The sequence below is a fragment of the Urtica dioica genome, chromosome 11 (assembly GCF_054948205.1).
Source record: "Urtica dioica subsp. dioica isolate 48M chromosome 11, U.dioica_male_clone48M_v1_H2, whole genome shotgun sequence".
In the NCBI taxonomy this organism is placed as follows: Eukaryota; Viridiplantae; Streptophyta; class Magnoliopsida; order Rosales; family Urticaceae; genus Urtica; species Urtica dioica.
Window position 1 is genome coordinate 12,585,491 of NC_142766.1, and position 71,043 is coordinate 12,656,533.

Consider the following 71,043-nt stretch of genomic DNA (forward strand, 5'->3'; position numbering starts at 1 on the left):
TTTTTTTTTTCAAATATATCCTTTCTGTAACAAATTGCATGCTTCCATGGTACATCAAGTCAATTAACTAATATTTCAAAATCTTGTGTAGCAAGCAACCTAATTGTCCAGCATTTTATTTTAGAAATGTGATAGATTCCGAGAAATACAGTTATAATATTAATAATAATTCTGGATAGTTACCACGGCAACGGCAGAGAGTTGGAGTATAGTGAAAACGTTGGTCATGAGGATGAACCATTTTGGGAGCAAAGCCTTGCCATTATCATCCAAGAAATTGCTGAGAATAAGGCCCTCAGAGAGGTTACCGAACGCCCAATAGCCCGAGATCGCAACACTCAGGAATGTCACCGACAACACGGCATAGCAAATGCATAGACCCTTGAACATCTTCCCTTTCACCGGCGGTGCGATTGTTGCCTAAATCATTCATAAACAATTGAATGTTTTATCTTTCAGTTTGACTTTACAAAATGTTACACTGCCTTTGAACCGACATCATATATAATATGTACCTGAATTTCGGGGATGATGCCATTTCCAAAGGTCGTGGCGATGATGGCGATCGCGTTGAACACACCAAAGAGCCGGCTTTCGCTATCGCCTCTTAGCGAATAATCTTTCTCCGGACCCTTTGACGATCTCCCTGAAAATTAATTACCCATAAAATAAAAATAAAAATCTTGTGAATTTTTCGTTAGTAATTATTACTTATGTAAAGTATTCAGAGCAACTTTCGATTACCTATGTAAATTGAACCAGCAGTGGCACAGGCACTGTAGGCTAAACTCAACAGAAGGGACACCAAATTGATGTGTCTCAATGAGTGAAAAGATGGGATTTGAGCCAAAATCAGCATAAAGCATCCAAATATTACCACAAACTCATAAAGCTTCATGCCCCCATTTGGGTTTGACAGCTTGTAAATCGCCTGCACAAATTCCACTTTGGTGGTCATTCGTTGTTACATTCTTCAAATTTCAATTAGTATTAAATTAATCATTTATATTGCATAACGTACCTTCATGCATTGTCCTCCAAGAAGTATAGAAGCAACAACAGCACCGTAGCAGACCATGAACTGAATAGGACCAACAAAATAACTACCCCATTTCGGTCCTACAATTGCCAACACCAAAAATAATTTAGAAGACATTATAATGCAAGTAATATAATGCGAAACAGCCTTTTGAAATTAATTGATTAACAAAATATCAAAGTTTGAAAAGAAGTAAAATATAAGACCTAAAATGTCATGTGCCATGTCTCGAAAGCGGAGATGGCGGCGGCCGAGGTGAGCGTGGTGTTCGAGCACCCGGGAGATCATGTTGTAGGAATAGAAAGTCACCAGCCCTCCGATGAGCAGGCACGCGATCCCAGCCGTCCATCCCAGAAACGTGAAGGAGTACGGTAGGCTCAACAGTGCTGGCGCTACTATTGACGTTGTCAAGTGGTAACCACTGTGTATCCATGAACCTGCAAGTCATTTTTTCATTTTTTTTTTCCTATATTATTAGACGTAGTGATAATATATTGAGAAATTTAATTTTGTTTTTTCTTTTGTATTTATAAAATAATTCCCCAAACAGGCATTCATTTTTTTATGGAAATAGTGAAGACTATGAAATGAATACACGTTATGATTAGTGATTGGTGCAAAGTCCCAAAAAATAGGTGAAAAATTTACCTTTGGATTTGAGAACGAAAAGAGCACCAGCATCGTCTTCTCTTTGATTATTATCGAACTCTTTTCTGTTTTCTCCTTCATATGTGACCGTTCCCATCTCTCCTGCTGGATTTCTATCTTTTTTTCCCCTTGTAGAAAGGATGAGATGTGATCCCAATAATATGTGGATATGATGATCAAATATGATCTAATATGATGATCAGATATGATCTATCATCAGGGCCGGCCCGATCTCATCCGGGGCCCTAGGCGAATAAAATTTTTGGGGCCTTTTAATAATAATAAAAAATTAAATATAAAACAAAAAATTATAATCAAGTTTTTCATTCATCAAAACATAACACGCCTAGCACTTAAGTACTAATCAAATTCGTATAATCAAGTTTCTCGACCATATCTTTTTCAATAGACAAAGTAGCTAAACCGCTCAATCTTTCTTGCGACATAGTTGAACGAAGATAAGACTTGATCAATTTTAACTTTGAGAAGCTTCTTTCTGCATGGGCAACCGTGACTGGTAAAGTTAACATAATTCTGTAAGCGATCCACGCATTTGGATAAATGCAATCCAAGTCCTTTATGTAATTCAAAACATCGATTGCTTTGTTTATATCTTCCGGGACACTACGGCTCAACATTTCCAGTTCCTTGAAGAGATCATTCTTGTCTAAATCTGAAATCTCATTATGCTCCATCGATGATGCAAGATTGTCGCAGAAACTCTTTAAAGTGTGTTTATCGACGACCTTTAATTTCTTCAAATCAAATAAAAGCCCGAACTGTTTTTCAAAATCCTGAAACTGTACAAACCTATTGACAAAGATAATTATGACAATAAATTATGAACAAAAATATTTCTTGATACAGTAAGTGTTGAATAATAAGATTAAATAATCTAACCTGCTATGGAATGACGATATAGCTTGATCAACAATGTAGAAAAAATAGTTAATTTTGAAGGACTCTTCCTCGGATTGTGAGAGCGCGTCACTAGCGTTGTCATCAAATTGTCTTTTCCTCTGTACTCTTCGTTTTTCAATGAACACAGGCTCTATATCCATCTCAATTGCTATCGTTGTAGCTTGCAATTTAGCTTGATCATATCCAATTTCCCTGTATTGCTTCAAAAAGCCAAGTAGACTTTCTAATTCTTTGATGGCAACATCCATTTGCATATCTTTAGTTTGGAGAAATTTGCTCACGTTGTTAACAACAAATAACAGATCATGCCAAATAATTAATGCCAACAAGAACTCATAATTCTGGATATTGTATACGGCTAAAGTCTCAGCATCACTTTTTGTCTTAGCATCTTCATTACTATTTGCCAAAAACATTAAAGCTTCTTTTATCTGCGGGGCTTGGTATCTTATTGCTTTAACGCTATCAATGCGACTTTCCCAACGTGTTTCCGACAATGGCTTGACAGTGAGACCTTTCACATGATCATTAAAGACTTTCCATCTCTTCGTAGAAGCTGAGAATAATGTGTATATTCGTTGTATGACACCGAAAAATGACACAGCTTTGGGACAACAATTAGCCATATCACAAAGCATAAGATTTAGAGAATGACAAGCACAAGGTGAATAAAATGCTCTAGGATTCTTTTCAAGCATTCTACTTTGTACACCTTTATTTTTACATTTCATGTTAGCACCGTTATCATATCCCTGCCCTCTTATGTCATCAAAATTAAGATGAAGAGCCTCCAAAACATGAAGAAGTTCATTAAAGAGTCCAAGTCCTGAAGTGTCATCTACCTTTATGAACTCTATAAAAAACTCTTCAACCACAATTGGATTTTTGGAAATATTCACACACCTTACTACTAGAGACATCTGTTCTTCATTGCTAACATCCGGCGTACAATCAAGTATAACCGAAAAATATTTTGCTTCTTTGATTGTAGAAACAATTGAGAGTTTCACCTCGTTTGCCATCAATTGAATCAATTCATTTTGAATTTTGTGACTCAAATAATGATAATTAATTTCCTTTTTCGAGATACGGCGAACATGTTCTTGCATCGTGGGATCAAACTCTGCAAGCAATTCTATCATCTGTAGAAAAAGCCCATTCCTCTCGTCATATATTTTTTCATTATCCCCGCGAAATGCCAAATTATTTCTCCCAAGCCTTTTTACAACAGCTAGTATCCTTTGTAGAACCTGTTTCCAATGCTCCTTTTCTTTGTTGATATGTTCTTGTAAACTCGAATCAATGGTTGACACTTGTTTAAGTCTTTTTTCCAAATCCACCCAATTAGCAATAGCGTCAACGTGTAGCTTACTTCTCTCGTGGCTATAAAGTCGTGCAGAAATATTATGCCAATCATTTAAACCTCCATCACCTAAGAGGCCTACATTATGACGATTCGTTGCAAATAACTTACAGCAAAAGCAAAAAACTTTATCGACTGAAGCTGAATACACCAACCACCTCCTGTCTTGTCTCTCTCCATTCGGTAACACTCGCCAATAATGACTTGAAGAGAAACTTCTATCAGACTCATCTTTAGGAAATCTCACATCAATGTTTCTTTTAGGACCTTTTTCAACAAGAAAATCGATAAGACTTTGATTTATTTGCTTCCAATTTGCCGGATCATCCTCGTCCAAACAAATGGAACCTATTTCATTATCGTGTTCTTCATTCGGGGTCACGTTCTCGTTCTCGTTCTCGTTCTCATTCTCGTTCTCGTTCTCGTTCTCGTTCTCGTTCTCGTTCTCGTTCTCGTTTTGACTAGTTTGTTCGTTCTCAATGCCGACTTCAGCTCTTGTTTTATCCGTAACCACATCTTTTTTAAAATACCGATCGAGAGAACCAATTTGACTCTTATGTAAAACTTCTTTTTTCTCCTTTTCTTTTCTTTTTTCGGCACCCGACTTGTATCTTCTAATTGAACTCATTAAATTAACTGCTGAAAACACGCAAAGAATGATCAAAATTATTCTCAATTGTAAACTGTAAACTGTTTTTTAAAACTTGTAAACTGTTTTTTAAATGGTCAAAATTATTTTCAATTAATTTTTAAATAAATTTTTTTCGAATCAACTAAATTAAAAAAAGAGAAACACAATATCATTCAGCTATATACCTATTGGCTATACCAAATATTACAAATAACCTTGATGTTCCAAGCTCCGCAATCCGGTAAGCAAATCCTGTAAACTACAAGAAAACCTTTTATTTTTAACAGGATCACCTCCAAGAGACTAATAACAACAGTCAGATTTCCACAACACAAAGAACATAACTCCAAAAAAAAAAAAAAATTACTCGCTACTGAAGCAAATATATCACACAAAACAGGATTAGTAAAATTAATAAGAAATTTAGGGGAAAAACACCTCAAAACGCATGAGTAAAACTGTATGAAAATTTGGGGATAATTTTCTAATTCCTCACATTGATTTAGCAGGGCTCGGTGGGTCGGACTTGACGCGAGATGGCGCGAAGGCTGGACTGCGCAGAGGAGATGGCGCGGAGGCAGGTCTGGGTCGCGACTCGCGCGGGGCGGAGATGGCGTTCGTCTGGGTCGCGCGGGGCGGAGATGCGTTCGTCTGGGTCGCGTGGGGCGGAGATGGCGTTCGTCTGGGACTGGGCGGGGCGGAGATGGCGTTCGTCTGGGTCGCGCGGGGCGGAGATGGCGTTCGTCTGGTCGCGCGGGGCGGAGATGGCGCGTTCGGCGTTCGGCGTTCGACTGGGTCGCGCGGCGGGGAGGCAGGTCTGGGTCGCAGTCGCAGTCGTTCGTTCGTCTGGGGTCGATTGAGCCCTGCCCTGCATTATATACAGATTTTTTTTTTTTTGGGCCCATACAATTACGGGGCTCTAGGCCCATGCCTATCTCGCCTTAGCCCAAGGCCGGCACTGTCTATCATAGACACACACACACACATGATATATTAATACATGTAAGTGCTACAAGTCATAATGCAACTACGAGTCAATGGGATAGCGACTAAACTGCAAATCTTCTTTTTTATTGTTTTATTTTTGCTTGGAAATATTGCCCACCTTGTTTGACTCGCCTTTCTCAACAATGAAAACAGCTTTTGCTTTAGGGAAAATATCGAGATTTATCATCTTTATTTTTAGAAATATCGTACGTATCCTGTTTAATATAAAGAGATATACCTTCCCTAAAAATGTTATATTACAAATATCATCATTTTTCGTTTATGTTTTAAAAAAAAAAAATTGAACTCCCCAAAATACCCTTAATAGAATAAATATTTATTTACTATTTTATTAAAAAAACAAAAAATTGGCTACGTAAGCCACCTAAACTATAGGAATTGTAAATTAGCCAACCTTTGGTAAATAAGTTGTAAATAGCCAACTTGCATACGTGGCAGCCTATTAACTACCTAAAATATATGTTTGGTTGTGTTAAATAAGGCTTTTATTAATCTGTTAATAAGTTTACTTGGCTATTTACAAGAAATTAATCAAAGGTGGGCTATATCTCAATCCACTATATCCGTGTGGCTATATAACTTAATAACCCTTAAAAAAAATCAAAATCTCTCTTTATAAAAAAAATCCCTAACCTTTTTTAAAGAAATTTTTTTATTCAATTGTTTTGTGTATAGAATAGAAAATAAAAAATTATTTTATTAAGGGTATTTTGAGGAGTTCAAATTTTTTTTGTAAAAAATAAACGAAAATGGGTGATATTTGTAATATAATATTTTTTAGGAGATGTATATGTCATTTATATTAAATTGAATGAATATGTTTGATATTTCTATAAATAGATGAGATAAATCTCGCATTTCGATTAAACACGAGGGATACTCTTGATATTTTCCCTTTGTTTTATTGTTTTTTCTTTTTCTTTTTCTTTTTTTGAAAAATCAGCTTGCTTTCTTGTTTGGTGGTTGTTATTACACGTTTACGAAAATGTATGGAAATAAAATATGATGACCGAAATTCAATCATCCTCTTAAATAACATACATCAGTTCATGACCTACTTACGTAATCATTTTATCTTAGCATGTGCTGCGAAAGACCATATTACCCCCCAATTGCCACACCCACACGTAACTTACTAGACTCGCTCGAAAACTACAAAAACGTTGTAGAATTGAACACAAACACCCTTTTGGAGTTCTTAGTTATATTCTTTTATCTAATCGCAAAAATTAATTTGCAATAGCAATAAGGTCGCCCTTTTCTTTCATACATATTTCAAAAGCACATGTTAAGAATTGTGGTGATCAAAACCTTTTCCATATTGCAAAAGATGAGATAAAATCATTCACATCTACTGAATTGTTACATCCGCTAACAAGAGGAAGAGAAAATGCATAACAAGACACATCATCAAATTAAATTAATGATATTTACATAAGAGATTTGTAAGTAACTAGGCCACTTTAAACATGTGATTTTGGATTTAGCCTATGTTTTATAATTTTTAGGATATAGTCAAATGACTTATGTGGCAATAATTAAGGTCTGATTTGTCCTTATTTATTAACAAATTCGTCACTTTCTCTCTCTTATTTTTTTCAAATAATTTTTTTTGTATCAAAACTTCAAAAATTCATATATTTCTCATACGAACTCGAAATTGAGTGATTTCAGATCCTACAAATTCGTGGCGTCGAGATCTTCAAAAATAGACCCAATGTGTTTGATGAAAAATTATGTTTAATGCATCATAGTTACGTTTCCATTTATTTTTTTGATAATTTCAAAAATTTCCAGTTATTTCCATATTTAAGTTAATAACGTGATTTTTCTATATCTATGGTATTAAAAATGATTTTTCATCAAACACAATGGATCTATTTTTGAAGATCTCGGCATCACGAATCCGTAGGATTTGGAATCACTCAATTTCGAGTTCATATGAGATAGATATGGTTTTTTGAAGTTTTTATGTAAAAAAAATGTAGGAAAAAATGTAAAAGAGAGAAAATGACGAATTTGTTAATAAATAAGGGTAAATCATACCTAAATTATTATCACGTAAGTCTGTTGGCTATTTCCCTAAAAATTGTGAAACATAAGTTAAAAACAAATTTCATAGTTTCATTTTGTCTATTTCACTACACTGCCCTTTACATTAAATCCACAAATGATTGGTATAGTACTGTACTGGTGTGAAACAGAGTGGGAAGACTTACAGCTAATGTTCACACATGATGAGGTGGTAAAGCAAAAATTGTGAAGCGATCGAAGCAGCAAAATGAATAGTTCTTAACTCCTCTTCCTTAGCTTGCACATCATCAATACAAACATAGCCTTTTAAGCTCCAGCTGAAGATTCACTATCTCTACTTCTCGTTCCATAAATGCTCGTCAACAACCGGTGTAAATACTCTATCTACTCGTTGTATAAATAAAAGGGAAATTATCAACAGTATCATTTCTGGTTAATCGAAATACGATATTTATATTTTTAATTTTTAAAAATATTATATATATATATATATCTTTAATTTATTATAAATGACATATATCTCTCCTAAAAATACATTATATTACAAATAATATCATTTTCATTTATTTTTTACAAAAAATAATTTGAATTCCCCAAAATACCCTTAATAGAATAAATATTTATTTACTTTTCTATTTTAAAAAAACTCAAAACTTCTCTTCTTAAAAAAATCATTAACTTTTTATAAAGAAAGTATTTATTTTAATTTTTTGTATATATAATTGAAAAAATATTTCATTAAAGATATTTTAGAGAGTTCAAATTTTTTAAAAAAATAAAAATAAACAAAAAAGTGTATTTTGAAATATATCATATTTTTAAGGGGGATACACGTCATTTATATTAAACTGAAAGAATATATCTGATATTTTTGAAAACTGAGGATAGAAATCGCGTATTTCGATAAAACAGATGGGATATTGTTGATATATTCCTAAAAAAAATTGAGAAACAAATTATATATGATATATATAGTTGTAATTTTTAGGAGTGTTACAAAAATATATCATTTGAACATGGTAATTAGAAGAATATCTAATATTTTCAACCCCTCATAAATATCTCAGTTTAAAAAAATAGACAATTTCGTCTATATTATGAATAATTTAAATTGTGAAAACAAGAAGGGGAAAAAAATGAAACAGTAAACATCATTTAAAAAAAATGAAACTGAAAGAATTATTTTAAAAAAAAAAAAATCAAATAAAACTTGAAACAAGAAGGAAAATACTATACAGTAGGTATTTATGAAATAAATAAGGTACTTGAGAGGTCAAGTATGAAAAGAAGTCAGGTGGTATTATTTTTTTAATTATTACATCTGCCTTTTCTCTTCTTGGCCCCACACTATATCTCCCTTGGGCTATGCTCTTCTTGGCCCATTTAAAAGTAATTTTATAATTTTAAACGTCAAACTAATATTCACTGTTTTTTTTAAATCTTAGGATATAGTATATAATTGGTTGAGATAAATCAAACTATCCGTAAGTAGAAAAATTAAATAATTAAAAAAAAAACGTGAGAGTAATTCACCAAATCTCACTCATAGTTCTGAACCTAAAATGTTGCATATATGTCGTTGACAGAGTTAAGATGTTTCGGTATGATAAAACAATTTCCAAAAACAAGAATATGTGGAATCCTACATGTGCTTGACGTCCCTTGTAAGTCTTCAAGAGGATTATCTATGGTACTTGCAAAATCCTTTAATCATGATAATGAGGACCTAAAACAGTCATGTATGATACATAATCTTGATTTTTAGTGATATGAGACTATTTGTTTTAAGTCGTCTTTTATTGCTTTATGATATAAAAAAAATTGATGATAAAGATTATCATCTAAAATTATTGATTGATTTTTTTATTGAATTTCTTTGAAAATAGAGATGGCAAAATGACATGCTACGTAATGGAGTTATCTATGTTCTCTTGTGTTAGTAAGTTGAACATTTTAGTGATATGAGACTAAATTTGTAGGGGTGCTCTTTCTTTCTTCGCCCATCTCTCCCTCTTTGATTTGATAGAGAGATTTTATGAGCCCCATTTATTAAAAAAAAATTGATATTTTATTATTTAATATTTTATTTAGTAGACATTTACAATTTGACGATTTTATTTGAAAAAGTTTCATAACTAACTTAGAACATGTGTCATATTTTATATTTCACTCTTATTTTCACAACATTTCACTAATAATCGTTTCTCTTTTCTGGACAAAAATATCATCACGTTTCAGAAATTTAGTCAACAATTATTGAAATATGATCAACAACAATTGAAACTTGATTAATTGTTATTGAAATTTGATTAACAACTATTGAAATCTGGTTAACTGTTATTTAAAACGATTATTTATGAAATTTAAAAAGTTCAGCCGTTAATATTAAAAAAAAAGATTACAAAATATTTCGGAGGTCTTCATTAAATTCAAATAATTTTACTTATTTATTTATTTACTTGCTAATTTAATTTTTAAGGTGAGAGGAAAAGAAACGCTTGGGAGAAAAGAAAAAGAAAAATAAGGGGAAAAAAAGTCGGAAGAAACGGAAGTACTTTTTAGCAGTCCTGGAAACCTAAACGCGAACCGAACTCTTCAGAGTTTTTCCTAAAAAAAAATAATAGTCAAATCTCTGAAGAAACCCTAAGCCAAGAAACGCCAAGGTTTCGATCTAGTCGAATTGCCCTATTGAAAGAATTCTGCGTTTCAGGTCAAGTTTCCGAACCCTCTTCTTTATGCGCTTCGCAGATTAAATATTTGTAAGATCATCGATGGAAGGCAAAAAAAAAGGCCAACTCGGTAAAGGATTAAGCTTTAGAATTGGCTAGGAAATTCGATGTTGAGATGGCTAATTCAGCTGTCAAATTTAATTTCTTCCCGTATCGCACTCACTTATCTCTGTTGGAATAAAGTTAATAAATATTATTTATTAACATAAGGATGGCTGATTTTGTTTGTCAAAATCGGACCTAAGTTGAATGAGAAATTGACGAGCTGGGTCGAGCTGGTGACGAAGTCATTCAGCTCGACTAGGCGAGGTCGAGCTGAACGAAGTGACGAAGTCATTCAGTTCGACTAGGCGAGGTCGAGCTGAACGAACTGACGAATTCATTCAGCTCGACTGGGCGAGGTCGAGCTGAACGAACTGACGAAGTCATTCAGCTCGACTGGGCGAGGTCGAGCTGGACGAACTGACGAAGTCATTCAGCTCGACTAGGCGAGGTCGAGCTTAACGAACTGACGAAGTCATTCAGCTCGACTAGGCGAGGCCAACGTACTAGAAGTGACGAAGTCATTCCAGCTCGACTGGACGAGCTCGACTGGACGAGCTCGACCAGACGAAGTGGTGACGAAGTCATTCCAGCTCGACTGGACGAGCTCGACCAGACGAGGTGAAAAAACTGTACGTTTGAGAAGTAAAGCCAATGGTGTGTGGGCTTTAACTCAAGGGTTTCTGAGCTTTAAATGCGCATTATGGCTATGTAATAATGCCATTAAGGCTGGGAAAAACGTTGGACTGTTCGCATGATTGAATTCATAACATTGTGTTAAATGGTTGTTATAACCTGTATTAAATGCCTTTATGGCTGAACGTTGTGAACTTCAAGCCGATATTGCCTAGCCTTGGCCTATATAAAGAGGCTTCAGCTCTCATTCAGAAGATACAGAAATATACGAGAATTCCTTTGTTTCCCCACTGTTCCCGAGCTCTTTCTTCCCCAGAAATTCTTTTCTTTGGTTGTCGCGGTGGTAGTGTTCGCACAGGGTCAAGTTCGCCGAGAGAGTCAAGTGGATTGGTGTTAAACTTGTCTCTGCAAGTCGTTGAATCCTGGGAGGCTTTCGCTCACGTGTCCAAGCATCCGTGGGAGGGCGATAAAAAGCTTCAAGGAAACCGTCCAACGGGCCTCGACTTTTTATTCTGTTTTCTTTTCCGGTTCAAAGGTTTAGCCGGTTTTCCAGTCTTTATCTCACGTGTATTTTCTTTGCATGCAATTTGTCTTTTATTTACATCAATATTATTTGTAATATTGCTAACAATCTTGAAGCTTTTTTATTATTTTAAAGATAGGTTGCTAGGAAGGGGAAATAAGTGATTATTTTCATTATTTTCCGGATTGGTTTTGAAGATTACTGACGTGTGGATTTCTTTTGTAGAAAAAATTATGTCTAACCCTAACGACACGACAAATGTGATTGGTGATGGGAGCCTCACCGAGAACCCCTCCTTGGTGAACACCTCGGCCCACATGATTAACATCGGCCAAATCCCTGTGGCTTTGGGACAAGGCTCGATGGCGGCTACGGCCGGGAACGGACCCGCGGGTCTCGTTCAACCAATGGCTGGTTTGGGCCTAGATGGTCCAACCATGGGTGTGGCTCGAGGGCCTCCCACGGTGATGCCGGCCGAGAGGCCTGGGAAGTTTGACGGGCTCAACTTCAAACGTTGGCAACAAAAGATGGTTTTCTTTTTTACCACCATCGGACTTGCACGGTTTTTGACCGAAGATCCTCCGGCCACTCCTCAAGAGGGTGAAGCCGACCCACAAGTGCTTCGGGCCTATGTGGGGTGGAACGAATCCAACTACTTATGTCGAAACCACGTGTTAAATTGTCTCGCCGACTCTTTATACAACGTGTATAGCTCGAAAGTCTCTTCTAAAGAGCTTTGGGATTCGTTGGATCGCAAGTATAAAACCGAGGATGCGGGCTCTAAGAAGTATATTGTGGGTCGCTTCCTCGAGTACAAAATGGTGGACACGAATTCCGTGGTGAGTCAAGTCCAAGAGCTTCAACTCATTTTCCATGAGGTTCAAGCCGAGGGAATGACCATTAGCGAGTCTTTCCAAGTTGCCTCCGTGATAGAGAAGTTGCCACCGGGGTGGAAGGAGTTCAAGAACTACCTCAAGCACAAGCGAAAGGAGATGAGTCTTGAGGACTTGGTTGTTCGCCTTCGAATCGAGGAAGACAACCGAGGATCCGATAGGAGACTAAGAACCGTCTCCGAGCGAGCTAACGTCGTCGAACATGGCGAGAACTCGAAGGGGAAGAAGCACGCCCACAAGCTTGGAGTCCAGAGTGGGACGTTCAAGAAGAAGGGCCAACAAAAGATTGTTGGTAAATGCTACAATTGCAACAAAGTCGGTCACCGAGCTGTCGATTGTAGAAAGCCGAAGAAAAACAATGAGGCCAATGTTGTGGAGGATGATAATGACCTCCTCGTCGCTGTGGTCTCTGAGGTCAACATGGTTGACTTTAACCCGAAGGAGTGGTGGCTGGATACTGGAGCAACCCGCCACATCTGCGCTGACAAGAACTCTTTCTCCACCCTTGGGCTGCTAGGAGATGGAGAGAAGTTGTTCATGGGCAACTCTGCCACCTCTTAAGTCAAGGGGGAAGGTGAAGTCTTCTTGAAGATGACCTCTGGGAAGGAATTGAAGCTCACCAAAGTGCTCTACGTGCCTGATATGCGGAAGAATCTGATTTTTGGGACTGTGCTGGATAACCATGGCTTTAGGATGGTTTTAGAGTCTCAAAAGCTTGTATTGTCTAAGAATGGCATGTATGTGGGCAAGGGCTATGTCAAGAATGGCATGGTCAAAATGAATGTAATGACCATCAAGGCAAAAGATATTAATAAAGCTTCTTCTTCCGCGTATATGATTGAGTCGTCTAATTTATGGCATGGTAGACTAGGTCATGTAAATTATGACACACTGAGAAAGTTGATTAATTTGGAATGTATTCCAAAATTTAATATTGACTCAAATCATAAATGTGAAATTTGTGTTGAAGCAAAACTCACGAGAACATCTTTTCATAGTGTTGAAAGAAGTAATGAATCTCTCGACTTAATCCATACCGATATATGTGATTTAAAGTTCATGCCCACGAGAGGTGGTAATAAATATTTTGTGACTTTTATTGATGATTGTACAAAATATTGTTACGTATATTTGCTTAAAAGCAAGATGAAGCAATTGAGAAATTTGTTATATACAAATTGGAAGTTGAGAATCAACTTAATAAGAAGATTAAGAAAGTGCGAAGTGATCGAGGAGGTGAATATGTTGAACCTTTTGGTGCCTTTTGTGCACAACATGGTATTATTCACGAAGTCACTCCACCTTATTCTCCTCAATCAAACGGCGTGGCCGAACGTAAGAATCGCACTCTCAAGGAGATGATGAATGCAATGTTGTTAAGTTCTGGGTTACCCCAAGAAATGTGGGGGGAAGCGATCTTGTCTGCAAATTATCTTCTGAACAAGATATCCCGAAAGAAGGAGGATAAGTCTCCGTCTGAGCTATTTATAGGAAAGAAACATTCCTATAAATACTTGCGAATGTGGGGGTGCTTGGCCAAAGTAATGGCTCTCGCTCCTAAGAAAATGAAGATATGACCAAAAACTGTAGATTGTATCTTCATTGGGTATGCACACCATAGTAATGCATATAGATTCCTTGTGTATGACTCGAAAAACCTCGATATACACAATGATTCGATTATGGAATCTAAAATGCTTCGTTCTTTGAACATGTATTTTCTTATAAGTCTAAGGAAGATGAACCGAGTTCATCAAACCATTCTCTTGAGGATATTGGGGAAATAACTCAAGATAATGATGAAGAGTCCGACGAAGAGATAGAGTCTGAGGGACTTAGGCGAAGCAAGCGAGCGAGGGTGGAAAAATCATTTGGTTCTGATTTTTTCACCTATATGCTGGAGGCTCCACCTCTAAATTATAAAGAGGCGGTGAACTCTGTTGAGGGTCACTTATGGAAAGAAGCCATCAGAAGTGAAATAGACTCTATCATGCAAAACCACACTTGGGAGTTGGTTGATCTTCCTCCTGGAAGTAAAACGCTTGGATCTAGGTGGATCTTTACGAGGAAGATGAAAGTCGATGGCTCGATTGATAAATATAAAGCTCGACTGGTAATCAAAGGGTATAAACAACAAGAGGGTGTTGATTACTTTGATACTTATTCTCCCGTGACGAGAATAACGTCTATTAGATTGATAATTGCCATTGCTGCATTACGCAATCTTGAAATTCATCAAATGGATGTAAAAACAGCATTTCTTAATGGAGATCTCGAAGAAGAGATCTATATGAATCAACCTGAGGGTTGTATTGCACCTGGACAAGAAAAGAAAGTCTGTAAACTAGTCAAGTCGCTTTATGGCCTTAAACAAGCCCCAAAGCAATGGCATGAGAAATTTGACAACGTCATGATGTCAAATGGATTTAAGATCAACGAGTGTGACAAATGTGTGTATATTAAAACCACTGAACATGGATATGTAATTCTGTGTTTATATGTAGATGACATGCTCATAGTGGGGAGTAATGATCGCATGGTCCAATCCACAAAAGATATATTGAACTCAAGGTTCGATATGAAAGATCTGGGAATTGCTGATGTAATTCTGGGGATCAAGATTACCCGAACACCCAATGGGATTGTACTGGATCAAACACACTACGTTGATAAAATTCTAGACAAGTTTGGAAAGGACGATTCTGGAGTCTCGAGAACTCCTATAGACATTAGTCAACACTTGTCTAAGAATAAAGGTGAAAGCATCTCTCAAATTGAATATGCTAGAGTGATAGGCAGTCTCATGTACTTGATGAGTTGCACGAGACCGGATTTAGCCTACACCGTGAGTAGACTAGCTCGATATACGAGTAATCCAAGTGCTGAACACTGGAAAGCAATCGTAAGAGTATTAAGGTATCTACGATTCACTCGTGATTATGGTCTACACTACACGAGATATCCTGAAGTAATTGAAGGTTACACTGATGCAAGTTGGATATCTGATATTCAAGATTCGAAAGCCACGAGTGGTTATGTATTCACTCTGGGAGGTGCGGCCATATCTTGGAAATCCTCCAAACAAACTGTGATAACGAGATCCACGATGGAATATGAGTTTGTTGCATTGAATAAATGTGGGGAAGAAGCCGAATGGCTAAGGAACTTTGTGGAGGATATTCCTAATTGGACAAAACATATGCCTGCAATATGTGTATATTGTGATAACCAATCTGCTATTGGTAGGGCACATAATGTGATGTATAATGGTAAGTCTAGACATATCCGTCGAAGACATAATACCATTAGACAAATTCTCTCATCTGGAGTCATTAGTATTGACTATGTTAGGTCCAAAGAGAACATTGCGGATCCGCTAACCAAAGGGTTAAATAGGGACCAAGTAGAGAAGACAACCAAATGAATGGGGCTAAAGCCCATGGCAAATAAAGCCAAGGCGAAGGAAACCCAACCATGATGACTGGAGATCCCAAGATCTTGGTTCAAAGGGACAACCTAATTGTCAATGGCTTTGTGAGGTCACTGTGGGGGAAAACCCCTAGTCCTATTCCTATAGATTAAAACAGTGACTCCCGTACGAGGTTAAGCTTAGAGCTTTTAATGATTCTGTGAAATCGGATTGCTAAGATTCCGAATGAGTAATGTGGGATTACTCTTGATAAAAGAATCACCTATGTGAGAGAGAAGTGGGGCCGCTTCGAAGGAGAATTAATTGGGCTTAATTCTTTAGAAACTCTTGCAGAACCAGGCTGATGTTCAGGGCCAAAATGAACATAACCATGAGAACTGAACCTGTGTCTGGGAAATATCAGTGGGGGATATGTCTATCGTTTATACAAAACGGCTAACAGTTCAAGGACAACGTGTCTACTGAGTAGTCAGTAAAGTTGACATATCTTTCCGAGGGAAGGTTCAAAGGCTTTGCCTACCTATCCTATACTGGTATTGACCGTAGAATCTATCACCACATCGTGTCGTGTCTTTATAATTGTCGTCTCAATTTCATTCATGTAGGGGATTGTTGGAATAAAGTTAATAAATATTATTTATTAACATAAGGATGACTGATTTTTTTTGTCAAAATCGGACCTAAGTTGAATGAGAAATTGACGAGCTGGGTCGAGCTGGTGACGAAGTCATTCCAGCTCGACTGGACGAGCTCGACCAGACGAAGTGGTGACGAAGTCATTCCAGCTCGACTAGACGAGCTCGACTGGACGAGCTCGACCAGACGAGGTGAAAAAACTGAACGTTTGAGAAGTAAAGCCAATGGTGTGTGGGCTTTAACTCAAGGGTTTCTGAGCTTTAAATGCGCATTATGGCTGTGTAATAATTCCATTAAGGCTGGGAAAAACGTTGGACTGTTCGCATGATTGAATTCATAACATTGTGTTAAATGGTTGTTATAACCTGTATTAAATGCCTTTATGGCTGAACGTTGTGAACTTCAAGCCGATATTGCCTAGCCTTGGCCTATATAAAGAGGCTTCAGCTCTCATTCAGAAGATACAGAAATATACGAGAATTCCTTTGTTTCCCCACTGTTCCCGAGCTCTCTCTTCCCCAGAAATTCTTTTCTTTGATTGTCGTGGTGGTAGTGTTCGCACAGGGTCAAGTTCGCCGAGAGAGTCAAGTGAATTGGTGCTAAACTTGTCTCTGCAAGTCATTGTATCCTGGGAGGCTTTCGCTCACGTGTCCAAGCATCCGTGGGAGGGCGATAAAAAGCTTCAAGGAAACCGTCCAACGGGCCTCGACTTTTTATTCTGTTTTCTTTTCTGGTTCAAAGGTTTAGCTGGTTTTCCTGTCTTTATCTCACGTGTATTTTCTTTGCATGCAATTTGTCTTTTATTTACATCAATATTATTTGTAATATTGCTAACAATCTCTGCGAACCCATGTTGTCCATAGTCTTTATAATGCTCATAAATAACTTAGTTGAAGTATATTAGAATTTAGTGAAAGCTGTTGATACCTCGTTGCAACTTTGCTCGACAAAGTATCAAGTTTTGCTGGTGACATATTCATATATATATATATATATATATATATATATATATATATATATATATTTGTTTACTTGTAATCATCTGCTCAATTCGTGTAGTTATTAGAACTAGATATTGACAGGTTAGGGGTTAGAATACTTAGAAATCATATTAGCCTATAAATAAAGGAGATTAAGATAGTAAAAGACATGGAACTGGTATTAAGAATTAGAGCATTGAAGAAACTGGAGAGAGCAGGGACATCTCGAAAGTCCGGTACTATCATTGCATTTCCTTTCCTCATATATTTATATATATTTGTTTACTTGTAATCATTTGCTCAATTCGTGTAGTTGTTAGAACTAGATATTGACAGGTTAGGGGTTAGGATACTTAGAAATCATATTAGCCTATAAATAAGGGAGATTAAGAAAGTAAAACACATGGAAATGGTATTAAGAATTAGTATCATTGAAGAAACTGGAGAGAGCACGGACCTCTCGAAAGTCCGATACCATTGAAGAAACTGGAGAGAGCACGGACCTCTCGAAAGTCCGATACTATTATCATTGCATTACGAAAATATCAGTGGTATATCACAGATGAGTAATATGTTCCATTGACAGAGGTTGGGTATGCAACCGGAATCGGACAAGTGGGGTTGGAAGCACGTGAGCGTGTTCGGCGGATTCGACAAAGGAAGCGGGACCAAGCGCTGGACCAAGTTGTAAAAATAGAACTGTATGCTACGTTTTAAATGGCCCACTAAGGCCTTAAAGAGTTTAGAGGAAAACAGTAGAACATGTAAGCTATAACTAGGGCTAGATTACTGATAGAAAATGTTTCAACACTCGATGCCACGTTCCTTTGAAAACAAGTTTTTATATTTATTTTTATTCTATTAATTATCATCCCTTCTTAACTCGATGCCACTTTTAATTCATTACATTGTTGATATCTACACCAAGCTTTTATATTCTTTTCAAGGCTGTGAAATACGGATTGGTTGGAAGACATGTTTACGAAGTCTGTGCCGTATGATAAACTGAGGTTGTGCTCGACCTCAGTTGGACTCCTCGTCTGATGAGTTGAGTCGTCGCTGCAAGATGGAGACGCGTGATGAGATTAGTCTCCAAGTGGGAGATTGTTGATGGTGGTTGTCAAGTGTGGAATCTAATCGAAGGAATTTGGTAAAAAGTCCCACATCAGTGAGGAATAGTGACTTTACATTCCCTTAGTGTATATAAAAGGGTATCATTTATTTTATTCCACTGTACCCTAAAAGTCAAACACTTGTACTTGTAACATTTCCCAATTGAGTTTATAGTATTGCAGCGGCAAAAGTTGACGTAGCTTTCTCAAAGAAAGTGAACCACTATAAATCTTGTGTTCCTTCTTTTATTTTCATTTTTCTTTGTTTCGAGAGAGAGAGGTTTTGACAGAGTTCATCCAACACAGTTGAACGAACTGACGAACTGAATCCAAAGACGTTTGGACGAAGTGCGAACTCATTCCAGGTCGATCTGACGAAGTGCCTAGCTCGACTGGACGAGTGACGAGGTCAAAAATCCCAACAGTTGGTTTAATTATTATAAAGGTATTTCTCTTATTTTCTAGTTTCTAAAAAACGGATTATCATGTTCAAATGTTTTCATAAAACAACTTAATAATGAAGTAACCAACTAATTAACTGAAATATATATATATATATATATATATATATATATATATATATATATAGTTCACACATTAAAATTGGGACAAATAAATTAAGATTTATTTTATTTAATTATTTCAGGTGGTCGTGGGGAGTTTCAAGCAAGGCATGATAAGCAAGGGCGAGGAGAGTAATATTGAGGACGAAACCGAAGAGGCAATGATCAGGTCATACGACTTGGCTGGAGCCGAGGTTGTGATGGTTCCAAATGTGGGACCCACTAAGATCATTTACGACGCGGTCCCTATTTCATTTTGCCCTCCCTCAACTGCGCTTTTTTTCACTGACAATCACCAAGACGGCACTGCTGACAAATTGACGACGACATTAATAATGGTGATCTCTCTTTTCTTTCACGTTAATTTTCTAACAACATTTTACCCATGCATGCAAACACAAACGTTTGTGTTTGCATGCATGGGTAAAATGTTGTTAGAAAATTAAAATTTTATTAAATAAGGCTATTTATAAACCGCAAAAGTGTAGCAAACTATAAATAACTAAATAATTTTTACATTGGCCAAGGTCGGCTTGAGGAGATTAAAGCTCTTACCAAGCTCAAACAGATTCCAAAAAAACGTGGCTCATTTGTTTACTCCTTAAGCGATTTTTTTTTCTTCCTTAAAAGATATATTTGAAAGAATCTATAACCCTTATGTAACCATTTGAAAATAAAAATTTGATTAAACATGATCTTAAGTAGTTATTTTCCGTATCAAGTATGTAGTTGAGTATTATTTTACGTGAAAAAGATTTTATTTTAAGAACTTCTCTTTAATTGCTGTTTCTTTGAATTGGAGAGCGATCTACAGCTGCTGACTGAAGAAGTGGAGGCGAATCTGATCCAGTAGTTGACCCAGCTGAATTTTCTTCTTTTGTTGTTTCCTTTTCTATTTCTTTTTCTTTCTGAATTTTGTTCAAGCGAAAGACACAAGTTTGCCGTCTTCAAGAAACTATTTAGTTCACATTTATTTCATGAGATGAGAATGTTGAATGTTTGGGGTACTACAATTAAGTCTTACGTACTGGCATTCTTATCGACATTAATCACAGCATTAAACTATTATATAGTTGAGACTTCACTTAAACTAATAAATAGACAATACTAAACATTAATCCCAAATATAGTTTTACGTGCAGATAAATATATAATTAACTGGCCACTTGAGAAAAACTTGATCATCAAATAGCCAAGGTTTGCTCAAGTATATGGACTAGCCAAATTCTTTTTTTTAATTCCTTTAGTACCCTTATCGTGAAAATAAAAATATTGAAAAGCAATTGTTTCCTTTTTGGGTTCTGTAGCTAAGAAGCCATACATGACAAGAATAATTAGAACACTTGCCAGTTTAACAGCCATTAAAAAAAAATAAAAAAAAATAAAATAAAAAAAACCATTTTTTTTTTAGGATTTTGTTGTATGAAATAATCTAAACTTGTGCTTTAGCAAAATAGCAAAGAGCAACTTTGGTTGTCTTCCACATCAACAAGGCACACCATTAACCGGACCGAGCGATGGAGTTGCTCTAATATGCTATGTCTAATCTTTGGGATTGGGTTGTCTTCAGAAAAACTACAAAATTACATGAGTGTGCACCTTGTATTTCTCGCAAACTGGAACAATTTATGATTTAATTTTTTTATGGATCTTCTAAAAAAATTCAAGGCGTTCCGTGGAACAATTTAGCATCGCAGTTCTCTTATGTCGTTGATTGAGTGGTTAATGAGTAATGGGAAATTTTTCTTTTACAGAAAACTCTCACGACACAAACGCACATGTCGCCACGACGAGTTATAAGAATGTAAATTGGGGTTTTGATGTTTTTGAAGTGAAAATGAATTAAAATGCAAAAGTGAGTAAAAAAAGGTTTAATAACAATATAATGAAAGTGAATGGGTGCTATTGCCTCGATGCGCGGCGCGCCCAATGATGGTGATGCTCCAAATTGTTCTCCCGATGCTTCGTGATGAACATAATGTCTCTGGTATGCTCCTGATACCTCTTTTAGCTCCATAAAGCTCTAAATGCTCTTTTAAGCTCGAAGACATGAAATCTCACACACACACAAAAACTACGAAATTATAACAAAATACTTAAGAACGTGTCTCGATTCTTGGTGGAAAAACATTGATAAGTGTGAATGAATCACACTCATCAATGAGTTGACATATGATTTGTGCTTGAAGTCTTGAAACGAGTTTGTTGTTTAAGTATAGTTGTTTTTGTAATTGGTGTGTGCATAATCCGAAAATTGAAATGATGTTGCCTCAAGTTGACTTACACTATTTTGTTAAATGGACTAAGGTATATATTTAGTCCGTGCGCTTAAATAAATAATAATTTAGTTTACGAAAAAAAAATAGATATTTAAGTAGTAAAAAGGGGCTATTTTAATAATCACTAATTTTAGGTGACTTCTATGATTTCTCAGCAAACAAACATAATATATAACATTAAAATGTACATGAAAGAAAATACAACATATGGTCGATATTCATTTATTAGTATTATTATTTTATTTGGGTCCGGGCTTGGGCCTATATAGGCGAAGATGCAAGGCCCATCTAAAGCATTAAACATAAATACGAGGAATTGCAAACACACACACACACACCTCTCAAGACTAGCTTTTTTTTTCTTCTCATTTCAAAAAAATAGAACAAGTTCCGGATATCTGGCTAAGAGACATTTTTGGTAATGTATAAGATTGATTTATAAAATTATACTAAACATTGGCGAATAATCGGTAAGTTTTGGCATCGAGAGTAATCTGTCTTACAGCTGCGACCGCGGCTATGACCCCTAATACGGAGAAAGCGACGGCTATCAAAACATTCAAACTGAAAACGAAGATTTTTTTAGAAGGCTTGAACGTCAAGTTGTAGAAGATAACGGGAAGTATGAAATCCAAAGGCATGAAGCCAAAAGCGCCGATGAGAGCGTTGACGTCCCCGAAGAAGGGAAGCATAGCACCTAATGTCGTTGCAATCACGACCGATAATGAGCGCGTGATTGCTCGCGGGACCACGTTACGTGGAGAGAATTCCTTGCTTGAAGGGTCGCCAAATGTCCTCTCTAGTACCTCATTCGTTGGTTGCAGATAAACCTGAACATAAATTATCGTTAAAATCGAGTATAATCCTTTTTCAAAATGTACAAACAGTTCTGTTCTTAGAAATTTATTAAGAAGATAAGATAGGTATAGAAAGAAATGAATGATACTAATTATTTTTTATTTCAACTAATTAAATAAGTTTACGTTTCAAATCATTGATTCTTTAGCATTCAAAATTAGTTTTTTTTTTTTCAAATATATCCTTTATGTAACAAATTGCATGCTTCCATGCTTCATTAAGTCAATTAACTAATATTTCAAAATCTTGTGTAGCAAGCAACCTAATTGTCCAGCATTTTATTTTAGAAATGTGATAGATTCCGAGAAATACAGTTATAATATTAATAATAATTCTGGATAGTTACCACGGCAACGGCAGAGAGTTGGAGTATAGTGAAAACGTTGGTCATGAGGATGAACCATTTTGGGAGCAAAGCCTTGCCATTATCATCCAAGAAATTGCTGAGAATAAGGCCTTCAGAGAGGTTACCGAAAGCCCAATAGCCCGAGATCGCAACACTCAGGAATGTCACCGACAACACGGCATAGCAAATGCATAGACCCTTGAACATCTTCCCTTTCACCGGCGGTGCGATTGTTGCCTAAATCATTCATAAACAATTGAATGCTTTATCTTTCAGTTTGACTTTACAAAATGTTACACTGCCTTTGAACCGACATCATATCTAATATGTACCTGAATTTCGGGGATGATGCCATTTCCAAAGGTCGTGGCGATGATGGCGATCGCGTTGAACACACCAAAGAGCCGGCTTTCGCTATCGCCTCTTAGCGAATAATCTTTCTCCGGACCCTTTGACGATCTCCCTGAAAATTAATTACACAAAAAAAAAAAAAAAAAAAAAAATCTTGTGAATTTTTCGTTAGTAATTATTACTTATGTAAAGTATTCAGAGCAACTTTCGATTACCTATGTAAATTGAACCAGCAGTGGCACAGGCACTGTAGGCTAAACTCAACAGAAGGGACACCAAATTGATGTGTCTCAATGAGTGAAAAGATGGGATTTGAGCCAAAATCAGCATAAAGCATCCAAATATTACCACAAACTCATAAAGCTTCATGCCCCCATTTGGGTTTGACAGCTTGTAAATCGCCTGCACAAATTCCACTTTGGTGGTCATTCGTTATTACATTCTTCAAATTTCAATTAGTATTAAATTAATCATTTATATTGCATAACGTACCTTCATGCATTGTCCTCCAAGAAGTATAGAAGCAACAACAGCACCGTAGCAGACCATGAACTGAATAGGACCAACAAAATAACTACCCCATTTCGGTCCTACAATTGCCAACACCAAAAATAATTGAGAAGACATTATAATGCAAGTAAAATAATGCGAAACAGCCTTTTGAAATTAATTGATTAACAAATTATCAAAGTTTCAAAAGAAGTAAAATATAAGACCTAAAATGTCATGTGCCATGTCTCGAAAGCGGAGATGGCGGCGGCCGAGGTGAGCGTTGTGTTCGAGCACCCGGGAGATCAAGTTGTAGGAATAGAAAGTCACCAGCCCTCCGATGAGCAGGCACGCGATCCCAGCCGTCCATCCCAGAAACGTGAAGGCGTACGGTAGGCTCAACAGTGCTGGCGCTACTATTGACGTTGTCAAGTGGTAACCACTGTGTATCCATGAACCTGCAAGTCATTTTTTCATTTTTTTTCCCTATATTATTAGACGTAGTGATAATATATTGAGAAATTTAATTTTGTTTTTTCTTTTGTATTTATAAAATAATTCCCCAAACAGGCATTCATTTTTTTTATGGAAATAGTGAAGACTATGAACTGAATACACGTTATGATTAGTGATTGGTGCAAAGTCCCGAAAAATAGGTGAAAAATTTACCTTTGGATTTGAGAACGAAAAGAGCACCAGCATCGTCTTCTCTTTGATTATTATCGAACTCTTTCCTGTTTTCTCCTTCATATGTGACCGTTCCCATCTCTCCTGCTGGATTTCTATCTTTTTTTTCCCCTTGTAGAAAGGATGATATGTGATCTCAATAATATGTGGATATGATGATCAAATATGATCTATCATAGACACACGCATGATATATTAATACATGTAAGTGCTACAAGTCATAATGCAACTACTAGTCAATGGGAGGTGACAGCGACGATGCACATCTTCTTTTTTATTGTTTTATTTTTGCTTGGAAATATTGCTCACTTTGTTTGACTAGCCTTTCTCAACATTGAAAACAGCTTGCTTTATTGTTTTTTTCTTTTTCTTTTTCTTTTTATTTTTATTTTGAAAAAACAGCTTGCTTTATTGTTTGGTGGTTGTTATTACACGTTTATGAAAATGTATGGAGTAAAATATTTTGATGACCGAAATTCAATCATCCTCTTAAATAACAAGTATACATCAGTTCATGACCTACTTACGTAATCATTTTATTCTTAGCATGTGCTGCGAAAGACCATATTACCCCCCAATCGCCACACCCACACGTAACTTAGTAGACTCGCTCGAAAACTAAAAAAACGTTGTAGAATTGAACACAAACACCCAAAACTTTTGGAGTTCTTATCGTAGAATTGAACACAAACACTTTTGGAGTTCTTAATTATATTCTTTTATCTAATCGCAAAATTTAATGAGTCCAGCGGTTATATAGCTCAATACAACTTTAAGTTTTTGTAAAATAGTCATAATTTGTCAACTATAAGTAAATTAGCCCAAATAAGATTAATCTAAATTGGATTAAATTTAATCCCAACGAACTATAAAGACAGAATGTAAGCTTTATGGAGACTAGATTAAAATTAATCGAGGCAGTATTAAAAGTCATAATACTCTCAATTGGCTATTTTACTATATCTAATGAAACTATGGCTATTTTACAAAAGTCATAGTTTTAATTGGCTACTTCTACCATTTTTCCAAAATTAATTTGCAATAGCAATAAGGTCGTCCTTTTTTCATACATATTTAAAAAATACATGTCAAGAACTGTGGTGATCAAAACCTTTTCGATAGCGGCAAAAAATGAGATTAAATCATTCACATCTACTGAATTGTTATATCCGCTAACAAGAGGAAGAGAACATGCATAACAAGACACATCATCAAATTAAATTAATGATATTTACATAATGTATATATCCACAAATGATTGGTATAGTACTGTACTGGTGTGAAACTGAGTGGGAAGACTTACAGCTAATGTTCACACATGAGTGGTAAAGCAAAAATTGTGAAGCGATCGAAGCAGCAAAATGAATAGTTCTTAACTCCTCTTCCTTGGCTTGCACATCGTCAATACAAACATAGCCTTTTAAGCTCCAGCTGAAGATTCACTATCTCTACTTCTCGTTCCATAAATCCTCGTCAACAACCAGTGTAAATACTCTATCTACTTGTTGTAAAAATAAAAGGGAAATTATCAACGGGTATCATTTCTATTTAATCGAAATACGATATTTACATTTTTAATTTTTAAAAATATTATATATATATATATATATATCTCTTTAATTTAACATAAATGACATATATCTCTCCTAAAAATACATTATATTACAAATAATACCATTTTCATTTATTTTTTACAAAAAATAATTTGAATTCTCCAAAATACCCTTAATAGAATAAATATTTATTTACTTTTTCCTTTTAAAAAAACTCAAAACTTCTCTTCTTAAAAAAATCATTAACTTTTTATAAAGAAAGTATTTATTTTAATTTTTTATATATATAGTAAAAAAATATTCATTAAATATATTTTAGAGAGTTCAAATTTTTAAAAAAATAAAAATAAACAAAAAAGTGGTTTTTGAAAGGGAGAAAGGGAGCCCGAGCAAAATAGCAAAGTCAAACGTTGTAATTGTCAAAATAGCCAACTTTTGGTTTATTTTTAATGTGTAGCCAATATACCACATTAACAGTAAAAAAATACAAATTTGCCCTTCATTTAAATAATATAAAATCAAACTATTTGGAAGATTCCCGCGTCCAAAAAAGAAAGAAATGAAATTGGAATCGCGTGAATAAATGCCAACTAAAACAGATCCACCGTGATAAATGCATATCTAACAAATCCACCGTGATAAATGCTTATCTTTCAAACACGCAACCAAACCTACACCGCAGGAGAAAAAATTCAAAAACAAAGTACAAAAAAAATCTTCAGAAATTAACATATACAAATTAATATACGTAACATAAATTAGTATACTTATATAAACCCAAATCTTCAGAAATTAACATATACAAACTAATATACATATACAAATTATTTTCTGTTTTTTCTGTTTATTTAGGTTTATATACGTATATTAATTTGTATTTGTATATTAATACGTATATTAATTAACAGATATTAACAGAAATTAACAGGATTGAAATCGTTCCATACATGAATCAATGAGTGAAAAATCTTCAATCAAAGCTCTAATTTATACAAATTAATATACGTATATAAACAAGGTAATGAATGGATTTACTGGTGAGCTCGTCGAGCCAGCGAATGACGGAGTCGAAGGTGGCGCGGCGAGTGATGTCGTAGACGAGGAGGGCGGCGACGACGCCGCGGTAGTTGGCAGAGATGACGGCGCGGAATCGTTCCTGGCCGGCGGTGTCCCAGATCTGAGCCTTGACCTCTTTGCCGTCGATCTCCACCGCCTGAGTCTGGAACTCGACGCCGATCGTGGCCTTGGCGTTGGGGTCGAACTCGTTCCGCGCGAACCTCGACAGCAGGTTTGACTTCCTAACCGCCGAGTCACCGATCAGCACGATCTTGAACAAGTACTCCTCTTGCTCCGACGACTCTTCTTCTCCTCCTCGCCCCATCTTTTGATTCTATTCCCTAAATATCACGTTTATGTCTATATTTGTAATACAAGCTCACCACTGCGTAATTGGAGGGGTTTTGCGTATGTGAACGTGATTATTATTAACAGAATATCTTGGCAATCAAATCATAAATATGTTGGCAATCAATTTTGATTTTCTTTAATTATATTTTTTATTTAAAAAAATTAAAAAGGGAAAAACTGGAAGCAAAAATATTGGCTTAAACGCCACGTCAGCGAAATTGGCTATTTCTCATAATAAATGTAAACGTTGGCTAATATGCAATCTCAACGTTTGAATTTGGCTAGTCCGTCTAATTTAAGGGGGATACACATCATTTATATTAAATTGAAGAAATATATATGATATTTTTAAAAACTGAGAGTAGAAATCGCGTATTTCGATAAAACAAATGAGATATTGTTGATATATTCCTAAAAAAAAATTGAGAAACAAATTATATATGATATATATAGTTGTAATTTTTAGGAGTGTTATAAAAATATATCATTTGAACATGGTAATTAGAAGAATATCTAATATTTTCAACCCCTCATAAATATCTCAGTTAAAAAAAATAGTCAATTCCGTCTATATTATGAATAATTTAAATTGTGAACACAAGAAAGGGAAAAAAAATGAAACAGTAAACATCATTTAAAAAAATGAAACGGAAAGAATTATTTTTTAAAAAAATAAATAAATAAAACTTGAAACAACAAGGAAAATACTATACAGTAGGTATTTATGAAATAAAAACCGGCAATAAGGTACTTGAGAGGTCAAGTATGAAAAGAAGTCAGGTGGTAACATTATTTTTTTAATTATTATATCTGCCTTTTCTCTTCTTGGCCCCATACTATATCTCCCTCGGGCTATTCTCTTCTTGGCCCATTTAAAAGTAATTTTTATAATTTTAAACGTCAAACTAATATTCACTGTTTTTTTTAAATCTTAGGATATAGTATATAATTGGTTGAGATAAATCAAACTATCCGTAAGTAGAAAAATTAAATAATTTATGTAGTGCAAAATGAGGCGTTGAAATAATATACAGTCTATAATACTTATATCGCTAAGCAATAAACTTTAAAAAAATAAAAAATAAAAATAAAAAAACAAAAAAAAAACGTGAGAGTAATTCACCAAATCTCACTCATAGTTCTGAACCTAAAATGTTGCATATATCTCGTTGACAGAATTAAGATGTTTCGGTATGATAAAACAATTTCCAAAAACAAGAATACGTGGAATCCTACATGTGCTTGACGTCCCTTGTAAGTCTTCAAGAGGATTATCTATGGTACTTGCAAAATCCTTTAATCATGATAATGAGGACCTAAAACAGTCATGTATGATACATAATCTTGATTTTTAGTGATATGAGACTATTTGTTTTAATTCGTCTTTTATTGCTTTATGATATAAAAAAAATTGATGATAAAGATTATCATCTAAAATTATTGATTGATTTTTTTATTGAATTTCTTTGAAAATAGAGATGGCAAAATGACATGCTACGGAATGGAGTTATCTATGTTCTCTTGTGTTAGTAAGTTGAACATTTTAGTGATATGAGACTAAATTTGTAGGGGTGCTCTTTCTTTCTTCGCCCATCTCTCCCTCTTTGATTTGATAGAGAGATTTTATGAGCCCCATTTATTAAAAAAAAATTGATATTTTATTATTTAATATTTTATTTAGTGGACATTTACAATTTGACGATTTTATTTGAAAAAGTTTCATAACTAACTTAGAACATGTGTCATATTTTATATTTCACTCATATTTTCACAACATTTCACTAATAATCGTTTCTCTTTTCTGGACAAAAATATCATAACGTTTCAGAAATTTAGTCAACAATTATTGAAATATGATAACCAATTATTGAAATCTGGTCAATAACTATTGAAATATGGTTAACTGTTATTGAAATTTGGTTAATTGTTATTTAAATTTGATCAATAATTATTAAAATATGATCAACAATAATTGAAACTTGATTAATTGTTATTGAAATTTGGTTAACAACAATTGAAATCTGGTTAACTGTTATTGAAAACGATTATTTATGAAATTTAAAAGGTTCAGCCGTCAATATTAAAAAAAGATTACAAAATATTTCGGAGGTCTTCATTAAATTCAAATCATTTTATTTATTTATTTATTTACTTGCTAATTTAATTTTTAAGGTGAGAGGAAAAGAAACGCTTGGGAGAAAAAGAAAAAGAAAAATAAGGGGAAAAAAAAGTCGGAAGAAACGGAAGTACTTTTTAGCAGTCCTGGAAACCTAAACGCGAACCGAACTCTTCAGAGTTTTTCCTAAAAAAAAAAATTAATAGTCAAATCTCTGAAGAAACCCTAAGCCAAGAAACGCCAAGGTTTCGATCTAATCGAATTGCCCTATCGAAAGAATTCTGCGTTTCAGGTAAAGTTTCCGAACCCTCTTCTTTGTGCGCTTCGCAGATTAAATATTTGTAGGATCATCGTTGGAAGAGAAAAAAAATGGCCAACTCGGTAAAGGATTAAGCTTTAGAATTGGCTAGGAAATTCAACGTTGAGATGGCTAGTTCAGCTGTCAAATTTAATTTCTTCCCGTATCGCACTCACTTATCTCTGCGAACCCATGTTGTTCATAATCTTTATAATGCTCAGAAATAACTTAGTTGAAGTATATTAGAATTTAGTGAAAGCTGTTGATACCTCGTTGCAACTTTGCTCGACAAAGTATCAAGTTTTGCTGGTGACATATTCATATATATATTTGTTTACTTGTAATCATCTGCTCAATTCGTGTAGTTATTAGAACTAGATATTGACAGGTTAGGGGTTAGAATACTTAGAAATCATATTAGCCTATAAATAAAGGAGATTAAGAGAGTAAAAGACATGGAACTGGTATTAAGAATTAGAGCATTGAAGAAACTGGAGAGAGCAGGGACATCTCGAAAGTCCGGTACTATCATTGCATTTCCTTTCCTCATATATTTATATATATTTGTTTACTTGTAATCATCTGCTCAATTCGTGTAGTTGTTAGAACTAGATATTGACAGGTTAGGGGTTAGGATACTTGGAAATCATATTAGCCTATAAATAAGGGAGATTAAGAGAGTAAAAGACATGGAAATGGTATTAAGAATTAGTATCATTGAAGAAACAAGAGAGAGCACGGACCTCTCGAAAGTCCGATACTATTATCATTGCATTACGAAAATATCAGTAGTATATCACAGATGAGTAATATGTTCCATTGACAGAGGTTGGGTATGCAACCGGAATCGGACAAGTGGGGTTGGAAGCACGTGAGCGTGTTCGGCGGATTCGACAAAGGAAGCGGGACCAAGCGCTGGAAATGCAACCACTGCAACCTCCGTTACAACGGGTCGTACTCTCGCGTGAGAGCCCATTTGCTCGGCTTCACGGGTGTCGGCGTCAAGAGCTGCCCCGCCATTGACTCCTCTCTCAGGGAAGCCTTCCACGTCTTGGAGGAAGAGCGAGCCGCCCGCAAGAGGAAGCGGATCGCCGCACCCGACAAGCCCGGAAAACGCCCCAGAACTCCGTCCCAGCCCAGCGTCGGAGTCTCCAACGAAGACGTGGACGGCGTCGTGGCTCGCTTCGTCTACGCCGACGCCTCGAGCCTCGATGTCGTCGACTCTTCTTACTTTCGCGAGATGATCAGAGCCGTCGCTTCCCACGGGTCCAGATACAGACCCCCGACCGCGGACGAGCTCCGCGGCTCGTTTCTGACCAGAGAGAAGGCGAGGATCGAGAAATCCATGGCTCTCCTCAGGGACTCTTGGCCCAAGGCCGGCTGCTCCGTGCTCTGCGTCGGCCGCTCCGAGACTCAGGTTCGCATCTTCGTCTCGAGCCCGAGGGGCCTCGTGTTCTTGAGAGCCTTCGACGCGGGCGTTCTCGACGACGTGATTGCCGAAATCGGGCCCGCGAGCGTGCTTCAGGTGATCACGCATCTCGACGACGCTAAAACGACGGTACCCGATTCTCTCGTGCCGTCGTCAACCAAGTTTCCTCGCGTGTTCGTATCGCGCTGCACTTCTCAGTCCCTCCGCGCGCTGATGGAAGACATAGCCGAGACGGATTGGATAAAACCCATGGTGGCGCGCGCCAAGGAAATCGAGCAGTGCGTGTCCGAGTTCCAGGGTTTTTCCCCGGGCTCGTTCCCGCACAAGCTAAAAGAAAACTCCGACGCAGCGGCTTCGAAGTTCGCTCCTTTCTTCTGCACCGTCCGAAGGGTACGCGAGCTAAAGCAAGCGCTCAGAGACGCGGTCTCCGGGGACGAGTGGAAACGGTGGGAAGGAAGTAGTCAGCATCGAGAAGCCGAGGCCGCCATCTAAAGCATTAAACATAAATACGAGGAATTGCACACACACACACACACACACACACCTCTCAAGACTTGCTTTTTTTCTCATTTAAAAAAAATAGAACAAGTTCCGGATATCTGGCTAAGAGACATTTTTGGTAATGTATAAGATTGATTTATAAAATTATACTAAACATTGGCGAATAATCGGTAAGTTTTGGCATCGAGAGTAATCTGTCTTACAGCTGCGACCGCGGCTATGACCCCTAATACGGAGAAAGCGACGGCTATCAAAACATTCAAACTGAAAACGAAGCTTTTTTTAGAAGGCTTGAACGTCAAGTTGTAGAAGATAACGGGAAGTATGAAATCCAAAGGCATGAAGCCAAAAGCGCCGATGAGAGCGTTGACGTCCCCGAAGAAGGGAAGCATAGCACCTAATGTCGTTGCAATCACGACCGATAACGAGCGTGTGATTGCTCTCGGGACCACGTTACGTGGAGAGAATTCCTTGCTTGAAGGGTCGCCAAATGTCCTCTCTAGTACCTCATTTGTTGGTTGCAGATAAACCTGAACATAAATTATCGTTCAAATCGACAATCCTTTTTCAAAATGTACAAACAGTTCTGTTCTTAGAAATTTATTAAGAAGATAAGATAGGTATAGAAAGAAATGAATGATACTAATTATTTTTTATTTAAACTAATTAAATAAATTTACATTTCAAATCATTAGTTTTTTTTTTTCAAATATATCCTTTCTGTAACAAATTGCATGCTTCCATGGTACATCAAGTCAATTAACTAATATTTCAAAATCTTGTGTAGCAAGCAACCTAATTGTCCAGCATTTTATTTTAGAAATGTGATAGATTCAGAGAAATACAGTTATAATATTAATAATAATTATGGATAGTTACCACGGCAACGGCAGAGAGTTGGAGTATAGTGAAAACGTTGGTCATGAGGATGAACCATTTTGGGAGCAAAGCCTTGCCATTATCATCCAAGAAATTGCTGAGAATAAGGCCTTCAGAGAGGTTACCAAACGCCCAATAGCCCGAGATCGCAACACTCAGGAACGTCACCGACAACACGGCATAGCAAATGCATAGACCCTTGAACATCTTCCCTTTCACCGGCGGTGCGATTGTTGCCTAAATCATTCATAAACAATTGAATGTTTTATCTTTCAGTTTGACTTTACAAAATGTTACACTGCCTTTGAACCGACATCATATCTAATATGTACCTGAATTTCGGGGATGATGCCATTTCCAAAGGGCGTGGCGATGATGGCGATCGCGTTGAACACACCAAAGAGCCGGCTTTCGCTATCGCCTCTTAGCGAATAATCTTTATCCGGACCCTTTGACGATCTCCCTGAAAATTAATTACCAAAAAAAAAAAAAAAAAATCTTGTGAATTTTTCGTTCGTAATTATTACTTATGTAAAGTATTCAGCGCAACTTTCGATTACCTATGTAAATTGAGCCAGCAGTGGCACAGGCACTGTAGGCTAAACTCAACAGAAGGGACACCAAATTGATGTGTCTCAATGAGTGAAAAGATGGGATTTGGGCCAAAATCAGCATAAAGCATCCAAATATTACCACAAACTCATAAAGCTTCATGCCCCCATTTGGGTTTGACAGCTTGTAAATCGCCTGCACAAATTCCACTTTGGTGGTCATTCGTTGTTACATTCTTCAAATTTCAATTAGTATTAGATTAACCGTTTATATTGCATAATGTACCTTCATGCATTGTCCTCCAAGAAGTATACAAGCAACAACAACACCGTAGCAGACCATGAACTGAATAGGACCAACAAAATAACTACCCCATTTCGGTCCTACAATTGCCAACACCAAAAATAATTGAGAAGACATTATAATGCAAGTAAAATAATGCGAAACAGCCTTTTGAAATTAATTGATTAACAAAATATCAAAGTTTCAAAAGAAGTAAAATATAAGACCTAAAATGTCATGTGCCATGTCTCGAAAGCGGAGATGGCGGCGGCCGAGGTGAGCGTGGTGTTCGAGCACCCGGGAGATCAAGTTGTAGGAATAGAAAGTCACCAGCCCTCCGATGAGAAGGCACGCAATCCCAGCCGTCCATCCCAGAAACGTGAAGGCGTACGGTAGGCTCAACAGTGGTGGCGCTACTATTGACGTTGTCAAGTGGTAACCACTGTGTATCCATGAACCTGCAAGTCATTTTTGTTGGAATAAAGTTAATAAATATTATTTATTAACATAAGGAGTGCTGATTTTGTTTGTCAAAATCGGACCTAAGGTGAATGAGAAAGTGACGAGCTGCGAGGTCGAGCTGGACGAAGTGATTAAGTCATTTCAGCTCGACTGGCGAGCTCAACTGAGTAGCTCGACTGGCGAGCTCAACTGAGTAGCTCGACTGGGCGAGGTCGAGCTGGACGAACTGACGAAGTCATTCAGCTCGACTAGGCGAGGTCGAGCTGAACGAACTGACGAAGTCATTCCAGCTCGACAAGGCGAGGCCAACGTACTAGAAGTGACGAAGTCATTCCAGCTCGACTGGACGAGCTCGACCAGACGAAGTGACGAGCTCGACTGGACGAGCTCGACAAGTCGAGGTGACGAGCTCGACTGGACGAGCTCGACCAGACGAGGTGAAAAACTGCACGTTTGAGAAGTAAAGCCAACGGTTTGTGGGCTTTAACTCAAGGGTTTCTGAGCTTTAAATGCGCATTATGGCTGTGTATTAATGCCATTAAGGCTGGGAAAAACGTTGGACTGTTCGCATGATTGAATTCATAACATTGTGTTAAATGGTTGTTATAACCTGTATTAAATGCCTTTATGGCTGAACGTTGTGAACTTCAAACCGACCTTGCCTAGCCTTGGCCTATATAAAGAGGCTTCAGCTCTCATTCAGGATATACCGAAATATATAAGAATTCCTTTGTTTCCCCACTGTTCCCGAGCTCTCTCTCTTCCCCAGAAATTCTTTTCTTTGGTTGTAGTGGTGATAGTGTTCGCACAGGTTCTAGTTCGCCGAAAGAGTCAAGTGGATTGGTGCTAAATTTGTCTCTGCAAGTCGTTGTATCCTGGGAGGCTTTCGCTCACGTGTTCCAGCATCCGTGGGAGAGCGATAAAAAGCTTCAAGGAAACCGTCAAACGGGCCTCGACTCTTTCTTTGCCGATTTCCTGCTGTTTTTCTTTTCCGGTTTATTTTCTTATATATTTTTCCTTGTAACTGTCTTGTATTTCCTATCAATATTTTTGTATTATTGCTAACATTCTTGAAGTTTTTTATTACGTTTAAGACAGGTTGCAAGGAAGGGAAAATAAGTGATTTTTTCATTATTTTCCAGTTTTATTTGGAGATAACTGACTTGTGATTTTCTTTTGTAGAAAATATGACTAACGTGAACGACAACGATCCGATGAACATGAATGTTGGAGGGAACGTCGGTGACAATCCCTCCTTGGTGAACACCCCGCCAAACCTGATCAACATCGGCCAGATTCCCGTGGTTGTGGGACAAGGCTCGATGGCGGCTACGGCCGGGAACGGACTCGCGGGTCTCGTTCAACCTATGGCAGGTTTGGGCCTAGACGGTCCAAACATGGGTGTGGCTCGAGGGCCTCCCACGGTGATGCCGGCCGAGAGGCCTGGGAAGTTTGACGGGCTCAACTTCAAACGTTGGCAACAAAAGATGGTTTTCTTTTTGACCACCATCGGACTTGCACGGTTTTTGACCGAAGATCCTCCGGCCACTCCTCGAGAGGGTGAAGCCGACCCACTAGTGCTTCGGGCCTATGTGGGGTGGAACGAATCCGACTACTTATGTCGAAACCACGTGTTAAATTGTCTCGCTGACTCTTTATACAACGTGTATAGCTCGAAAGTCTCTTCTAAAGAGCTTTGGGATTCGTTGGATCGCAAGTACAAAACCGAGGATGCGGGCTCTAAGAAGTACATTGTGGGTCGCTTCCTCGAGTACAAAATGGTGGACACGAAGACCGTGGTGAGTCAAGTCCAAGAGCTTCAACTCATTTTCCATGAGGTTCAAGCCGAGGGAATGACTATTAGCGAGTCTTTCCAAGTTGCCTCCGTGATAGAGAAGTTGCCACCGGGGTGGAAGGAGTTCAAGAACTACCTCAAGCACAAGCGAAAGGAGATGAGTCTTGAGGACTTGGTTGTTCGCCTCCAAATCGAGGAAGACAACCGAGGATCCGATAGAAGACTAAGAACCGTCTCCGAGCGAGCTAACGTCGTCGAACATGGCAAGAACTCGAAGGGGAAGAAGCACGCCCACAAGCTTGGAGTCAAGAGTGGGACGTTCAAGAAGAAGGGCCAACAAAAGATTGTTGGTAAATGCTACAATTGCAACAAAGTCGGTCACCGAGCTGTCGATTGTAGAAAGCCGAAGAAGAACAAGGAGGCCAATGTTGTGGAGGATGATAATGACCTCCTCGTCGCTGTGGTCTCCGAGGTCAACATGGTTGACTCTAACCCGAAGGAGTGGTGGCTGGATACTGGAGCAACCCGCCACATCTGCGCGGACAAGAACTCATTCTCCACCCTTGGGCTGCTAGGAGATGGAGAAAAGTTGTTCATGGGCAACTCTGCCACCTCTTAAGTCAAGGGGGAAGGTGAAGTCTTCTTGAAGATGACCTCTGGGAAGGAATTGAAGCTCACCAAAGTGCTCTACGTGCCTGATATGCGGAAGAATCTTATTTCTGGGACTGTGCTGGATAACCATGGGTTTCGGATGGTTTTAGAGTCTCAAAAGCTTGTATTGTCTAAGAATGACATGTATGTGGGCAAGGGCTATGTCAAGAATGGCATGGTCAAAATGAATGTAATGGCCATCAAGGCAAAAGATATGAATAAAGCTTCTTCTTCCGCGTATATGATTGAGTCGTCTAATTTATGGCATGGTAGACTAGGTCATGTAAATTATGACACACTGAGAAAGTTGATTAATTTGGAATGTATTCCAAAGTTTAATATTGACTCAAATCATAAATGTGAAATTTGTGTTGAAGCAAAACTCACGAGAACATCCTTTCATAGAGTTGAAAGAAGTAATGAATCTCTCGACTTAATCCATACCGATATATGTGATTTAAAGTTCATGCCCACGAGAGGTGGTAATAAATATTTTGTGACTTTTATTGATGATTGTACAAAATATTGTTACTTATATTTGCTTAAAAGCAAAGATGAAGCAATTGAGAAATTTGTTATATACAAATTGGAAGTTGAGAATCAACTTAATAAGAAGATTAAGAAAGTGCGAAGTGATCGAGGAGGTGAATATGTTGAACCTTTTGGTGCCTTTTGTGCACAACATGGTATTATTTACGAAGTCACTCCACCTTATTCTCCTCAATCAAACGGCGTGGCTGAACGTAAAAATCGCACTCTCAAGGAGATGATGAATGCGATGTTGTTAAGTTCTGGGTTACCCCAAGAAATGTGGGGGGAAGCGATCTTGTCTACAAATTATCTTCAGAACAAGATACCCCGAAAGAAGGAGGATAAGTCTCCGTCTGAGCTATTTATAGGAAAGAAACCGTCCTATAAATACTTGCGAATGTGGGGGTGCTTGGCCAAAGTAATGGCTCCCGCCCCTAAGAAAATGAAGATAGGACCAAAAACTGTAGATTGTATCTTCATTGGGTATGCACACCATAATAATGCATATAGATTCCTTGTATATGACTCGAAAAACCCCGATATACACAATGATTCGATTATGGAATCTAAAAATGCTTCGTTCTTTGAACATGTATTTCCTTATAAATCTAAGGAAGAAGAACCGAGCTCATCAAACCATTCTCTTGAGGATATTGAGGAAATAACTCAAGATAATGATGAAGAGTCCGACGAAGAGATAGAGTCTGAGGGACTTAGACGAAGCAAGCGAGCGAGGGTAGAAAAATCATTTGGTTCTGATTTTTTCACCTATATGCTGGAGGCTCCACCTCTAAATTATAAAGAGGCCGTGAACTCTGTTGAGGGTCACTTATGGAAAGAAGCCATAAGAAGTGAAATAGACTCTATCATGCAAAACCACACTTGGGAGTTGGTTGATCTTCCTCCTGGAAGTAAAACGCTTGGATCTAGGTGGATCTTTACGAGGAAGATGAAAGTCGATGGCTCAATTGATAAATATAAAGCTCGACTGGTAATCAAATGGTATAAACAACAAGAGGGTGTTGATTACTTTGATACTTATTCTCCCGTGACGAGAATAACTTCTATTAGATTGATAATTGCCGTTGCTGCATTACGCAATCTTGAAATTCATCAAATGGATGTAAAAACGGCATTTCTTAATGGAGATCTCGAAGAAGAGATCTATATGAATCAACCTGAGGGTTGTATCGCACCTGGACAAGAAAAGAAAGTCTGTAAACTAGTCAAGTTGCTTTATGGCCTTAAACAAGCCCCAAAGCAATGGCATGAGAAATTTGACAACGTCATGATGTCAAATGGATTTAAGATCAACGAGTGTGACAAATGTGTGTACATTAAAACCACTGAACATGGATATGTGATTCTGTGTTTATATGTAGATGACATGCTCATAGTGGGGAGTAATGATCGTATGGTCCAATCCACAAAAGATATATTGAACTCAAGGTTTGATATGAAAGATCTGGGAATTGCTGATGTAATTCTGGGGATCAAGATTACCCGAACACCCAATGGGATTGTACTGGATCAAACACACTACGTTGATAAAATTCTAGACAAGTTTGGAAAGGACGATTCTGGAGTCTCGAGAACTCCCATAGACATTAGTCAACACTTGTCTAAGAATAAAGGTGAAAGCATCTCCCAAATTGAATATGCTAGAGTGATAGGCAGTCTCATGTACTTGATGAGTTGCACGAGACCGGATTTAGCCTACACCGTGAGTAGACTAGCTCGATATACGAGTAATCCAAGTGCTGAACACTGGAAAGCAATCGTAAGAGTATTGAGATATCTACGATTCACTCGTGATTATGGTCTACACTACACGAGATATCCTGAAGTAATTGAAGGTTACACTGATGCAAGTTGGATATCTGATATTCAAGATTCAAAAGCCACGAGTGGTTATGTATTCACTCTGGGAGGTGCAGCCATATCTTGGAAATCCTCCAAACAAACTGTGATAACGAGATCCACGATGGAATCTGAGTTTGTTGCATTGGATAAATGTGGGGAAGAAGCCGAATGGCTAAGGAACTTTGTAGAGGATATTCCTAATTGGACAAAACCTATGCCTGCAATATGTGTATATTGTGATAACCAATCTGCTATTGGTAGGGCACATAATGTGATGTATAATGGTAAGTCTAGACATATTCGTCGACGACATAATACCATTAGACAACTTCTCTCATCTGGAGTCATTAGTATTGACTATGTTAGGTCCAAAGAGAACATTGCGGATCCGCTAACCAAAGGGTTAAATAGGGACCAAGTAGAGAAGATAACCAAAGGAATGGGGCTAAAGCCCATGGCAAATAAAGCCAAGGCAAAGGAAACCCAACCATGATGACTGGAGATCCCAAGATCTTGGTTCAAAGGGACATCCTAATTGTCAATGGCTTTGTGAGGTCACTGTGGGGGAAAACCCCTAGTCCTATTCCTATAGATTAAAACAGTGACTCCCGTACGAGGTTAAGCTTAGAGCTTTTAATGATTCTGTGAAATCGGATTGTTAAGATTCCGAATGAGTAATGCGGGATTACTCTTGATAAAAGAATCACCTATGTGAGAGAGAAGTGGGGCCGCTTCGAAGGAGAATTAATTGGGCTTAATTCTTTAGAAACTCTTGCAGAACCAGGCTGATGTTCAGGGCCAAAATGAACATAACCATGAGAACTGAACCTGTGTCTGGGAAATATCAGTGGGGGATATGTTTATCGTTTATTCAAAACGGCTAACAGTTCAAGGACAACGTGTCTACTGAGTAGTCAGTAAAGTTGGCATATCTTCCCGAGGGAAGGTTCAAAGGCTTTGCCTACCTATCCTATACAGGTATTGACCGTAGAATCTATCACCACATCGTGTCGTGTCTTTATAATTGTCGTCTCAATTTCATTCATGTGGGGGATTGTTGGAATAAAGTTAATAAATATTATTTATTAACATAAGGAGTGCTGATTTTGTTTGTCAAAATCGGACCTAAGGTGAATGAGAAAGTGACGAGCTGCGAGGTCGAGCTGGACGAAGTGATTAAGTCATTTCAGCTCGACTGGATAGCTCGACTGGCGAGCTCAACTGAGTAGCTCAACTGGCGAGCTCAACTGAGTAGCTCGACTGGGCGAGGTCGAGCTGGACGAACTGACGAAGTCATTCAGCTCGACTAGGCGAGGTCGAGCTGAACGAACTGACAAAGTCATTCCAGCTCGACAAGGCGAGGCCAACGTACTAGAAGTGACGAAGTCATTCCAACTCGACTGGACGAGCTCGACCAGACGAAGTGACGAGCTCGACTGGACGAGCTCGACAAGTCGAGGTGACGAGCTCGACTGGACGAGCTCGACCAGACGAGGTGAAAAACTGCACGTTTGAGAAGTAAAGCCAACGGTTTGTGGGCTTTAACTCAAGGGTTTCTGAGCTTTAAATGCGCATTATGGCTGTGTATTAATGCCATTAAGGCTGGGGAAAACGTTGGACTGTTCGCATGATTGAATTCATAACATTGTGTTAAATGGTTGTTATAACCTGTATTAAATGCCTTTATGGCTGAACGTTGTGAACTTCAAACCGACCTTGCCTAGCCTTGGCCTATATAAAGAGGCTTCAGCTCTCATTCAGGATATACCGAAATATATAAGAATTCCTTTGTTTCCCCACTGTTCCCGAGCTCTCTCTCTTCCCCAGAAATTCTTTTCTTTGGTTGTAGTGGTGATAGTATTCGCACAGGTTCTAGTTCGCCGAAAGAGTCAAGTGGATTGGTGCTAAACTTGTCTCTGCAAGTTGTTGTATCCTGGGAGGCTTTCGCTCACGTGTTCCAGCATCCGTGGGAGAGCGATAAAAAGCTTCAAGGAAACCGTCAAACGGGCCTCGACTCTTTCTTTGCCGATTTCCTGCTGTTTTTCTTTTCCGGTTTATTTTCTTATATATTTTTCCTTGTAACTGTCTTGTATTTCCTATCAATATTTTTGTATTATTGCTAACAATTTTTTCATTATTTTTTTCCCTATATTATTAGACGTAGTGATAATATATTGAGAAATTTAATTTTCTTTTTTCTTTTGTATTTATAAAATAATTCCACAAACAGGCATTCATTTTTTTATGGAAATAGTGAAGACTATGAAATGAATACACGTTATGATTAGTGATTGGTGCAAAGTAGGGCCGTACAAAATCGAACCGAAAATCGGATAAAACCGATATCCAAACCCAACCGAAATCGAAATCTGGAGCCACGTCAGATAACCGAAATTCGGATTCGGATAACCGATCTGGTTTCAAAAACTGGACCGGATATCGGATTCGATTTTAGACAAATTTGGATATCAGTTATATAACCGAATTTTTTTTATTTAAAAAATTAAATTAAAAATAATTAAACATAGGTCTTTCACAACCACCTAGACCATGATTTTGAAAAGAAAAAAAAAAAAAAAAAAAAAAAAAACTTCACAACATTTTTTACCTAACTTTTATTTTTATTTTTTAGACTATGGATTATTATTTTAGAGCTTTATATGACTCGTTTTGTACTCGTATTTAAATCATTGTAATATTTTTAGAACTAGATATGTATTATAAAAACTGGATAGCCGGTTTGTTTAAACCGGATATATGGATCTAAAATCTAAAGAATCGGATAACCGAATTTTGAAAAACGGATACTGGACCGGATATTGAATTTAAGAAACCGGATAACCGAATATTTGGATAACTGAATTTCGGTTTTAGATTAAACTGGATCGGATATTGAACTGAATTTTTAAAAACCGAATATTCGGATTCGGATATAAAAAATGTAAGAAATCGAATCGAACCGATCCAGTTTCAGCCCTAGTGCAAAGTCCCAAAAAATAGAAGAAAATTTTACCTTTGGATTTGAGAACGAAAAGAGCACCAGCATCGTCTTCTCTTTGATTATTATCGAACTCTTTCCTGTTTTTTCCTTCATATGTGACCGTTCCCATCTCTCCTGCTGGATTTCTCTCTTTTTTTTTCCCCTTGTAGAAAGGATGAGATGTGATCTCAATAATATGTGGATATGATGATCAAATATGATCTATCATAGACACACACGCACACGTATGATATATTAATACATGTAAGCGCTACAAGTCATAATGCTACTAGTCAATGGGAGGTGATAGCGACGATGCACATCTTCTTTTTTATTGTTTTATTTTTGCTTGGAAATATTGCTCACTTTGTTTGACTAGCCTTTCTCAACATTGAAAACAGCTTTGCTTTATTGTTTTTTTATTTTTCTTTTTATTTTTATTTTGAAAAAACAGCTTTGCTTTATTGTTTGGTGGTGGTTATTACACGTTTATGAAAATGTATGGAGATAAAATATTTTGATGACCGAAATTCAATCATCCTCTTAAATAACAAGTATACATCAGTTCATGACCTATTTACGTAATCATTTTATTCTTAGCATGTGCTGCGAAAGACCATATTACCCCCCAATCGCCACATCCACACGTAACTTAGTAGACTCGCTCGAAAACTACAAAAACGTTGTAGAATTGAAGACAAACACCCCGTTGAAAGTTCAGCTCCAGAGTTACCTTGCGCGAGACGAGCTGCGAGCTAAGTAGAGCGAGCTTCGATCTGGCGAACTAAGGAGTTATGCGAGCTACGAGCTAAGTTGAGCGAGCTGCGAACTAGCGAGCTGGTGTGTTTAGCGGGCTGGTAGCGAGCTGGTTTAAAGTGGCGTGCTGACGTGGTTCTACGAGCGAACAGGATTAAGAGATCGTCAACGGCTGAGATTCACGCTAGTAGATCTAGGCGGTTATTTCTGTTATAATGTATCTACCCGGGTTTGTGTGCTCGTTTTTTGTTATAAACAGAGATAGCTAGAGTGTGATTAGAACGATCGAAAATTCATTGTAAGAAAAAGGCATTGAGTGAGATTCTCTGGAAAAGCCAAATTCTTGAGTGATTGTGAGTTTTCATCTGAGGTGCTCTTGGTGAAGAGTTGTAATCGAACTGGTTTGTATACGCTTGAAGATTAGTGCAAATCGAACGTCCTTGATCTAAAGGAGTTCGCGGGGATGTAGGCTTGTTAACGCCGAACCTCGATAACAATCCGGTGTTCTTCGTTCTTTTTACTTTTCGTTTTCAATTTTTCTGGTTTTAGTTTTGCGTTGTGTGGTTGCTTGCGATTTAAGGTATCTGGTTTGATACTGAGTTGTGGTGAACGTTTGTAACAGTGGTATCAGAGCTTGGTTCCTCTCCGACAACTCGTTTTCCGAGGTGATCTTCGTGGACTCGAAGATCCTCTTGAATCGCAACACTGGAAGACACGCAGGGCTCGAATCAAGAACATGCAGAACAAGGCTTACCGCTATCGCCATCTGATTCGAGAATCGATCTCACGAATCCCTTGGCCTTGACTCACACATCAAGAACCTCTGAAAACCATGTGCTGTGGAATCCACTCGCAGCGATGAGGGTTGACATCGACAAATTCGACGGCACCGGTGATTTCCGCATCTGGAGGCGCAAGATTGCTCGCGCAACAAAGATTGCTCTGAGTGATTACAGATCCGATGACGTGGCCTTCTGATTTCCCTGAAGATCAGAAGAATGAGATGCTAGAGACGGCTACAGGTACCATCATCTTTCATCTCTCAGACTCGGTCATTAGACTGGTAGACAAAGAAGACACTCCTCTCAAGATTTGGAAGAAACTGGACGAGCTGTTCCAGACGAAGTCTCTCTCAAACAAAATCTACTTGAAGGAAAGGCTCTTTGGGTTCAAGATGGACTCCACCAAGTCTCTTGAGCAGAATCTTGATGAGTTCTTGAAGATGAACATCGAGCTGGCGAACTCCGGGGAAAAAGAAGAGCTGAGTGATGAGAATCAAGCTATCATCATCCTGAACTCTCTGCCGGACACCTACAGGGAAGTCAAGCTCGCTATCAAGTATGGTAGATCTGCTATTACTCTGGAAGAAGTCATCTCTGCACTCAAGTCCAGAGCCTTGGAGATCAAGTCAGACAAACAAGGTGAAGGTGAGAATCACCTGGCCCGAGGAAGAAGCCAAACCAGGTCTTCGACCAAGGAGAAGGGCAAGAACAAGTCAAGATCCAAGTCAGCCAATCCAAGCAAGGCTCCAAATCCCAATGCTGACAGGAAGTGCTATCACTGCAACAAGATTGGTCATATTAAAAAGGAATGCTATTCCTGGATAAAGAAGAATCAGAACTCTTCCAAGCCCAACACATCAACTCAGGAGACTACTGATTCCGCTAATCTTGGTGAGGGTTACAGGAGTGATGGAGAAGTGCTTTCAGTCACCAATGGCGACAAAGAATCAGGATGGATTCTTGATTATGGGTGTACTTACCACATGACCAATAATAAGGCATGGCTGAGAGAGTTCGAGAGCCTTGAGGGTGGCAAGGTGGTAATGGGAAACAATGAAACTTGCCAAGTCACTGGCATGGGTTCTGTCAGTTTCAAAATGCATGATGGTGCTATAAGGATTCTCAGAGATGTGAGGCTTGTGCCTAAGCTATCAAGAAACTTGATTTCTCTGGGTGTTCTTGATGACTTAGGCTACACCAACAACATCAAGAATGGTTCTATGAAGATATGCAAAGGCTCACTGGTGGCTATTAGAGGTCAGAAAATTGCTGGCCTCTATCACATGATAGGTGAAACTCTCACTGGCCGAGCTGCAATGGCCACCAGCCCTGAAGATCAAAATGCCAAGCTGTGGCATAACAGACTTGGTCATACAAGTGCCAGGGGTCTTCAGATCATGTGTGATCAACACCTGCTGGGCAAAGATAAGATCAGCAAAGTGGATTTCTGTGAGTACTGCATCCTGGGAAAGCAACACAGGGTCAAGTTCAGCACTGGCAAGCATCAGTCACAGCATCCTCTTGACTACATCCACTCAGACCTATGGGGCCCAGCAAAGGTATCAACACATGGAGGTAACTTCTACTTTCTGTCTATCATTGATGATTTTCAAGAAAAGTTTGGATTTATCTGTTGAAACATAAGAGTCAAGCCTTTGCTAAGTTTAGGGAGTGGCATACTCTCTTAGAAAACCAGCTCGACAGGAAAGTCAAAACCCTTAGAACTGATAATGGTCTAGAGTTTTGTAGTGAGGAGTTCAATAGTTTCTGTGCCGAGCTAGGAATTCAAAGACATAGGACTGTTAGGTTGACTCCTCAACAGAATGGGGTAGCTGAAAGGATGAACAGAACTCTCCTAGACAAAGCTAGGTGCATGTTATTCAGCTCAGGTCTGTCTAAAGCCTTTTGGGGAGAAGCCATAGTTACTGTTGCTTATCTAGTGAATAGGTGTCCCTCTAGTGCCTTAGAGTTCAAAACCCCTGAAGAAGTTTGGTCCAACAAACCCCCTGACCTTAGTAACCTCAAGACTTTTGGCTGTGCTGCTTATGCACACCAAAGTATAGGTAAGCTTGAACCTAGATCCCTCAAGTGTATCTTCTTAGGTTACCCTCAGGGTGTCAAGGGTTATAGGTTGTGGGTGAGAGATGGTTCAGGGTTTAAGACCATTATCAGTAGGGATGTGGTATTTAATGAACTTGAGTTTCCTTGTTTCAGACAAAGTGATGAGACAGGTACAGCTAGCAACACCACCAGAACCAGGGAAACTGTCATTGAGCTCCAAACAAGAATTGATGTCCCTAGCCAGGTGGAGCCCATTGAAGATGATGTGGATCAGGTGGAGCATCAGGAGAACTCAAGTACCCCAACCACACCTCCCAGCCAAGGTCATCAGGACAGAGAAACTGAAGATCAAGACCAAAGAAGCCAAGACCTGGGTGGTCAAACAGATGATCATGAGTCGCCACAAGACTATCAGCTGGTTAGAGACAGAAGCAAGCGAGTTCCCAAGCCTACTCAGAGATATGGATATCATGTCTACTCAGAGCTCCTTGCCTATGCCTTTACCTATGCACTTGAAATTGAGTTAAAGGAACCCTTGTTCTACAAAGAAGCTGTGAGTGGTCCTGAGTCAAAGCTGTGGGTCAAAGCCATGAAAGAGGAAATTGAGTCCTTGTATAGAAACCACACTTGGATCACTGTTGACAGACCAAAGCATCAGAAACCAGTTTCTTGCAGATGGCTCTATAAGATCAAGGAAGGAACCAGCCCTAGTGAACCTGTGAGATACAAGGCTAGGTTGGTTGCAAAGGGGTTCACTCAGGTAGAAGGCATTGACTACACTGAGATCTTCTCTCCTGTAGTCAAGTACAAGACCATCAGGATCATGCTAGCTGTTGTGGCTCAGTTCGACCTTGAGCTACACCAGATGGATGTAAAGACAGCTTTTTTACATGGAGATTTGGAAGATGTTATCTACATGGAGCAGCCAGAGGGGTTTGAAGTTCATAGAGACAAGGATCAGGTGTGTTTGCTGAAGAAATCCGTGTATGGGCTCAAGCAATCGCCCAGGCAGTGGTACAAGCGTTTTGATACCTTCATGTTGAAGCAAGGATTCAGTCGTAGCTCCTATGATCCCTGCTTGTATTTCAAGGGTCATGATGTTCATCACTGTGTGTTTCTTCTTCTATATGTGGATGACATGCTGATCATCAGCAAGACCATGAGTCAGATCCTAGCCCTGAAACAACTCCTGAGTACAGAGTTTGATATGAAGGATCTTGGTGAAGCAAAGAAGATCCTTGGAATCAGCATCATCCGAGATAGGGCTAATGAGAGTCTTGTGATGTCTCAGCAAGGCTACTTGGAAAAACTCATAGATAAGTTCTCTATGAGGGGATCAAAACCAGTCAGACAGCCTCTTGGTTCTCATTTCCTGCTGTCAAGTGCTCAGTGTCCCAGTACCTTGTCAGACAAGGAATACATGAGCAAAGTGCCCTACTCAAGTGCTGTTGGATCAGTGATGTACTCCATGATCTGTACAAGACCTGACCTGGCCCATGCTATCAGCACCCTGAGCAGGTTCATGTCTAATCCAGGCAAAGAACATTGGCTGGCTATGAAGTGGCTGTTGAGATACATTGCAACCACAACCAATGTTGGCCTGAGGTACTTGAAGACAAGCACACAATTGGGGGTTGAAGGTTATGTGGACTCAGACTATGCTGGTGATAAAGACACAAGAAAGTCTACAACAGCTTATTTCTTCTTGCTATGTGGAAATTGCATCAGCTGGAAGTCACAGTTACAATCCGTGGTGACTTTATCTACTGCTGAAGCTGAGTATATAGCTACTACTGAGGCAGTAAAAGAATGGATATGGCTGAAGGGAATGCTCTGGGAATTGAAGCTTTATGAGGGCTCTGTGAACATCTATTCAGACAGTCAGAGTGCCTTGCATCTGTGCAAGAATCCTGTGTTCCATGACAGGACAAAGCATGTAGAAATCAAATACCATTTCATCAGGGAAAGGATATCTGATGGAGAGGTTGTTATGAACAAGGTGAGCACAGATGACAACCCGGCTGATGTTGGCACCAAGGTGGTAACTCTAGGCAAGTTTAAGCATTGTCTTAAACTGCTGAGAGTTCTTGCCATGTGAGTCAGGGGTTGGTCTCGAACAATGATTTCCGAAATGAAAGGAAAAGATTTGCACTAAGGTTTAAGCAAGGTTGGTGTCTGAAGCAGAAGATGGAGATTGCTGAAAGTTCAGCTCCAGAGTTACCTTGCACGAGACGAGTTGCGAGCTAAGTAGAGCGAGCTTCGAGCTGGCGAACTAAGGAGTTATGCGAGCTACGAGCTAAGTTGAGCGAGCTGCGAACTAGCAAGCTGGTGTGTTTAGCGGGCTGGTAGCGAGCTGGTTTAAAGTGGCGTGCTGACGTGGTTCTACGAGCGAACAGGATTAAGAGATCGTCAACGGCTGAGATTCACGCTAGTAGATCTAGGCGGTTATTTCTGTTATAATGTATCTACCCGGGTTTGTGTGCTCGTTTTTTGTTATAAACAGAGATAGCTAGAGTGTGATTAGAACGATCGAAAATTCATTGTAAGAAAAAGACATTGAGTGAGATTCTCTGGAAAAGCCAAATTCTTGAGTGATTGTGAGTTTTCGTCTGAGGTGCTCTTGGTGAAGAGTTGTAATCGAACTGGTTGTATACGCTTGAAGATTAGTACAAATCGAACGTCCTTGATCTGAAGGAGTTCGCGGGGATGTAGGCTTGTTAACGCCGAACCTCGATAACAATCCGGTGTTCTTTGTTCTTTTTACTTTTCGTTTTCAATTTTTCTGGTTTTAGTTTTGCGTTGTGTGGTTGCTTGCGATTTAAGGTATCTGATTTGATACTGAGTTGTGGTGAACGTTTGTAACACACCTTTTTGGAGTTCTTATTGTAGAATTGAACACAAACACCCTTTTGGAGTTCTTAATTATATTCTTTTATCTAATCGCAAAAATTAATTTGCAATAGCAATAAGGTCGTCCTTTTTTCATACATATTTCAAAAATACATGTCAAGAACTGTGGTGATCAAAACCTTTTCGAGAGCGGCAAAAAGTGAGATTAAATCATTCACATCTACTGAATTGTTATATCCGCTAACAAGAGGAAGAGAAAATGCATAAGAAGACACATCATCAAATTAAATTAATGATATTTACATATCCACAAATGATTGGTATAGTACTGTACTGGTGTGAAACAGAGTGGGAAGACTTACAGCTAATGTTCACACATGAGGTGGTAAAGAAAAAATTGTGAAGCGATCGAAGCAGCAAAATGAATAGTTCTTAACTCCTCTTCCTTAGCTTGCACGTCATCAATACAAACATAGCCTTTTGAGCTCCAGCTGAAGATTAATTATCTTTACTTCTCGTTCCATAAATGCTCGTCAACAACCGGTGTAAATACTCTATCTACTTGTTGTATAAATAAAAGGTAAATTATCAACAGTATAATTGTTTAATTGAAATACGAAATTTATATTTTTAATTTTTAAATCTTTAATTTAATATAAATGACATATATCTCTCATAAAATACATTATATTACAAATAATACCATTTTCATTTATTTCTTACAAAAAATAATTTGAATTCTCCAAAATACCCTTAATAAAATATATATTTATTTACTTTTTTATTTAAAAAAAAAACTCAAAACTTCTCTTTTTAAAAAAATCATTAACTTTTTATAAATAAAGTATTTAATTTAATTTTTTATATATATAATAAAAAAATATTTCATTAAAGATATTTTAGAGAGTTCAAATATTAAAAAAAATAAAAATAAATGAAAAAATATTTTTGAAATATATCATATTTTTAAGGGGGATACACGTCATTTATATTAAACTGAATGAATATATCTGATATTTTTGAAAACTGAAGGTATAAATCGCGCATTTCGATAAAACAGAAGGGATATTGTTGATATATTCCTAAAAAAAATTGAGAAACAAATTATATATGATAAATATAGTTGTGTTGTAAATAAATTGGTATGCTCATATAGGTCAAAAATATAGGGTAAATAAAGTCAAAAAATATGGGGTAGATAATTAATTACCCTACACCTAACTTTTGACTAATGTACACAAATTTTTACTATAAATACATGAGGATGGTGAATGAAAAATCCATCCCTACAATTTCTCTTCCATTTTCTCTCTACTCTTCATATTCTCCTCTTCTAAATTCTCACCATATTAGTGTTTAAAGAGTATTCAATTCAAGTTATTCATTTGGTTTTCATAACACGTTATCAGCACGATCACTCTCGTCAAGATCGATTCGGAGGTATAATACTCTAAACACTAAAACTCGTATAACTATTATTTATTGTATAACGCCAGATTACTATACACAGGAGGCTCTGCCACCTTATGGTAATATGATGTGATTTACGATATTTTAACTTTGTTAATGTATAACATCATAGTACTATACATATGGAAGGCTCTGCCTCCTTATAGTAAAGTGATGTGAACTACATCTTACTTGTAATTAATATCAATTTTCTATATACAGGAGGCTCTACCACCTTATAGAAAAATGCTATTAATTGCAAATTTATTTTAACTGCTCTAATTAATATTTTACTTTGATTGGATATATCTTTTCAATACTCGTACATATACATATTGTTTATTACACATTGTTATGCTTAAATACAATAATTTTTATCACAAAATTAATAAATACCAACGGTAATATAACGGCTATAAACGGCTATATTTTACCTTATAAATACATATCTATTCAACTCATTTTTAACCACACAAAAATCTCAAATTTTTCTACCTCATACATATTTTTCTCTTCTCCTACTATTTTTTTCGGTACAAGCTCAAAATGTATCGCTTACTACTAGTCTTTATTGCCATATTTATTGTTATGTTTAATGCTTATATTTCTACCATAGAAATTCCACCGAAAGAATTTTATTTCGTTGTAGTAATGTTTGGATTCATGTATTTATTTTTATTCCTTACAATTCTTGTAGACTTATATGTCTTTAATTATTAATCTAAGAAATTTTATATTTCATAATAGTTATCATCATGGCAAATCTCGTCAAGCTCGATTTCAGTCCTCTAGACATCACAGGCCAAAACTACATGCCTTGGAAGGTGGATGTAGAAATGCATCTGGAATCTTTGGGTTTACTGGAAACACTTTTTGAAGAAAATACCTCGTCAAATATAGACAAGGCAAAATCTTTAATTTTCCTTCGTCGACATCTTGACGAGGGATTGAAAAGTGAATACCTCACCACCAGAGATCCAAGTTTACTCTGGAAGGAGTTGAGGGACAGATATTTTCACCAAAAGGAGATCATGCTTCCAGTATACCGTGATCAATGGAACGCTTTACGGTTCCAAGATTTCAAAAAAGTCAGCGAATATAACTCTGCGATGTTTCGAATAGTATCTCATCTGAGATTTTGTGGAGACCAAAAGACAGATCATGACATGCTGGAAAAGACGTTCACCACTTTCCATGCATCGAACGTAACCTTGCAACAACAATATCGTGTTCGAGGATTTACAAAATATTCTGAACTAATCACTTGTCTTCTAATCGCAGAGAAGAATAATGAATTACTGATAAAGAATCACCAATCCCGTCCGACAGGTTCAAAAGCGTTACCTGAAGTAAACGCTGTCAACTCCGAAGAAACTGAACAACGGAACTATATTCCGGGTCGAGGACGAGGTCGAGGTCGTGGTCGTGGTCGTGGTCATGGTCGCGGACGTGGATACGGACGTGGTCGAAGTGGTTATAATCATAACCATTCTTACAATACCACGAAAGATTATCATAAGAAGCAGCAAGATGAAAAGAATAACGATTATCCACACAAAAAGGGAAAATACCCAAGTACTTCCAAGGGTAGTGAAGATGTTTGTCATAGATGTGGCACAAAAGGACACTGGTCTAGACTTTGCCGTGTTCCTCAACATTTGTGCAATCTATATAAAGCATCCTTGAAGGGGAAAGAGATAGAGGTCAACTTTATTGACCAAGAACCTTTAGATGACTCCACTCATCTTAATGCTTCCGACTTCGATGGTGATCTTGCGCACACTGTCGCTGATTCTGCTGTTTTCACAGAAGACTTCTAGATTAATGATGCATGTATGTTTTTTTCCCATGCTTGGGAATGAAGTAAAGTCCAGTATTTTACCTAGTTACTTAAATATAATTATGTATAATATGTGTAATATTTTTCAAGACTTTGTAACACATTAGTATTATATAATATAAGTACTGTCTTTCTCATTAACTTTATTTTTGTTTTAATCTGAAGTTATCATATGGAAAAAGCAAATTGTGAGGCGAACCAAATGGTTGGTACTGGAGAAATTTGCATACCGGATAGTGGAACAACGCATACTATTTTGAATGATAAAAGGTTTTTCTCAATGATAAAACCAACGAAAAATTTTGTGAATACAATATCAGGTCCTGTAGATCTGATTGAAGGTATTGGTAAGGCAAATTTCACACTGCCAAATGGAACAGAATTCAATATAAATAATGCTTTATTTTCACCGAGATCCAAACGAAACTTGTTGAGTTTTAATGACATATATTCTCATGGATTTTATACTCAGTCTATAACTGAAGGCACCATGAAATATATGTGTCTTACGACATCCAAATTCGGAAAGAAACAAATTTTAGAAAAACTACCTATGCTCCCTACTGGATTGCATTACACATATATAAATGCGATAGAATCAAATTCGGTAGTCATTGAGTCTTCAATTTTAACGACATGGCATAATCGTTTGGGTCATCCTGGTTCTATTATGATGCGAAGAATTATTGAAAATACACATGGGCATCCATTGAAGGGCCAGAAGATCCCTCAAGGTAATATTTTCCCATGTAAAGCTTGTTCTCTTGGAAAGCTTATCATAAGACCTTCACCGGGAAAGGTTGAAACAGAATCACCTACGTTCCTTGAACGTATTCAAGGTGACATATGTGGGCCTATTCACCCACCATCTGGTCCATTTCGATACTTCATGGTATTGATAGATGCCTCTAGCAAATGGTCGCATGTTTGTCTGTTATCAACTCGTAATATGGCATTTGCGAAATTACTTGCTCAAATAATTAAATTACGAGCTCAATTTCCTGATCATACAATTAAGAAAATCAGGCTCGATAATGCCGGTGAATTTACATCTCAAACATTCGATGATTATTGTATGTCAGTTGGGATTGATGTTGAGCATCCTGTTGCTCATGTACATACACAAAATGGTCTAGCTGAATCGTTAATCAAGCGCCTCCAGCTTATTGCTAGACCATTGATAATGAGAACAAAGCTCCCTACTTCAATATGGGGTCATGCAATATTACATGCTGCTGCATTAATTCGCATCCGACCGAGTGCATATCATAAATACTCCCCTATGCAACTTGCATTTGGCCAAGTACCAAATATATCTCATATGAGAATTTTTGGATGTGCTGTTTATGTGCCTATAGCACCACCTCAAAGAACAAAGATGGGACCTCAAAGGAGACTTGGAATTTATGTAGGTTATGAAAGTCCATCTATTGTTAGGTATTTAGAACCTCAAACTGGTGATGTTTTTACAGCACGGTTTGCTGATTGCCATTTTGATGAGGAAAATTTCCCAGTATTAGGGGGAGAAAGAAAACAGCTGGAAAGGGAAATTACTTGGTTTGTACCAACATTATTGCATCTTGACCCTTACACAAAAGATTGTGAAGGAGAAGTGGAAAGGATTGTACATTTGCAAAGTATTGCAAATCAACTTCCTGATGCGTTTACAGACACTAAAAGAGTGACTAAATCATACATTCCAGCTGCAAATGCTCCTGCGCAAATTGATATTCAGAAAGGACATGTTGAAAATAAAGTCATTCATGAAGTCACAACACGCCTGAAGCGTGGAAGACCATTTGGTTCCAAAGATAAAAATCCTCGGAAAAGAAAAGGAGCAGAGAGACAAAATGACCCAAAAATGGAGGAATGTATTCCAGAAATACAAAACGAGGAAAATCGAGAAATTTCAATTAATTATGCCAATACAGGTATACAATGGAACCGAAATGATGAAATCGATGATGCATTCTCATATAGTCTGGCATGCGATGTCATGAATGAAAATGATGGGGATCCCGAACCAAGGTCTGTTACTGAATGTAAAAATAGACACGATTGGGGGGAATGGAAAAATGCAATTCAAGCCGAACTTGACTCGCTTAACAAGCGCAATGTCTTTGGACCTATAGTACTCACACCTGTAGATGTGAGACCTGTTGGATACAAATGGGTATTTGTGCGAAAGAGAAATGAGAAAAACGAGATTGTGAGATACAAGGCCCGACTTGTTGCCCAAGGTTTTTCTCAAAGGCCCGGAATTGATTTTGAAGAAACATATTCCCCTGTAATGGATGGAATTACATTCAGATACTTGATCAGCCTAGCAGTGCATGAGAAACTAAATATGCATCTCATGGATGTTGTCACAGCTTATTTATACGGATCGCTAGATACTCAAATATATATGAAGATCCCTGAAGGATTCAAGATGCCTGAAGCATCTAGTTCGAAGCCTAGAGAAAAATATTCCATTAAATTACAAAGATCTTTATATGGGTTAAAGCAATCCGGACGAATGTGGTTTAATCGCTTAAGTGAATATTTAATACAGAAAGGTTATGTCAATAACTCTCTGTGTCCATGCGTATTCATTAAGAAAACAACATCCGGATGTGTGATCATCGCTGTTTATGTTGATGATTTAAACATCATTGAGACTGATGAAGAGATTAAAGAAGTAATCTCTTACTTAAAGCAAGAATTTGAAATGAAAGATCATGGGAAGACAAAATATTGTCTTGGCTTACAAATTGAGCACGTGAAAAATGGAATATTTGTGCATCAGTCAAATTACACGAAAAAGGTGATAAAACGCTTCCATATGGATAAGTCAAATCTTTTAAGTACTCCAATGGTTGTCAGATCCCTAGATGTGGTAAAAGACCCATTTCGTCCATGTGAGGAATCTGAACAGATTCTTGGTCCTGAAGTACCATATTTCAGTGCGATTGAAGCCCTTATGTACCTTGCTAATTGCACACGACCAGATATAGCTTTTGCAGTTAATCTATTAGCAAGATTCAGTTCAGCTCCTACAAAGAGACACTGGAATGGTGTCAAACATGTGCTTCGTTATCTTCAAGGAACGATAGATTTAGGATTATTTTATCCTAACAAGACAAAACCAGCTTTGATTGGTTATGCAGATGCAGGTTACTTATCAGATCCACACAAAGGGAGATCTCAGACTGGATACGTGTTTACGTATGGAGGGACTGCAATTTCTTGGCGTTCTCAAAAGCAAACGCTCGTTGCTACATCATCAAATCATGCGGAGATTATAGCACTACATGAAGCAAGTCGTGAATGTGTATGGCTGAGATCAATGACGCAACATATCAGAGCCACCAGTGGTCTTCCAACAATCGAAGACCCCATCACACTTTATGAAGATAATGCCGCATGTGTTGCTCAAATGAAGGAAGGGTTCATCAAGAGCGACAGAACAAAACACATCCCTCCGAAGTTCTTTTCGTTCACCCAAGAACTAGAGAAGAACAATGTTATCAACATCCAGTATATTCGTTCTTGTGATAACTCATCTGATCTCCTCACAAAGGCGCTCCCCACTTCAACTTTCAGAAAACATGTTCTTGACATTGGAATGCGTAAATTGCAAGATTTGTAGAAAGACCGCACCAACGTCTGCATCAGGGGGAGCTTTGCATAAATGTACTCTTTTTTCCTTACTGAGGTTTTTATCCCACTGGGTTTTTCCTAGTAAGGTTTTTAATGAGGCAGCTGACCATGTAAATGTATCAATGAGCATCCCAAAGGGGGAGTGTTGTAAATAAATTGGTATGCTCATATAGGTCAAAAATATAGGGTAAATAAAGTCAAAAATATGGGGTAGATAATTAATTACCCTACACCTAACTTTTGACTAATGTACACAAATTTTTACTATAAATACATGAGGATGGTGAATGAAAAATCCATCCCTAAAATTCCTACAATTTCTCTTCCATTTTCTCTCTACTCTTCATATTCTCCTCTTCTAAATTCTCACCATATTAGTGTTTAAAGAGTATTCAATTCAAGTTATTCATTTGGTTTTCATAACAAGTTGTAATTTTTAGGAGTGTTACAAAAAATATCATTTGAACATGGTAATTAGAAGAATATCTCATATTTTCAAACCCTGCATAAATATCTCAGTTAAAAAAAATAGACAATTTCGTCTATATTATGAATAATTTAAATTGTGAACACAAGAAAGGGAAAAAAAATGAAATAGTAAACATCATTTAAAAAAGGGCAGTGTAGCAAAATAGCCAAAATGAAACTATGAAATTTGTTTTTAGCCTATGTTTCACAACTTTTAGGGAAATAGCCAAGAGGTTTATGTGGCAATAATTAAGGTCTGATTTGCCCGTATTTATTAACAAATTCGTCATTTTCTCTCTCTTAATTTTTTCCTTCATTTTTTTTACATAAAAACTTTAAAAAACCATATCTATCTCATATGAACACGATATTGAGTGATTCCAATTCCTACGGATTCGTGATGCCGAGATCTTCAAAAATAGATCCATTGTGTTTGATGAAAAATCATGTTTAATATTATAGATGTAGAAAAATCACGTTACTACCTTAAATATGGAAATAACTGAAATTTTTTGAAATTATCAAACAAATAAATTGAAACGTAAATATGATGCATTAAATATAATTTTTCATCAAACACAGTGGATTTATTTTTGAAGATCTCGACGCCACGAATTTGTAGGATCTGAAATCACTCAATTTCGAGTTCGTATGAGAAATATACGAATTTTTGAAGTTTTGATGCAAACAAAATTATTTGAAAAAATAGAAGAGAGAAAGTGACGAATTTGTTAATAAAGAAGGGCAAATCAGACCTTAATTATTGCCACATAAGTCATTTGGCTATATCCCTAAAAATTGTCAAACATAGGCTAGATCTAAAATCATATGTTTAAAGTGGTCTATTTACTTACAAATCTCTTTAAAAAAAATGAAACTGAAAGCATTATTTAAAAAAATAAATAAATAAATAAAACTTGGAACAACAAGGAAAATACTACACAGTAGGTATTTATGAAATAAAAACCGGCAATAAGGTACTTGAGAGGTCAAGTATGAAAAGAAGTCAGGTGGTAACATTATTTTTTTAATTATTATATCTGCCTTTTCTCTTCTTGGCCCCATACTATATCTCCGTTGGGCTATGCTCTTCTTGGCCCATTTAAAAGTAATTTTATAATTTTAAACGTCAAACTAATATTCACTGTTTTTTTTAAATCTTAGGATATAGCATATAATTGGTTGAGATAAATCAAACTATCCGTAAGTAGAAAAATTAAACAATTTATGTAGTGCAAAATGAGGCGTTGAAATAATATACAGTCTATAATACTCATATCGTAAGTCTTCAAGATGATTATCTATGGTACTTGCAAAATCCTTTAAACTCGTGATAAGGAGGACCTAAAACAGTCATGTATGATACATAATCTTGATTTTTAGTGATATGAGACTATTTGTTTTAATTCATCTTAATTGCTTTATGATATAAAAAAAAATTGATGATAAAGATTATCATCTAAAATTATTGATTGATTTTTTATTGAATTTCTTTGAAAATAGAGATGGCAAAATGACATAGGACGTAATGGAGTTATTTATGTTCTCTTGTCTTAGTAAGTTGAACATTTTAGTGATATGAGACTAAATTTGTAGGGGTGCTATTTCTTTCTTGGCCCATCTCTCCCTCTTTGATTTGATAGAGAGATTTTATGAGGCCCATTTAAAAAAAAATTGATAATTTATTATTTAATATTTTATTTAGTGGACATTTACAGGTTGACGATTTTATTTGAAAAAGTTTCATAACTAACTTAAAACATGTGTCATATTTTATATTTCTTTTATATTTTCACAACATTTCACTAATAATCGTTTCTCTTTTTTAGACAAAAATATCATCACGTTTCAGAAATTTAGTCAACAATTATTGGAATATGATAACCAATTATTGAAATTTGGTCAATAACTATTGAAATATGGTTAACTGTTATTGAAATTTGATTAATTTTTATTTAAATTTGGTCAATAATTATTAAAATATGATCAACAACAATTGAAACTTGATTAACTGTTATTGAAATTTGGTTAACAATTATTAAAATCTGGTTAACTGTTTTTTAAAACGATTATTTATGAAATTTAAAAGGTTCAACCGTTAATATTAAAAAAAGATTACAAAATATTTCGGAGGTCTTCATTAAATTCAAATCATTTTATATATTTATTTATTTACTTGCTAATTTAATTTTTAAGGTGAGAGGAAAATAAACGCTTGGTAGAAAAGAAAAAAAAAATAAAGGGAAAAAAAGTCGGAAGAAACGGAAGAACCTGGAAACCTAAACGCGAACCGAACTCTTCAGAGTTTTTCCTAAAAAAAAAATTAATAGTCAAATCTCTGAAGAAACCCTAAGCCAAGAAACGCCAAGGTTTCGATCTAATCGAATTACCCTATCGAAAGAATTCTGCGTTTCAGGTAAAGTTTCCGAACTCTCTTCTTTGTGCGCTTCGCAGATTAAATATTTGTAGGATCATCCTTGGAAGAAAAATAAATGGCCAACTCGGTAAAGGATTAAGCTTTAGAATTGGCTAGGAAATTCAACGTTGAGATGGCTAGTTCAGCTGTCAAATTTAATTTCTTCCCGTATCGCACTCACTTATCTCTGCGAACCCATGTTGTTCATAATCTTTATAATGCTCAGAAATAACTTAGTTGAAGTATATTAGAATTTAGTGAAAGCTGTTGATACCTCGTTGCAACTTTGCTCGACAAAGTATCAAGTTTTGCTGGTGACATGTTCATATATATATTTGTTTACTTGTAATCATCTGCTCAATTCGTGTAGTTATTAGAACTAGATATTGGCAGGTTAGGGGTTAGAATACTTAGAAATCATATTAGCCTATAAATAAAGGAGATTAAGAGAGTAAAAGACATGGAACTGGTATTAAGAATTAGAGCATTGAAGAAACTGGAGAGAGCAGGGACATCTCGAAAGTCCGGTACTATCATTGCATTTCCTTTCCTCATATATTTATATATATTTGTTTACTTGTAATCATCTGCTCAATTCGTGTAGTTGTTAGTACTAGATATTGACAGGTTAGGGGTTAGGATACTTAGAAATCATATTAGCCTATAAATAAGGGAGATTAAGAGAGTAAAAGACATGGAAATGGTATTAAGAATTAGTATCATTGAAGAAACAAGAGAGAGCACGGACCTCTCGAAAGTCCGATACTATCATTGCATTACGAAAATATCAGTAGTATATCACAGATGAGTAATATGTTCCATTGACAGAGGTTGGGTATGCAACCGGAATCGGACAAGTGGGGTTGGAAGCACGTGAGCGTGTTCGGCGGATTCGACAAAGGAAGCGGGACCAAGCGCTGGAAATGCAACCACTGCAACCTCCGTTACAACGGGTCGTACTCTCGCGTGAGAGCCCATTTGCTCGGCTTCACGGGTGTCGGCGTCAAGAGCTGCCCCGCCATTGACTCCTCTCTCAGGGAAGCCTTCCACGTCTTGGAGGAAGAGCGAGCCGCCCGCAAGAGGAAGCGGATCGCCGCACCCGACAAGCCCGGAAAACGCCCCAGAACTCCGTCCCAGCCCAGCGTCGGAGTCTCCAACGAAGACGTGGACGGCGTCGTGGCTCGCTTCGTCTACGCCGACGCCTCGAGCCTCGACGTCGTCGACTCTCCTTACTTTCGCGAGATGATCAAAGCCGTCGCTTCCCACGGGTCCAGATACAGACCCCCGACTGCGGACGAGCTCCGCGGCTCGTTTCTGACCAGAGAGAAGGCGAGGATCGAGAAATCCATGGCTCTCCTCAGGGACTCTTGGCCCAAGGCCGGCTGCTCCGTGCTCTGCGTCGGCCGCTCCGAGACTCAGGTTCGCATCTTCGTCTCGAGCCCGAGGGGCCTCGTGTTCTTGAGAGCCTTCGACGCGGGCGTTCTCGACGACGTGATTGCCGAAATCGGGCCCGCGAGCGTGCTTCAGGTGATCACGCATCTCGACGACGCTAAAACGACGGTACCCGATTCTCTCGTGCCGTCGTCGACCAAGTTTCCTCGCGTGTTCGTATCGCGCTGCACTTCTCAGTCCCTCCGCGCGCTGATGGAAGACATAGCCGAGACGGATTGGATAAAACCCGTGGTGTCGCGTGCCAAGGAAATCGAGCAGTGCGTGTCCGAGTTCCAGGGTTTTTCCCCGGGCTCGTTCCCGCACAAGCTAAAAGAAAACTCTGACGCGGCGGCTTCGAAGTACGCTCCTTTCTTCTGCACCGTCCGAAGGGTACGCGAGCTAAAGCAAGCGCTCAGAGACGCGGTCGCCGGGGACGAGTGGAAACAGTGGGAAGGAAGTAGTCAACATCGAGAAGCCGAGGCCGCCATTATAGAGGACAGTTTCTGGAGCGACACAGAGTCGTTGACGCAACTAATCGAACCGTTGGTGAAATCCCTCGGGTCGGTAGACACGGAGAGGATGGGCGAGGTGTGCGAGTGGCGGGTCCGGGGTCTGGAGGAGGCGAGGAGGAACGAGGGAGCGAAAAACGAGGACCGTCTCAACGCTCTCGAAGAGCTGATCGAGAAGCGATGGGACGCGCTGTTCTCTCCGCTGCACGCGGCGGGGTATTTGCTAAACCCCAGGCATTTCGGGAAAGGGCAAAAGGACAAAGTGGTGATGCGGGGCTGGAAGGCGGCGGTGGAGAGGTACGAGGGCGAGAGCGTAAATAGACGCGCGCTGAGAGAGCAGCTGAGCTCGTACTGGCGATCCTCCGGGGACGAGGACGCCGTCGATTGTCGGGACAAAATGGAGGCCGTCGCGTGGTGGGAGAACTTTGGCTTCGAGACCCCCGATTTGCAGACGCTCGCCGTTACCGTACTCAGTCAGGTCTCGAGCTGCACGGAGGTTTGTCCGGATAAGATTGCCTCTCTGAGTCCAGACACGCTCGAGCTTCACACTCTGGCCAACGATCTCGCGTTCGTCCAAAACAATCTCAGGATTCATAGCCACAAGGTCGCTCCATCGTCTGGCTCTAGAACTGCGAATCCTCTTCTCCTTCTCGAGTGAAAGACCATGCTAAGTAACTAACTAACTTCTCTCTCTCTCTGTACTTCGTTAAATTATGCACATACCGTACAAGTCAGTAATTGCGTTGTGCTCTTAGACTAAGTTAGAAGTAGAGTTTTTGTAGATTTACCGTTGAGAACTGTGATAAGCTAGTCAAAAATCCTCTCTGCTTGTTCTCTCTTTTATTTATTTCACTGACGAAATCTTTCTAATTAGAAATACAAAACCGAGTAACTTGTTGAATTCTAATCGTAATATGAAATAAGCCAGTTAGTAATCTCCAAGACATAAATTGGTAATTGGTCACACGAATCAATCAGGCTTTTCAGTACAATGGATTCACGTAAAAACAAGGCTATGGTCACTATGATATATATACTTAATGACTGATTTTATTTTTTATTTTTCCAGTTGTATTATCGACATTAAAATAAATGGACTACAATAAACTAAGCAAAGAACAAAACATGTATAAAATGCATGGTTGAAAGAAAACAACAATCTCCTATTTTTCACGTTTTTAGTACAAACTCGTAGGCTTCCAGATGAATGTGTATTGAACAATAATTGATTGCAAAAAGTAGATTTTTAGGTTTGTACGTAGTACAGCTATATATGTGTATGTCAATATGTGTATATGTCTCGGTTTGTCATCGTGGGCGTACGATACAATTGAAGTCTTGCATGTGCTTGTTCATAGATAACAGTAAAAGCACGGTCCCCTATTTAATTTCTTATCATGATAACTTTTATAGCTCATTACTTCTCTTTCGCAACCTCTTTCGTGTCGTTAATTTATGCAAAGTCGGTTTTCTTTCTGTTTTGTAGAGAGCAAAGTTATTTACGTTGCATTTGCAGTATTACCTAGCGGCAATTTCAACTCTAATTTTGTGCTCAACTTAAAGAATTAACTACGTTATTAATATGATTATACATGCATATACAATTAGGATTAGGAATCAAATTGTCAAATATGGAATCATACTAGCTATAAAAACATATAAAACATTCAATTATCTTTAATACAATGCAATCAATACAATTCACAATTCACCATGTTAAACGCCAAATAGGCAACCCAAAAATGTGACATTGAATAAATCAGAAAATCCCTGGTCGATAACCCTCAATTTCAACAAAGTGTTCCACCAATATATGTCAATCAAGAAGGATATCCAGCTGAATATCATATTACGCGTATGCAGTATGCACCAATATATGCCTGCTTTCTCTGTATAGTACATCGACATACTGAATAAATGTATAAAATCATTGGGTGTTTCCCCATATTTTAAATTGTATTTTGCATTAAATTAAAAAATAATAATAATATATTTAATTTTTTTTTACGTAAATCGAATTTCCTTGAAGATGTGATAAGTAAAGTCAGGTTGGGATGCAACCGTCTTCGATTTTATTTATTTAAATTTAATTTTTTTAGCAGCATAATTCTTTTCATACGTGTGTATATATATATATATATATATATATATATATATATATATATATATATATATATGTTTGTGTGAGTGTATGTTATAATTAAAAACAACTATTATATTATTTAAAACATGTTTAACTATGAAAATGTTAGGAGAAATTATAGAAATAATAATGGCTATTTTTAATCTTTTCAGAATAGCATTTTTTCAAACGGTAATTAAATAATTATTTTTCTTATAAATAAAATTGTAAATATTAAATATAGTTTAATAGAGGCCAAAACAATAAAGAAATTAAAAAAAATGGTAGACATCTAGAAGCATATTTACTATTCAAGAAGGCTATTGACGTAGTAAGAACGTTAAACAAGCTACTTTCGAGATAAAGTACAAAAATGGATATCAGAAGCAATTTCTACAAAATATTATTCATGTAATAGGATCCACAGTGGTTAAGGGCCCGAAATAATATAAAAGTACAAAGGCCTATATTTTTGTTTCACAACTGCGAATCGCTAGTTCACTGTGTGGTTTTGTGACATACGTTGTTGACAAGTTTCGAAGTTTTTAAGAATTCTGGTCTTAAACGGTTGTCAATGTATATGTATGTATATAAAAGAAGAGTCTCCAACGGTGAAGACAAGAACTGTGAGTTTCAGATTGAGTCACAAATTAAAAAGTAAATATATGTATGTACATATATTGATATATACATACATATCCTTACTAGATTTGTAGAGATTTGTTTTTTTATTTATTTATTTTCTGTAATTTATCAAGAAAAATGAAATATTTTGATCAATGATGGTTAAAGATAATAATAATAAAAAAAAAAATCTACTTTTGATATATCATTTTCTTTTATAATTTAATTGAAAAGACCTACTTTTATTGTTTTTGCTTAAGATATCAGTCGGAGTACTAGTTTCAACAACGCGTAACGCGCGAGTCAACAAAATTAATATTGTTTTTAAACAAAAAGTGGAAAATAAAAATAAGGAAAATAGAGTATGTTGAAGACTTTTAATTTTATTGAATTAAATTTAGCAAAATCGTTGTCAATGATTTTTAAAAAGTAACAAAAGGTAGGAAAAAAAACTCTTTTATGATTCAAAGTTTTTCAAAATATTGCATGTTTTCCTATCTGTCAAATTTCTTAGAAGTATTATGGAGAAAAAAAAATTAGGTAAATAAAAGTTGAAGGTAAATTTTGATAAAAGAAATATAAAAAAAAAAGATATAGAGAAATAGAAAGTAAGAAAATTTTCTTATATTTATATTAATTATATATATTGTTATGTTAAATTGCAAAATGTATTATATATTAAACAATAACATATAAAATCTACGTGTAATATTAATACCACATAGTTTTTCCAAGAATATATATATATATATATATATATATATATATATATATATATATATATATAATAACATATACTCAAAATAATGTATGTTATTGATATAATATAATATAATATTAGTAATTATGATTATAATATACATAAAAAATTGTACAAAATATATTGATATTAGATTTACTAATATTGATTCATATATTATATATGTTATACAATATGGTAAAATATATTTATAGTAATCATTATGATAATTTACGAAAGTTTCACTGTCAGGTATCAACATCAACTTATACACATTTCTTATTTCTCTTATATATTGTCAGATTTATGAGAGAGAGTAATAAATGTAAAAGAATGACAAAAAAGAAAAAAAAAATCCTTTGGATGAAAGTGGGAAAAAAAAGTCGTCAGGGAAAAAAATTTAAAAAAATTAATTATAAGCCGCCACGTGTCGCCGCCTAGCGACGCCACGTAGTGGCCTAAAGAAGGACAAAAAAATCCGCTTGATGAAAGTGAAAAAAAAAACAAAAAAACAAAAAACAATGAGCCGCCATGTGTCGTCGTCTGGCGACGCCACGTGGCGGCCTCTGGATGAAAGTGGGAGAAATGTTTTTTTTATTATCTATGTTATAGATATATTAGACCTGCTTTGATCGGCGTAGTCTTGAGTTCATGCCCAATTTACTCAACATTATTCTTTTTTTTATATAAAAAAGTATCTAAAAAGTAATGAAGCTTTGGGAATACTAATCCTCGCTTTATTTAAATCAGAGCCCGCACACTCTTTTTCTCTTTATATTCTCCGAGACATTATCTCATCCTTACTGAATAAATACTAAAGGCAGGTTAAAGAGAAGCAGGAGTCAAAATGGGCAAACTGAGAAGGAGGCACGATCAAAGCGGAATGGATCAGTTCATTCAAGAGCATAGGAAGTACATGGAAACTCTGACTCAGAAAGAAAACTATTGGAGGCAAAGATCGAAGAAGTTGTTGTTGAAGTGTGGTGACTCATATTTAGAGTACTTTCATGCGATGGCGAGTCAAAGGAGACATACTAACATAATCGCAATACGCAAGTGTTGGGAATATTGCCCACTTGAAGATAATGAACAAATGATTAATAAATTCGATAATAAGATTACTTTATTAGCATTATATGATTAGTGGGTTAATTTCTAAACAATTAGAATCAATAACAACTATCTTCCATAGCCTTCGTATTAAACTGAGTCACGTGCTGGGCACCTGAGTTCGGGCGGTGAGCTAAAACGAGGTCGATGACTGATATACGCCTAGAAAGCTATATCTAAAGTCATATATGTGGAACACATAGGTAAAGGTTGATCACTATGTGGGAGCATTCTACACGTGTGGTAAGTGTACGACTTGGACAGGTCTTGGTTGTAGATGTGTCGTTTAAGGACCGTTACGACACACTAACCGAGGCCGCTATGATGCTCACAGTGAGACTTGATCTGAATCGTGAAGTGATCATGGACACTGGGTCATGTTACTGAACTCTTTGACTCATTCGCTAAAAGGCTATCCATGCTAATCACAGCTTATGTCCTGGGAGTCTTTGATCTGAGCTTGAGAAAAACAAGAAGAATGCTGGTATGGTACCTTAAAATTCATGTTAAAGATATCCTAAAAATGTTTTGAGGATAATTATTCATGAGCATACTTCTTTTCTTGTTGCAGAGCAGATCTGATGGAGCACACGTGTGTAGACGAGCTTCCTGAACAATGTCAGATTCAAGCCCGAATTGTAGAGAAGCTCATGCTCCGTTTGAAGATCTCATTTCCCGCTAGTTTTATTACTTTCATTTTTGGATTTATTTTTGAACATGGGATGTGTCATTTAATAATTACCATTATTCGACAAGGACTTGTGCGAATAATAAGTAATAAAGGAGACACAACTAAATTAGTGTTGATGATGAATTAAATTAGTGAGAGCTTCCTTAATTGGAACCTAGTCACTAATATTCGTATTGATTGAGTGGGAGCATCCTTAAATGGAACCTAGCCACCAAATAACCAATATTATTGAGTGGGAGCATCCTTAAATGGAACATAACCACTAAATAACCAATATTATTGAGTGGGGGCATCCTTAATTGGATTCTAGTCACTATTGTTCAATAAAAGAGTGGGAGCTTTCTTTAATGAAATCTAACCGCTTGTTGTTCAATAAATAGCAACATCCTCATAAGATTAGACCCATCATTGAAGATGGCATCCTTAACCGGAATGTGTATGCTATTATTTAATAATTAAAGTGGAAGAGTAATCAATGATTACCTTGCCACATAAATCAATGAATTGAAAGGAAGGATAATTTTGAATTATCTTGTCGTTAAAATCAATAACCTAGTGGGAGCATCCTAGAATGGATCCTTGTCACTCTCATCAACAATAAACTTTCCTTGAATGGAAAGACATGATCTTGAGATATCACTCTCGATCAAACTAACTTGTCTGAAAGTTATTAGCCCATATTTAATAGATCTACCTGTTAAGCTATTAGCTTAAAGGAATAGAGAGATCTATAAGAGGATTAATGAAATGGTTTAAGCTTTAATAAGCTATAAGGTAAGGGATTGAGCCCTTAAGGAGAGACATTATCATCAATGATACTCTTCTTTCTGATACCACGAACCACTTCATTTGGGATCTTCAAAATTGAAGATGAACTGTCCTTTGAGGATGAAGTTCCAATAACATAAAGACATGGATCGAAGTAGTTATATTACTAAAGCATTTGAAATATGAAAGGTAGATCCTAAGTACTTAACAAACTAATCATGATTGTACATGGATGTTTGTTATAATCAATATTTTGAGAATGATCGATAAGTGTAGCTCCTAAACAAGTGTCATGAATAAAGTCATTACTATTATAGTTCTAGACCTCATTATGACACAAGTAAATTGACTGAGCTAACTGTTTCTAAAATTAAATTTAGAAACGACATGCTCGTTCCATAATGTCTCAAACATACTTATTGACATAAGGTATGAGCTCAATGTTGAGGCTATTGATATTGTCTTTAAAAGGACTAATAATTAGACCTTAGACAATGTCGTATTTCCGAGAATAACTACATGTGTTGTAAACACTGTAATTTCTGGAAATAGTGAGATACTTAGTTATTTAAATATAGTAGATCCTTAAAGTCATGTGTATATATTGAATATAAACACGACAAACAAGGATGAACTATAAATAACCAAGTAATGGAAATAGGTCAATAAGTTCTTATTTAAACACGTTCAATAAATCACACTATAGTAAGTGGTGATGAGATCAAACTATGCAATGTTGCAACCTGTTTTGGCACCAAAGGGATGTACACCTTGATAGAGAGACTTGTTATCTTTAGATATAAAGTCGGGTGTATAATCTAAAGGTATGCGAAGTGTTAATTTGTTCTAAAGTAAATTTATTTACTATGAACAATTTGACTTGACCTTAAATGGTAAGTCAAAGATCACTTGCAAAAATGCATGAACTAGAATATTATGAAAATGGGACATATGTCAGATCGACATAAATGATAGAGTATAGATAAAAGTGGGAATCCATATGATGGGAATCTCAATCCTGGGTCAAAGTCTAAACCGTCTATAATGATGGCAAAGAATTAAATTGGCTGAAGGAAACTTATCTTCTCTGGTCAAAGTGGGAAATTGTTGGGAATATTGCCCACTTGAAGATAATGAACAAATGATTACTAAATTCAATAATAAGATTAATTTATTAGCATTATATGATTAGTGGGTTGATTTCTAAACAATTAGACTGAGTCACGTGCTGGGCACCTGAGTTCGGGCGGTGAGCTAAAACGAGGTCGATGACTGATATACGCCTGGAAAGCTATATCTAAAGTAATATATGTGAAACACATATGTGGAGGCTGATCACTATGTGGGAGCATTCTACACTTGTGGTAAGTGTACGACTTGGACAGGTCATGGTTGTAGATGTGTCGTTTAAGGACCGTTACGACACACTAACCGAGGCCGCTATGATGCTCACAGTGAGACTTGATCTGAATCGTGAAGTGATCATGGACACTGGGTCATGTTACTGAGCTCTTTGACTCATTCGCTAAAAGGCTATCCATGCTAATCACAGCTTATGTCCTGGGAGTCTCTCAGAGCATGATTCGAGTGGGAAGTGATTTACAGATACGGAATCCAGCCTTCCTGAAAGAAGGTTAATGTTCACTCACCTAAAGGTTGATTCCAGAACTCTTAGATTGCTAGCACTTTCGAAGTAAGTAACGTTCGAAAGAATCTTTCGCTGAGGAAACAATAATGCTTAGGGGTGATATGTATCAAGAGAAGTATAACGGAAAAATTGACTTCTCTTGACACGGGTTGAACCTGGAGGATCTTGATCACGAACTGACTATATCAGTGGACACTCATCACGATGAGTAAATATAATTTTAGTATTAAAGGAGAGTTCATTCTTGGCTTACAAAGTGGAGTATTTGACCAAGATTAGACGAATCGATGGAAAAAGGGAAAGGACTATTTCGTCTTTTTCATCGGATTTGTTAAGCTTCTATTACTAGGTCCATAGTCCCCGATTCGGCTCTGATAAAGGCGGATAAGAACTTTCGTATAATAATGTTTATCATTATTGATCTCACTTGTTGTAATTGTGATTGACAACATTAATTCTGGAAAACGGGTATTCGCATAATTAAATAAATATTTATGATAGAATTGTTTATTTATTGTTGGATCAAGTAAATAATCAATTATTAATTATTTGTTTGTTGTTGGACCAAGTAAATAAATAATTAATTGGGTTTTAAGCAATTGGGCCTTGCACAAAATATGAAAAATCGGATTTGGGAATTTTGGCATAGGAGTTGCGCAAATTTGCCTTGGCCGTGTGCCTAAAATCCGAATTTTATGATATTGGTATTTACCAATATTTTCTCTTTAGTTGTTTAAATAAAAGAGAGAGAATAATATAAGATATTGTCTTTTATTCTCTCCTTATTTAAAGGAAAGTATTTAGGAGAATATATTTAAAGGAAAATAATATATTCTCTTTTATTATCTCACTAAATAAAATATACTCTATTTAAATAGAGAATAATATCTCATAGATATTGATCTGATGGATGAGAGAAAAAGTAAGATTCACTTGTTGAGATCCAAGGGCGTAGATTAAATCTTCTAGTGTGAACACAATAAAAGGAAATAATATATTCTGGAAGGTTCCATGAATATCTCATTTTACTACTATAAATAGGGGTTCATGAGAAGGCAAAAAAAAAAAGAAGGATTTTGACCTAATAATTTCGTGGCTCTCCCTCTTGGCCGTGCGAAATTTTCTGCCTCTCCCCCTCGAAAATTCGTTTCCATTCTTAGTAATATAAGAGCGAGATTTGAAACACCACGTTTCCCATCTAGTGAGATAAAGACTGTGCCCACTCATTTTTCTTATCCGTCTCGGATATTACGTTTCGGAAGACTAAGGTGTCATCCTCGAGTCTTTCATCAAGACGACGCAAGGAGTACGCGATTGGTTTAGGAGTGTTCTGTAGCTGAACCGAAAATCAATGTAAGTATTCGTTTTTTTTTCTCAAATCGGTTGCTTGATAAATATGCTCTCGTGAATTAAATTAATTAAACACAACTAGATCTTGTTAATTATAACCATAATTTAATTAGCTTATGATCAGCGTAATTAATTATTTTTCCGCATTAATATGGTTGTATGGGAGAATCATCTCCAACGAGTGGTATGAAAGCGATTGTTCGTGTATGATACGTGCTTGATTCCCCAACAGCAAGGATGATGAAGGAGTTTGGAGAGATTGGCATCTGGGCCGGTCGGAAGTAATCCTTAAATATTTTTTCGATCTCTTCACCCACGATGAAACTTCATGGTCGCCAAGTTCTAGAAGGCATTCAAACCTTGGTGTCAGACAACCAAAATAGAGAGCTCTTGAAACTAGTATCGGAGAAGGAGATTCGCATAGCGATATTCCAAATGTACCCAGATAAATCCCCGGTCCCGGATGGCATGAACTCGGGGTTTTATTAACGGTGTTGGAGTGTCGTGAGGGCTCATGTATTCAAGTTAGTACAAGATTTTCTTCGCTACATGAGTCATAGAAGATGGGCTAAATGACACCGTCCTTATCCCGAAAAAGGCGAAGGTGCAAAAGATGAGAGATCTGAGACCAATCACGCTTTGTAAAGTGTGCTACAAGGTTATCTCCAAAGTGCTCTCCAACAGACTCAAACCGCTTCTCGAGAAGGTGGTGTCCAAAAACCAGAGCGCATTTATTCTCAGAAGGCTTATCACTGATAACATATTCGTGTCATTCGAGGTCCTCAATTACCTTAAGCCAAAGAGAAGTGGAAAATCGGGTTATATGGCGCTGAAACTCGACATGAGTAAAGCGTACAACAGAGTCAAATGGTGTTTTCTTAAAGCTATCATGGAGAAGATGGGTTTCGGCAGGGTGTGGATTAAGCGGGTTATGGCGTGCGTATCGACGGTCAGGTAGATGTTTCATGGAGCGTATGAAATGGGTCCGATTGTGCTCGATCGTGGGATTCGGCAAGGGGATCCGTTATCACCATACATGTTTATTTTGTGCACAAAGGGCCTGTCCGCGCTAATTAGGAAGTTTGAGCAGCGACGATGGTTAAATGGGTGTAGGGTGGCGAGAGGCGCATCGATTATTTCCCACATGTTATTCACCAATGATAGTTATTTGTTCTATAAGGCAAACAGAAGAGAAGCTAAGAATGTTTCGAGACTGCTGAGAAGGTTCTCTGAAGCCTCCGGTTTACAAATAAATTTCGAAAAATCCTCAGTGATGTTCAGTTCCAATATGTGGGAGAGTGAGAAACATGAAGTATGTGCAATCATGGGCATGCAAGAGGCTGGTCAGAATAGCATGTATTTTGGACTCCCGATCTCGATAGGGAGGAATAAGAACGCAGTCTTGGGCTTCCTCGAGGATAGACTTCGGAAGAGAATGAATGGGTGGGATAATAAGTTGCTCTCACATACGGGAAAATAAGTCCTTTTGAAAACGGTGTCGTAAGCTATGCTTAATTATGCTATGAGCGTGTTTTTGCTCACAGGCGAATTGTGCAAAAAGATGGAAAATATGATGAATAAATTCTGGTGGACCTCAATCTCTCGAGGGGAGGGAAAGAAATTCGGTGGATGATATGGGAGAGGCTGAGCGTCATTCTCCACAAGAGAATGGGAGGGATGGGTTTTGCAATATTAGAGATTTTAAAATCTCCCTCTTGGGAAAACAGGGTTGTAGATTTCTCATGAACGATAGCTCGCTGGCCACTCGAGTTTTTAAAGCGCGTTATTTTTCGAGGTGCTCTTTTTTAGAAGCTGAGTTTGGTCATAACCCCAAATACATTTGGCAAAGCATCCTTGAAACTCAACCTATGATTCGGCAAGGGAGTAGGAGAAGCATTGCACGGGGATTGGAGACTAATATATTGGGTGACGCCGAGTTCCAGACGCTGACTCCCCGTACGTAGAAACATCGATCCCAGCTATGGATGGAGTAAAGGTATACACGCTTCAACATGCAGTGGGAGAGTGGGACACAGAGATTATCTTAGGTATGTTCTCGTCTAGAGATAGAGATCTAATTCTCTCAATCCCACTAGGCAATCGCAGCGGCCCGGATAGGTGGTACTAGAACCCGGAGATAAGTGGCGCCTATTCTGTCAAGAGTGCATATAAATTGACACAGTTGACCTAAGGGAGGTTGAATAGGGAAGGGTTGTCACTGTTTTGGAAGGGGCTATGGAGAGTCAAAGTCCCGCCAAAGGTCAAGGACATGTTGTGGAGGGCAGGATCA

General features: G+C 37.4%; 8 protein-coding genes across 11 annotated transcripts in view; 3 read left to right on the top strand and 5 right to left on the bottom strand.

Annotated features, from left to right (window-relative positions):
* Nucleotides 1-1,850, bottom strand: part of LOC149381313 (GABA transporter 1-like) — a 2,501-nt gene extending 651 nt beyond the window's left edge. The window contains exons 1-6 of the mRNA XM_089601050.1: nt 1,688-1,850; nt 1,246-1,476; nt 1,022-1,119; nt 745-931; nt 516-646; nt 184-420 (exon numbers count right to left, since the gene is read on the bottom strand). Of these exons, the coding sequence (XP_089457176.1) occupies nt 184-420; nt 516-646; nt 745-931; nt 1,022-1,119; nt 1,246-1,476; nt 1,688-1,784 (981 nt within the window). The 5' untranslated portion in view covers nt 1,785-1,850. The remainder of the gene's footprint in view (nt 1-183; nt 421-515; nt 647-744; nt 932-1,021; nt 1,120-1,245; nt 1,477-1,687) is intronic.
* A 190-nt stretch (nt 1,851-2,040) lies between these two features.
* LOC149381314 (uncharacterized) lies at nt 2,041-4,202 on the bottom strand. Its single transcript, XM_089630368.1, has 3 exons — nt 4,099-4,202; nt 2,588-3,991; nt 2,041-2,497 (listed from the first exon to the last, which is right to left on the bottom strand). Exons 1-3 carry the CDS (start codon nt 4,200-4,202, stop codon nt 2,041-2,043), a joined length of 1,965 nt encoding a protein of 654 aa, XP_089486494.1.
* Nucleotides 4,203-21,832: 17,630 nt separating this feature from the next.
* LOC149381315 (GABA transporter 1-like) lies at nt 21,833-24,523 on the bottom strand. Its single transcript, XM_089601048.1, has 7 exons — nt 24,181-24,523; nt 23,739-23,969; nt 23,515-23,612; nt 23,238-23,424; nt 23,004-23,134; nt 22,672-22,908; nt 21,833-22,297 (listed from the first exon to the last, which is right to left on the bottom strand). Exons 1-7 carry the CDS (start codon nt 24,275-24,277, stop codon nt 21,917-21,919), a joined length of 1,362 nt encoding a protein of 453 aa, XP_089457174.1. The 5' UTR covers nt 24,278-24,523; the 3' UTR covers nt 21,833-21,916.
* Nucleotides 24,524-26,288: 1,765 nt separating this feature from the next.
* Nucleotides 26,289-27,137, bottom strand: LOC149381316 (ras-related protein RABA5e-like). The gene is made up of 2 exons (XM_089601861.1): nt 26,787-27,137; nt 26,289-26,422 (listed from the first exon to the last, which is right to left on the bottom strand). Exons 1-2 carry the CDS (start codon nt 27,130-27,132, stop codon nt 26,373-26,375), a joined length of 396 nt encoding a protein of 131 aa, XP_089457987.1. The 5' UTR covers nt 27,133-27,137; the 3' UTR covers nt 26,289-26,372.
* A 2,198-nt stretch (nt 27,138-29,335) lies between these two features.
* Nucleotides 29,336-31,596, top strand: LOC149381317 (uncharacterized). Of its 2 annotated transcripts, XM_089601053.1 has the most exons (3): nt 29,336-29,566; nt 30,399-30,620; nt 30,651-31,596. In XM_089601053.1, the coding sequence occupies exons 2-3, from the start codon at nt 30,408-30,410 to the stop codon at nt 31,491-31,493; spliced, it is 1,056 nt and encodes a 351-aa protein (XP_089457179.1). In that variant the 5' UTR covers nt 29,336-29,566; nt 30,399-30,407; the 3' UTR covers nt 31,494-31,596. The 2 variants fall into 2 exon arrangements, with proteins under 2 accessions (XP_089457179.1, XP_089457178.1); XM_089601052.1 differs by having other exon boundaries at nt 30,399-31,596.
* On the bottom strand, nt 31,547-41,761 carry LOC149381318 (GABA transporter 1-like). Its single transcript, XM_089601051.1, has 7 exons — nt 41,531-41,761; nt 33,443-33,673; nt 33,219-33,316; nt 32,942-33,128; nt 32,714-32,844; nt 32,382-32,618; nt 31,547-32,032 (listed from the first exon to the last, which is right to left on the bottom strand). Exons 1-7 carry the CDS (start codon nt 41,625-41,627, stop codon nt 31,652-31,654), a joined length of 1,362 nt encoding a protein of 453 aa, XP_089457177.1. The 5' UTR covers nt 41,628-41,761; the 3' UTR covers nt 31,547-31,651.
* Nucleotides 41,762-49,252: 7,491 nt separating this feature from the next.
* Nucleotides 49,253-51,215, top strand: LOC149381319 (uncharacterized). The gene is made up of 2 exons (XM_089601064.1): nt 49,253-49,386; nt 50,143-51,215. The coding sequence occupies exon 2, from the start codon at nt 50,151-50,153 to the stop codon at nt 51,213-51,215; it is 1,065 nt and encodes a 354-aa protein (XP_089457190.1). The 5' UTR covers nt 49,253-49,386; nt 50,143-50,150.
* A 6,336-nt stretch (nt 51,216-57,551) lies between these two features.
* Nucleotides 57,552-60,602, top strand: LOC149381320 (uncharacterized). 3 transcript variants are annotated; one of them, XM_089629740.1, is made up of 3 exons: nt 57,552-57,761; nt 58,590-58,811; nt 58,842-60,602. In XM_089629740.1, exons 2-3 carry the CDS (start codon nt 58,599-58,601, stop codon nt 60,357-60,359), a joined length of 1,731 nt encoding a protein of 576 aa, XP_089485866.1. In that variant the 5' UTR covers nt 57,552-57,761; nt 58,590-58,598; the 3' UTR covers nt 60,360-60,602. The 3 variants fall into 3 exon arrangements, with proteins under 3 accessions (XP_089485866.1, XP_089485864.1, XP_089485865.1); XM_089629738.1 differs by having other exon boundaries at nt 58,590-60,602; XM_089629739.1 differs by lacking the exon at nt 57,552-57,761 and adding an exon at nt 58,160-58,288 and having other exon boundaries at nt 58,590-60,602.
* Nucleotides 60,603-71,043: the final 10,441 nt, after the last annotated feature.

Coding starts and splice junctions, on each gene's coding strand:
- LOC149381319 (XM_089601064.1), top strand. CDS start 50,151: ATGGCAAATCTCGTCAAGCTCGATTTCAGTCCTCTAGACATCACAGGC.
- LOC149381317 (XM_089601052.1), top strand. CDS start 30,408: ATGCAACCGGAATCGGACAAGTGGGGTTGGAAGCACGTGAGCGTGTTC.
- LOC149381316 (XM_089601861.1), bottom strand. CDS start 27,132: ATGGGGCGAGGAGGAGAAGAAGAGTCGTCGGAGCAAGAGGAGTACTTG. Junction 26,423..26,786: donor CTGGCTCGACGAGCTCACCA/GTAAATCCATTC, acceptor CCTGCGGTGTAG/GTTTGGTTGCGTGTTTGAAA.
- LOC149381318 (XM_089601051.1), bottom strand. CDS start 41,627: ATGGGAACGGTCACATATGAAGGAAAAAACAGGAAAGAGTTCGATAAT. Junction 33,317..33,442: donor CATGGCACATGACATTTTAG/GTCTTATATTTT, acceptor TGGCAATTGTAG/GACCGAAATGGGGTAGTTAT. Junction 33,129..33,218: donor TTGGAGGACAATGCATGAAG/GTACATTATGCA, acceptor GAATTTGTGCAG/GCGATTTACAAGCTGTCAAA.
- LOC149381315 (XM_089601048.1), bottom strand. CDS start 24,277: ATGGGAACGGTCACATATGAAGGAGAAAACAGGAAAGAGTTCGATAAT. Junction 23,613..23,738: donor CATGGCACATGACATTTTAG/GTCTTATATTTT, acceptor TGGCAATTGTAG/GACCGAAATGGGGTAGTTAT. Junction 22,909..23,003: donor GCATCATCCCCGAAATTCAG/GTACATATTAGA, acceptor TGAATGATTTAG/GCAACAATCGCACCGCCGGT.
- LOC149381314 (XM_089630368.1), bottom strand. CDS start 4,202: ATGAGTCTGATAGAAGTTTCTCTTCAAGTCATTATTGGCGAGTGTTAC. Junction 3,992..4,098: donor ATTCAGCTTCAGTCGATAAA/GTTTTTTGCTTT, acceptor ACGACTTTATAG/CCACGAGAGAAGTAAGCTAC. Junction 2,498..2,587: donor ATATCGTCATTCCATAGCAG/GTTAGATTATTT, acceptor CTTTGTCAATAG/GTTTGTACAGTTTCAGGATT.
- LOC149381320 (XM_089629738.1), top strand. CDS start 58,599: ATGCAACCGGAATCGGACAAGTGGGGTTGGAAGCACGTGAGCGTGTTC.